Here is a 72089-nt window from a genome sequence, read left to right as displayed (position 1 = left end):
CTTATACTCATTTCGAAGGGTGTACGACGTTGGGAAATGGAGAATACTGACATCATATATCCCTTAAACTATAGTGGTAGTTAAGATCATTTATTAAATTGTTGAGTCCAATTAGCAATATGACGTCGAAAGTCTTTGTCGTTCTGATGTCTACTTGGTCTATGGCAAACTAAAGGTCAGTTGTAAATTCTTACAATTTCGTTTACTCATTTCAAAGGGTATATAACGTCATAATATAGGAATTCTGATGTCATATACCATGTGTAGATGTGGTTTTGTAATCATATTACCTTTTTCTCTATCCAATGATCAAATTGACGTCATTAAAGAAAACTTAGACGTCAATTTTTCCTTAGTGACATCAATTTGCTCTTTAAACAAAGTAAAAGGTAATAAATTCTTACAATTGTCTACATTCTTGCATGGTATATGACATCGAAAATATTCCCTTTCAACGTTAATTTTCTCAATAGACATATCAAAAGTCTTTTCTGATTAGGGTTCATTCCAATATATAATCACTACAAGAAAAAATTAAATTACATACCATCAAAATCCGTATATAAAACCCAAAATCCGTATATAATACTTGACTACATACAGCTTACATACGGACAAAAATCCGTATATAAAACTATCGTAGCTAAATTATATACGGATTTATCCGTATATAATTTATATACGGATAAATCCGTATGTAACTTATATACGGATATATCCGTATGTAACTTATATACGGATATATCCGTATATAATATCCGTATATAATATATCAAAAAAATAATTTTCTTTTACATACGGATAAATCCGTATGTAACATAAAATAGAGAAAAAAAATATTTATAAAAAACAGAAAGCTTTAAAATAAACAAAAAAAACTTACAAATATAATATTATATAAGGTTATTGCTATTAGTTTCAACTTTCAACAAATGTAAAGAATTTATAATATATAATTATGCTTAAAACAAATAATTAAAACATAAAAATTTTATTGAAAGACTTTATAAATAGAGTTCAAAACAAACCGGCCCTTGTACAATATAGAATTGAATATTAACTAAACTATAATTTACACCTAAAACATAATCAAGCTCTACTCAGAAAGAAACTCTGAAACAATTGTTGCTAGCTCTGCAAATGTTGCACAAAATATTATTGGGTGGAAGACCTTCTTCAAGCTTGATGGAATCTGAAAACAAAGGGAGGGGATAAGAAATGACATAACTATAGTAGACTTGCAAGGAAAGCAGAAAGTAGAGACATCTATATAAAAGAGCCATAGACATTTCTGACCTCTTAGATTGAATCCTTTTGGCGGAACATAAACCAACTTGGGAACATATGTCATCAGGTTTCACCTACAGAATAAGATCAAACTCATTTAGGTCCAAAGAGTGAAAATGCAAATCGAAAAAATTTCACAAACCAAAAACCATGTTCAATTGGATACCTACCCCTGATACCAAGAGAATCTCCAGATATATCGAAGCACATATAGTTGGACTAGCACATCTCTAATAATGAAATTAGGAACAGATGAAACAACAAAAGAAATATTGAAACACACCATAATGGAACAACATTGGCAATTGAGATCATCCTACAGTTCACAGTAGTAACATTGGTAAGCATAGCTATCTACAAATATATATTGAGTGGAAACTCACAAAAAAGTACTCACCAGCTGCTTGACAATAGCGTTGCCAACTTTAATTCCCATAAAAATATTAAATTAAATAAATTCCTACAAAAATATCAAATTAAAATATCAAAGTAATAGGAGCGAGAATTTCTGCTGTGAAAGGAAAAAGAAAGTGAAGACATGAGCTGAGATTGAAGGGTAGTAGAAATGGGAGTGAGAGGTCATGATGAATACTGTGAGAAATAAGTTATTAGAGCAATTACAATGGTTGCAAGAACATGGCAATACACCACAAACACCCTTGGGTTCGTTCTTGCTGAGAAAACAAGTATCTGTGAAAGTGGCAACTTTGAATGAAACTTTATTCCAATTGAAAAGTTAACAGCAAGTAGTCTTTAATTAAAAAACAATAATTACAGTCAAACCAATATTGGAAAAAAAGTAATAAAGTCATTTAATTGCAAATGAAATCTATAACTTTTAACATATCAATAACACATTGTTAAAAGAGAAAAGAATTAAAATGTATAATCAAACATTTTATCTAAAAAGAAAGAGAAATGCAACTATTCCATCATGAAATACTTTTATTATTTTTATAAATAATAATACATGATATTTTTCAAATTTTGGCCCAGAATCCTATTAAAGTTGGAATGGAGACGGTGGTACCTTATATTCACTCCCATTATCTTAATTTTCTTTGTCTATTCATTAAAATTTTAGTAGCATTAGCAAAAAGGATGAACAAGGAAAAAATTAATAAAATACAACTTCATTATTTTTATTTTAATATTGTAGGTTTAATTCATTATTTTTCTAGTTCGTAAAATTAGCATAATTTTTCCTCTTTTTTACAATCATCTTTTTATCAACCTCCAAAAGAAACAAAAGAACATGTGTCAAAATAATTGGGCTAACAATGGCCCATAAAGACAGATAAACAACAAAAGAAAAGTTATTCTCATATTCAAATATCATTATTTACATGAGTTATTCATAATTCTTACCATATCAGGTAATTCTCTGATAGATGAGATTTCCATAAGAAAGCCAATTTTGCAATCAAAAGAGCTAGAAGTAATATCCTGGAAGAAAAGTTAACAGTCAGCTTAAAGTTGATAAGCTTTGGTACTTTAATTTTCAACTAGTTCATGAAGATTTGTGTTACAAGTGATCCCTAACCAATACATGCAGATTTGGCCATGGACATGATTTTTCCCAATTCATTGTACCTGCTGGTTAGCAACAAGGCCAGGGCACTTTTAGTTACTTTTATTTGATATTCTCCCTGTATATAGCCTGCAATCATATGTCACATTGAAGAAAATTGAACTTGTTTATGCATATCTAAGCATACCCTGCACCTTGGTCGATTATGAAATCACATAAGCAAACCAATTGTCATGTCCATTAGCAGGAATTAAGATCATCAAATCATTAAAATCTCCAAAATTAGGATTCAAAATCTCATAGATACAAATTAACTCATGAATCACTATGGTAAATTTCTTGTCTTATTAGTAAAATACAGCAGGGTACAAAAAAGAGTATGAATACTAGTAATGAAAGGTTACTTTGCCAAATTAGCTTCTAGGATAAAGTTTTCTTTTGTTTCTTCATTAATTTCTCATTCATGAAAAACACAAATCTCTACTTTCTTTCTCATGGAATGCTAACAACAGGTGGGTTTCACTTCCAAGCATGTTATACTTTTACTTGTAACAACAATGGTCAACTCATTAGGAAATAGTTACCAATATAACAGTAAAAACCTGAAGTGCCAATAAATACCACAAATAAGGCTAGCCACTGAACATGTTAACTCCACATAAAACTCCTTACCTGCATATCGTGTTTGCAAATAAGGATGAATCCATCGACTTGGTCAATTGCACAAAGTTAGGCTCCTGAATGCCCCTAATTAATCCATTAAGACCTAAGAACATGTCCAAACCAGGTCAGAGAGAATGATGAACAAAACAACATAACAAAAACCTCGTGAGAAAACAAATATCACCGAAACATACCTTACTACCACTTCGAATGTTTTCAAAATGCAACACCCTCGCCTCAATCGATATCTGGTAACAATGGAACAACGTCTTCCGAACTACACCACATATCGTTACGTGAAATAGGAAGAAAGAAGAAGCAAATTAGGGTTTTCGAGTTTTGCAATTTTAGGGATTTATGAATCAAAGAAGAAAGGGATTACTTACTAGATGAAGGAACTTTGTTAGCGTGACCGTGAGTGCAAAAAGAACGAAGCGTGATGGTCATAAAAGAGTATTTTCCTCTGGGACAAGTTTTCCATGATCTAAGGCATTTGCTCGTTGGTGATAGAGGTAGGAGCAAGGGTTGAGGTTCTGGCTGAAGAGCATAGCCATGGAAATGTGAGGAACTTCTAGAACCTTCGAGAGCCTCTACGCTAAGAGGTTCCTCCCAGCTCCAGGCTTCCCTATCATCACCCACTACACTCCACGCTTCGGCTTGCAACCCTGTGTGTCAAGCATGCCGTGTGTCGCACACTCCTCTTCTCGTCATTCTTGTAGTAGCACTATGCAACGGCCGTCGATCCAAACCCTCGGTTAGACCGGAGCACGAGGGCCCTCAACGGCACCGAGATCCCATTCCCTTTCTCGAAACCTCATTAACGAAAAACATGTGACGATGGTTTGTGATCGAGAGGGAAAGAGAAGAGAGGGAAAGCTCAGAGCGAAAGAGATGAGAGGGAAAGCTCAGAGCAAAAGAGATGAGAAGGAAAGCTGGGAATGGCGCGAGAACTTTTCAATTAATTCTCAGCCTATTAGGTTTTCACTTAGGGTTAAATTTTTAATTTTTTTATTATTTTTTAACATCCGTACATAATATCCGTATGTAATAGTTTTATTATATACAGATTCAGATCCGTATATAATAATTCGTATGTAAATGACCTTTTTCTTGTAGTGAATATCTTTAAGTGCATAGTCAAACGTCTAATATTCACATACAAATACCACTTTCCATTCCAATGTGTCGCATGTAAAGTTTCCCTCCTGAACATATTAGAATCCATTTTTATGTTTTTTTGAAGATATTTTTACCTTTAGATTTCAGAGCATTTGTGTCCTCTAAACCACATTTTGTTGTCTTGGATTTCAAAGTGCATCTTCATCTTCACAAAACATGTGCATTAATGTAGGTAATAAATAGATTTTGTGGAGATGAAGGTGAGTTTTGAAATTCGGAGATAGAAAAATGCGGTTTAGAGGATAAAAATGCAATGAAATATTATTGTAGGAGACATCTTCAGAAAACTTAAACCATGGATCACAAAATGTTCAATGGGGAAACTTTTAAACACGATGAGATCAGAATTTAGGCTTTACCAACTTCAAAATTGTTTGAGGAGTTAATAGGAATTAAAAGATAAAAAATTAAAAGACAAAACATTTAACGATTTGGAAGATGTGAAAGTTTCAAAAACTCTTTAGGGAAAGGAAAGTTCGGTGAATGGATGTGGGGGTTACAAAAGATCTGAAAACGCTTTAAGAAAGGGAAACTATAGTGAATAAGATGCATTTCGAAGATTTTTATCTTGTTGTGGACATTGAACATTGTCTATATAGACATTATATTTCTACTAGATTCTCAAAAGATTATATCCATGCCATAATATTCTAGTGGGAAAAAACAACGTTAAATGATGTCAAGATTCCCCTTTTCCAACATCAATTAGTATATGATGTCAGAATTTTGTTTTTTCTGACGTCTAAATTATTACATTTATTTACAATAATGTTATCAGTCAATTTTAACATTGACATTTTTTGTTTCTACCCTTAAACACTAGACATTAAAACCCTTTTTGTACTAGTATTATCTCCCTAGATTGCATAACATTTTACTCTATATCATTGTCAAAATGCACTATTGGACACAATTGGACTAGAGTTGAAATATTCATATGTTTAAGTTGGTGGAAAAAACAAATTTTCAATATCTATCGCATGGTAATATTCTTTATGTTTACATTAGCTTAAAATTTATTTACACTTATCATCATCAACACTTATAAGGTGAAATAGAAAAAAAACTATTTGGTGCTTAATCATCTATCAAGGAAGCACTTGCATAGTCATCTCTTTTTATCCAACATTTATCAAACACAACTTCTTCCTATTTTATGCTTTATAAAATGAAACACTTAACCAAAATAATAGGATGGTTGAATTTTACTCTAACAACTTATAAAATTTATATTACATGCACACATTATTAGTTGAAAATAGTCATACATTACCTTTTTTATTTTCTAATGCATCTCTTTGCCGGTCCATACCTTAACAAGCTTTTTTTTTATGACCATACAAGATTCACATATTCAACATCTATAGGCCATTGTGAACAAAGAAAATTTAATGTGACAACATGATGTTCAAATCCTTTTACATCATATGGCACTCTAAACTGGAATATACATGTTCACATTTAGCATTAGGTGTTACGAAAAGCAAATTAATGTGGTTTAGAATACTCCCAGAATACATATTTCACATTGGGAATTAGACATTTCAAAATGCATATCAAATATGCTGAATAAGACAGACTAAGATATATATATATATATATATATATATATATATATATATATATATATATATATATATATATATATATGTTATAGAAAGTTTGATCCAAAAGGTTTTCGGAACAGGTAATCCAAAACACTAATATTAGTATTTCATAATGCTTTATAAGTCAAAATTGTGGATAGTCCAATCCAGAATGATTACCTTTTTTTAATAAATAGCTTCGGATAATTTGCTTTTGAAAGTTCAATTTCATATTAGATGGTCCAAAAACCTGTACAACCATTAAAACAAATAAAAACTCCATTGATATTACCATTCATACTGTGCAACCACCGAAAGCTAAACAACTCTAAATGAATGCTGGTCAATTTCCTTAATTTTATAACAGTAGAATGCAAATTTCCAATGAAGTGAAAAACACACCGCAAGCAACAAAAATGAAAAGAAGAAGAATAAAAGCACAATTATATATATCACAAAAAAAATAAAATAATCATTTTAAAAATTTATAGAAATGCTGGTAATAATTATGTGGTGCATAAAGAGGAAGCCTTACAGAAACAAGAAGAAGCCTTTTGGACCTTTTACCATCTAGTTATGAGTTCTTTTGTCTTGTGCCAACTTTTTTTTTTATTTATTTTATTGTAAGTCACATCACCGACAACTAATGTCAACTCTAACAGTCTACCGACACTTTCTGTAATACGAAATATAATTTCTTATCATCAAAATTTATAAGTTCAAATCTTGCTCAAATTGAAAAATGGGGAAATGAAAAGAGACAACGAGGTTTAGTAAAATTATTTTAATTTGATTTAAAAGTTTAACTATTTAGTTCAATAATATTTATTTGAAATTTGGTAAGAAATTAAAACGAAAAAACGAGGAAGAGCATCCTTTGGAGTAAAATGTGAGTTCAAATTAGTAAAAAAATAATAAAAAAATAATTTTAAAACTTATAATTTTAAGATAAGTTAAATATAGTGGTATTTTATATATATTTTTTAATATTTACTATTATTAAATTTACATGATAAAACCCATTCAGCGATGATGTTCGAACATCTCTTAGGACGTGTTTGTTTCTGCATACGGAAACTTGTGAACGAAACGAAGCGAAGATTTTGCAAATAACGATGCATAAAATCAAGGAAAATGATACAAAATTATGTTTCAAACTTTCTTCGCTGAGATGCCAAAAAAAAAAACGAGAGAAATGTATTGTCATTATTAAAATATTTTTTAATTTATTAAACTAGCAACCCATCACTTATAAATTTTCATTTTTTTTTTAATTTATTCAAATTACACCATTTTTATCTTGATCCAAACAAACTTAACTTCGTTTCCAATCCCGTCAAAATCTTTTGAATCAAAACCTTACAACCAGCAAAAACAAGAAGGTGCACTTTAATGGCTTTAAAATGAAAAGCTGATGTGTCATCGGTTGGTAATACATCATATCCAAATCAAGTCATGGAATTATTTTTAATTAACATTACAATTTACACATGAAATCTTTTATTTGGGCACTATTTTTATTTTTAAATTGTTTATTTCTTATTATGATTACTAATACAGTATTTTTATTTCTCTAAATCGGCTTTTTTTTTTAAATTTTATCCATTTTTACCTCGTTAATTCTTGAAATATACCACTTTCGATGACGTTTTGTTAAAAGAAAAAAAAAAGAATCAGATAACATTTGACGAATTATAAGTAGTATATTTTACTATTAAATGAGCTTAAAATAAAATACTCAATGTAAAAATAAAAACATATTTTACCATCATGAAGTTTATTTTAAATATTTAAAATATCTGCAGAGATTATTTTTTTTGTTTACCTTTATATTTTTGCTTATTCTTTAAAATTATAAATATAAGTTGTTTGAAATCAGATTATTTAATTTTAAAGCAAATCCTAAACCAAAAAAAATGCAATTTAGTATTTATTATAATAAATAGAGATATCGGGATTTAGAAATGAAATGGACCCATTCTAGGAAAATTAAAAAACATGTTAAAATTAGTAATATCCCACATAAAACATTCAATTTGTATAATAACTAAGTGAATCCTGCACTAATATTGGTTCCATCATGTCATGTAATCATTTAGTTGATTCTCTAAATCCAGCTTCAAATTAAAAAGTTGGTAATCCAACTATTAATATCTTTTCTATGTTACTTGGATATATATCCCTGTAAAATTATTTATTATTCGTTCAGATCTTGCAATTATATATCACAGCAATCATTTCATGATAACACGCAAATCTCATAGCCATTTGATGCAATACTTGAATGAATGCATTATGATTATATTTACTTCAGTGGACCACAGCTTGCATAACTGATCACTAAAAATTATTAAAAAACTGACACCTTTGATTTTTACACTAATCAGCATTTTGATTTCATTATGATCTTCTATTTACAAGTTAAATAAGTGTATTATATAAAAAAAATTAAATATTTTTTTGCTGAATAGCTTTATCTTTAAAATAAACAGAAGACAATATTAAAATTTCAAATAATTTTAAAAGTGATAACTAATAGTTTAAAAGTGAGTTCTGTCAAGCAGTGAAAGAACATATTTAAATATCCGTACACTTAATTCATCTCATTTATTTTGGTAATTGTTTGTCTCGTTATCATTAATAATCAATCTTGTCATTTCATATATTTTAATGAAAAATATTGTTTTAAATAATATATTTCAATGTGAAATATTAAGTTTTAATAAATATTCCAATGTAAAATATTAAGTTTTAAATAATATTATAGAAATAATTAATGAACCTAATTTCACAGAAGATAAGTGTGTAAATTTTATTTTAATTTTTATTTTATAGGTTAGTTTTATGAAATTTAATTATTTTTAAATTTTACTTTTTTACAGAATGATATTTAGAGCTATCATTGTGGTTATACAGACCTTTATTTTTTAATGATTTTTTTCAAACCTTTTTATCCATATTCACTCTTTAATGTTTCTTCTCTCCTTAGTTTTTTTTTCTCTTATTTCTACTTTTTTAAAAAGAAATATCATATTTATCATTAACAATATTTGAATTTATCAACTTGTGGCACACAACTCCATTGACAACATTGTTTTGATAGCATACACTGATAATTCATCTACTTGTCTCACTTAACCCCTTCTTTTTATCTCTAAGTTATATACTCTAGTGCAAATAATTACATATATCTAATAATAATTATTTTTCTAAAGTTGTCAATTTGAATTTTATAACTCTTGATAATAACACAACTTTGTGTTTTTGTACTACCTAACTCCTTGTATCACTATTGACTCTCATTTTTATGTTCTCAATTTTTCTTTTAATTTTTTTATGTTTCTCACCATGATATTCTTTCATTCACTAAAATAATGTTATATTGTAGAATTGAATATTAGGTTGGACAATCAACCTCGAATGTGAGTTACATGATTTTTATTATTTTTATTCATCGTAGTCAATATATTCATGAACAATCTTCTATGATTATTCATGAGACATCCATGGTACACAAAATTATATAATATAGTGTTGAGTTTAAAATATTTATTACTTTAAACTGTGAGTTGAGTTAATTAGGAAACTATTAGTCACTATATTTTGTAATCTTAATAAACGAGTTTTGTTTGTTTTTTGTTTACTTTGTTCTAATAAGAACTTCAACCTTTTTGCTTTTTAAATCTTTGCTACATTTATTTAGAATTATGTGAGATGTAGCTGAATTTGCTACATTTTAAATTTTTTTTAATAAAATAAAAAAACACAATGTGATATATCTATACGTATCTTTCATAGTGATAACGCTCATAAATATCTGTTTAACATATTTCAACAATTTATGAAATATAACAGTAGTGTAGAAGTGGAATAATTCAAAGATGGTAACATTTCGAAGAAAACATGTTGTCGATATTCTTGAAGTAATAAAAATGATAAAATGTTATGCTTATTCGATTATGTTTCAAACTTTTACCTAATCAAGGAGTTTCAAAACTATATATGTTTGGTAAATTATTTTTAGTCGTTAATTTTTTAATGTATTTCACTTTTCTTATTTTATTATCATACCGAAATACAAAAAAAAAACAGTTATATAATTTATTTTGGCTTTTAGATGCTATTACCACACGTCATCTTATTAAAAGATGACATCATAATATATTGTTCAAAAAGCGTCAAATCATCAAATTTATATTATCAATAATGTCACTTTATTAATAATAATAACAATAATATTATCCCGTGAATAATAGAATGACATTACCAAAGCTATGTTATCATGGACATAAACAAATATTTATCCTTTAAAGGTAACGAATAAATTTAGTTTAAATTACTATAAAACCAATTTATTAACTAATAAGAAAAATAATTAATAATGAAATGTATCACCTAACTATAGCTTTTGTTACCCAACTACCTTACATAGACTATTTCGAATTCATCACCCATTTCATCAAGTAATGTATGAAAATAAAATTAAAGAGCAATTTTAGCTATTATCCCATAGGGAACCTTTGAAAGAATCTTTAAATGTCTAACGAAAGAAAAAAAAAACTATTTATTATGCTTCAACTAGAAATGAATTAAACCTGACGTTATTCTGATATGACAATATAACTTATTGACAATTTTGTTGATAAAATATTAAAAGATCTGATATTATATATTAATACCATGACATCACCATGATATTATTATTGTGTTATTTTTAATTTAACATGACACATTCATAGCGATGCAATTTTCAATATTTTTGTAGGAAATTATAAGAGCAGGAAAAATAATAATAAAGTTATTGACAACCAATTAAAACTGATAATACATAATTTAGATATACTATTTGTTGCTAAATTAATTTAATCACACATCTTAAATATGTAATATATTAAATATAAATCTGATAAAGGCAAATTTACTAAATTATAAAATAACGGATCTACATGGAAGTAACCAAAGTAATTGATTAAATATTAGTAAGACTATTTCATCCGTCAATTATGCGCTCATTGTCGGTCCACATATGCATACGTGCCGCGTGCTCAAATTTTGATAAATAGTTACACTATTTTCTTTTTATACATAAAAAATTCCTACTTATTAGTGTCAATTTTCTGCATCTTTTGCACCCAAATCTCAGTTACCATATGTCAAAATAAGAACACAATCAAGTTACAATTCAAGGATTAAACCATGTTGATACAGTACCAATGCAAGCAAACTACCCACACAAAAAAATTGGGGATAGAAAATTCAGTGTTTAAACAGTGAAGAAACCAAACAAATTTGTACATTTTTCAAGCTTTAGCTTTCATCTCTCGTTATCCTAACTTCAATTACCACAACAAACATTTAGATTTGTATTATAACGATTTGTACACATAAACAGCCTTTCTTTATTTGCAGGCCAAAGGAAACCTTCCACACCAAACCAAAACTTCTAAGGTTACGACATCACACGAGCAATGTGTGTGAAACCCTTCTCTTCTCTATGCCTTGCTTGATTTCTTCTGCACACCTCAGGGTCCTCTCGATGTGGTACCCTCCTCCAATGCTGACTTCCCTCTCTAAATGGCAGCAATAGCTCTCAAAAACACTCACATTTACATGCAATTTGAAATCCATCAAGAATAGGAATTCCAGTTCCAGCTTGTTCAGCTCGTCAGTTGTTAACCCACCAACTTTTCCAAAGTAGGAATTTCTATAATTCCTGCCAGACAAAAAAAAAAATTAGTAAATCGTTTTTATCAACACATCATGCCCTGAATTTCAATCCAAGCTAATTTGATGGTTTAGAAATTGATGCATTATCAGACACCAGCAACACAGACCAAATCAAAATCTTAAAAAAATTGTCTCTTTCCTCAGTTGTTGGCAACTGATGTCGACGATTAAGATTGACATAAACAAGAAACAGGTGCAAGGCATAAAATGATATGAGATAAACAAAGTATAATTGGTTAATTAATTTGATGCGAGTGAAGAAATGCGAAGAAAACTTACATGTCTTCAACATACTTGGAGGCCAACATGATTGTTGTAATGAGAAGCCTATGAACATTTCTAGGATTGATTCTGAATCCTGGGTTGTTATGGCAAAACCTGTCAATGTAAACATAGGCCACAACATACACCGACGGTATTGCACGAGTGTACCTGAAAATTCTCTCTAGATAGGATTGGATTGTCATGTCTGGGATATCCCTGCAGTAAAAGATGTTTGTACTGATGGCCTTGGATAAAGAACAAGAACCATTCTTCACGATCCTCTCTGTTCTGGCCATGCTCCTCTCAATCAGCGAAGCCAGAACATTTATCACTAATGGGGTGCTAGAATCCTCCTGGTAGGAGTAGGAATACAAATCTGAACGAAGCTTTCTTGGGGAGATAGTCAGATAGGAAGAAGAAGAAGCCATGAGTGAAAGGGAAAGTTGGTTTTGTTTTATTTTTCAATAGTCTAAGGGGCTTTTTGTTGTGTGAAGGTGGGGTTTTGATAGTGTAACTAGGCTTTATATATAAATTGAGAGTAATTGAGTGTAATAGAAAGAGTGAATAAAGAAAGAGTGAATAAAGAAAGAGTGAAATGACACGGATTTTGGTCACTTGGAAGGTTAGTGGAAGCTTGAACTGAAAGATAATAAAATGAAAGGCATAAAGATATTATTAGATGAGTGTTGATGGTCTTTTTAAGGGCAAAGAACAAACAAAACCAGCTAAGCGTTTTGCACTGTAAAACATTTGAGTGTGATTGTGTCCTAGAAATTGAGGTATCAGAACAGTGTTGTGAAGGGAAAAGAATGGGAATCGAGTGGAGAATAGGATAGTAGGTTATTTGGACCCACAAATTTAGGGGGCATTTAAGCATTGACCCTTGCCTTCGAGATTTGTGCAGTTCGAGAGTCCCAACTATGAGTATTATAGTGAGATCTCTAGATACTACCACACATGCATGGGGCTTGACTCATCTTAGATCGTACAATCTTGGTTTTGCAACTTGCACCCGTACCACGTCTACCTTATGCATTCTACTTCCCTGTTGTTTCCTTTATTGCTTCTTTTATATATATATATATATATATATATATATATATATATATATATATATATATATATATATTGTTTATATTCACTCATTAATATGACAACCTACAGGTCACACGCATAGAATATATTAAGAGAAGAAAATAGTTCATTATGTTTGATTTTGTAATATATGAGGTTCATTTTGAATAAAACAAAAAATAATTAGAAAAAAATAGAAATGTTCTTCTAACAAGTCTAATATGTCTCAATTTTTATGAAACCGCGGTATAAAACGAAACGGTGAAAATTTTGTAAATATTGCTAATATATATAGGTTTCAGTTTAGCAAATGAATCAAAGCAATATATACATTTTTGCCTTCAAGCCTAAAGTGACACAAAATATTTCAAAAAATTAGAGAATATAATTCGTGATGATTGCATAGAAGCTTTTGTCAAAACGCATGTGTATGAGACGATGTTCACTGATCGGATACTCTTTTGTATATTGATTCAACTAAGTTTATACGGTTGTCAATGATTTTAAAGCTTATGAATTTGAAGGCAACCAATGAATGAACCGATAAAAATTTTACAGAATTTTTGTCGTTGTTGAATGGAATACTGCTAAATAGAAATACACTATCTACTCATAATTATGATGTGAAGAAAATTATATGTGTGATAGTTATGGACTATAAAAGGATTCATACATGTCTAACAGTTATGGAGTATAAAATGATACATGCATGTCCGAATGATTGCATATAATACAGGAAAGAGTTTGAAGGTTTGAAAAAAATGTCCAAACTGTGGGTTATCATGATACAAGCGAAAAAACAACATTGAAGAAAGTTGTTAGATAGAAAAGAATATTTGAAAGTAATTTTGTATCTTCCAATTGTTGGTATAAGTGCCTAAAATAAAAACCCCCACTTGTTATTTTGTGGTGGGTATAGAAAGCTTGAAGAGAAAATCAGGAGGCAAAAGTAAGAAGGTAGGCCCCCACTTTCGGAGGGTGATAGTCCCAAACCTCCTTCACCACCACTCATTATGAGAAGTGGAAGTTAGCCCATCTACGATCATTGGGCTCCTACACTTCTGAAATTGCATGAGAAATATCAGGAAGAATTATAAGATGTCACATATCTTATAATAATAATATTGTCATATTACACAAATTACAAGTTATTTTAAATAACAATGTTGTTTTGTTATGTTATAGAACTCGTTAGTTGAGCAGAGCTCCCAAGATCAATTCACTTTAGAAAGTTGTCATGATATTCTTGTTACTGCAATTGGACGACTTGAACACCCTGAAGAAGTACGTGTTGTTGGATCTGGGACATAGGCATTAGGCATTATTTTGGGGCTCATCGCTTCACACTTCTTACACAAACAATGTCGAGTATGAAGAAAGGCTAACGCAGAAGATCATTAAGAATATCAGGCGTAAATGTATGATGAAGTTACTTCAGAAGTGACTGAAAGAGTTATGCACCAGTTCAAACAACAATTTGATAGTTATGGCATCCGTCCATAACCATCTTCTCTAAATCAACATGTTGTGCTTCCCATTGGTAAAATTAATAATCATTTTATGCTAATTTATGAATTCGATTATTTTCTTCTATATAAGCTAACATTGGCTCTAACAAGTAGAAGCGATATAGGTAGTTTTTCATCTCCAACTGTCCTAGGGGATGACATAGACGACTCGCCTATGTCAGCTATATGTTTTCGATGGTCTCGAGACGATACTATTAGCTCATGGAACAATGTTTGAGGGCCACTGTTCTTCATGGTATGAAGCTATCAGACGATGAGGTCAAGGTTATAATAGAGGAAGTTGTCATACCAGATGCTTTAATTCCTTTGCTAACAAATGAGATATTTACTGTGGCACGAACATTTCAATCTTTTCTCGTCTAGCCTAGACAATTGGTTGGTTTTATTTTTGTTATTCCGGTATGGACTCCCACTATATACTTTTCAAATTTGAACTTTACATGTTAATGATGTCCAGACTTAAATATTTTTCCATGTAAAAGCAGACGTGTGGAAAGGAAAGTCTTACACCCAAGAAGATTAATTTATCTAAGGATGAATCTCTTGGTGCATTACACCAGCTTTGTGACATCGTTGTAGATGAGTCGATGGCGATTCCATGGAATTCTATTGTATTTGGGAGAGACTTTAACATCCCATTGTACTTGCATAAGCAAGATGCCATGGAGCTTGCGTTAGGGAAAGAAGAGTTGAATATTACCATCATTCAATTATGGATGATGTAAGTCTGTGAACAATTCTTTAAATAAAATTGATTTATCTAGTTACTTATATCAAATAAATTTTGTGTTTCAAGGTATATGTTTGGTGTAAGTAACAATATGGGGTTTAATGATGTCTATGAGTTTATTGACCCTTAACTCAGTCATGAAGGTAATAAATTTGATTACATCCAAACATACGTCACCAGTTGTTTTACAAGGGGGGAGGAAATACATTTTGTCCCTTATATATTTGCGTAAGTGTACTTTGTTAACTTCAGAGTTTCATATGTGATTTTAAGATATAACAATTAAGTTATTATTAATTTCAAGTACCATTGGCAACTACTTGTGGTTTTCCTACTGGACAACATTGTTGTGTGATTTTGCTCATTGCACAAGTCTTTTCCCAAACATCTCAGACAAGTAGTAGATTGGTAAAAACCTCAATGTTTGAACTTTCTTTGTTATATAAGTTCATCTTAAAAAATTTTCTTTTCATAGTTCAATTGCAGCACATATGATGTTGTTTGGAAAATCAACTACTACGACTAAAAAGCTTGGATGGTTAGCCCTTAAGGTTTGATATTTTGATGTATACTTTCTTATAATTGTTTTATTCCAATGGTCTTTTATAATTATTTAGAATTATGATCATATATTGTAGTGTAATAGACAAACTGGATCATATGAGTGCGGTTACTATGCAATGCATTGGATGACGATCATTATTCGTGCTCATATTACAAGTGGTTAAGAAACAGTAATATTTTCATTTAATGAATTTTTTCTCTCTCCATCGTTTGTAATTCATATACACTAATTGAAATAATTGTATGTTGTGTAGAGATTCAAGACTCTTCTTCCAATTCCCGAGAAGTCCATTCATTACATATGAAAAGTCCTTGCAAAATATGTAATACAACTGTACAATAATATGTAATTGTAAGGATCTAGTAGTTTGTACATTAGCATATCATCACTTTGATGTATAGTTATAATAATTTGTACATTGAGTTGATTTATGGTTATAATTCTATTTTGTATTGAAAAATATATTTTGGTCTGTATTTCTATGTTGTGCATATTGGTTGTAATATGCAGGTTTGTTTCTATGATAGAGAACGTTACAAAAATAGAACCATCTTTTAAAAAAATACAGACTTTAGACAACGATTGTGGTAAAAATTAAAGTTGAAAATGGTCTATGGCCTTGATTCAGACTCTAACCGAGGCCAAAGATCCGTAAATTAAATAAATAATTTAATTAAAAATGACCTTTGACAATGGTGGCCATAATAACTAAAACATAAAGTGCTTTTGAAAGCCCGTTACAAAGAGAACTAAGGTCATAGAGTATACCATATTTTAAGTAATTAATTAATTTAAAAGATCCATGGCAGCGGTACCGCTGTCATATATCCTATAAATTAAATAGTTATTTAAAATCTAGGAGGGTTTATGGCAGCAATTTCTTGTAGAACTGGTGCTAAAAACCTTATTTTTTTTCTTCACTTTACTACTTCGAGTTTTTTCAACTGAGACAAAATCATGACCTTTTTTGCTTCTATTAGTAATCGAGGCTAAAACCTCCCTTTTTTTAACCTCGCCTAAATATGTCTCGGTTCTAAAACCGTTGTCAAATTTCGAAAATAACCGCTATCATTTTCCTTTGCTATAGTAGTGAAAAATCAATTTCTTATTAGGTTGAATACAAGGAAATCTAAAGATAATTAGACATTTCATTATGTATAAAGTAACAAAGAAATAATTAAAATGAAAATAGTTAAATTCATATTTTTTTAATCAAGAAATAATATACATAAACACTTTAAGGGATGCTCAATCCTTATACAAAAGATCATAATTTTACTTTGAAGTCCTCCGATAAACCAAATTCATCCTAACATGTGTATATAGTAAAAAGTTTGAAAACAAATAGAAGTCCTTACGTATTCAAAGTGCAAAAAAAAATGAAAATATCATCCTAAGGATTTCTATTTATAGGTACTTGTTCAAATTAGTAATCATTGGCAATTACTAGATTCAATCCCATTAATCTAATGCTATATTCAAATTCATTTATAGGCTATGGTAAGAGTTTCTTGTTTAATAACTAATCATATAACATTTTGCTCCCAAATACTATTACTTAGAACTAAAACAACAAAGATTTGTGCGTAGATTAGAACACTACACCTTAGTGAAGACTTCCCCTATCAAATTATATATATAAAACCAATTAGAGCTTTAGACTGAATAGTCTAACTGGGTTAGAGCACAAGTTTCCTCCTCCTCAAATTTTGGGTTAAGGATTCTACGTTATTGATATAATACACTCAATAGGGTATATGTTCCAATCATTATAAGAGAATTGGACATTTGAGACTTTATATTTCATCCATGCCCAAGAATTTAATTGTGTCAAGTATATATTTCCTCTATATCTACTTTCCCTTGTTTAGATACAATCTTATTCCTATGGTTTCATATGTTCCAAATAATTGATATCCATAAGCCTTTCCATATTTTATTTACTTTGTTATTTAAAGCCAATAAAGAAAATTGTTGGAAATGCATGTTTAGCTAATTATGTTGCAGTAAACTTATACCCACCCATTTATTACAAAACTATGTTTGTAATTTTACACGTTAAGAATAAATGGGTTGTATTTTCCTCCTCCAACCCGCATAAAACACGTGATATTTCTATTATTGTGATCCTCTTCTGCTCAAGTTTTCCATTGTTGCTATTTTCTTTAATATTTCCCTCCATGCAAAATGTTATGGTGATAGAGCTACCTTTATACTCTAAAATATGTTAAACATATCATAATTTTCCTCGACAATATTATTTCTAGTCTAACTATTTAGCAAACTAAGATTTAGGAGTTTGTTTTAAACCACATAAAACATTTTGAAGATACACACTTGATTTGAAATATGAGATCAAAGTTTAGGGGACAACTTGATGTATATCTTTTCTTCATTCCCATAACACTTCGATTGGAGCACTTATTTTAATACACCTAATAGACATTCCTTAAGAGTTTAGGTCAATGACAATTTTAATACATCCTTCAACTCTATGAGACACCTTCTAAAGACAAAACCATGATAAAACTCCAAGTTTCAAAGCGGACAATATCTCATATGTGATTGACCCTAACGATGTTATCTCAATGGACTTGGATCGAAACAATCACCATACGAGAAAGCGTTATGAACATTCATTTAGCAAAGGTCCCAATTTCCCCAATAATAATAAGAAAGGTATGAATAATTACCATTTTAGAAATAAGATCTAAAGTTTCATGGCAATTGAATCCTTCAACATCATAATTTTCTAGTATTACAAATAATGCTTTGTATCTCTCAATGGATCCATCCAAATTATACTAATTCTATAAACCTATTTGCTTTCTATAACTTTCTTACCTGGGAGAAGAGATCCATAGTCCAATTGCCATTATTTTCTAAGGATACTAGTTTTAAGGGCTTGTTTCATGCATCTTTCTTAACTTCAATGGATGTTTGAAGTTTAGTATTGTTAAGAAAGTAGCCAAAAAGATTAGTATGGGTAAGTTAACCCAAAGATTAGTATAGTGTTAAATCTAAAAGCAAGAACTTTTTAGATTAATCATTGCAAATTTAATCAAAATAACTTCTCAATTAACTATTACTATATCTAATCATGTATATTCCTTTACCTGTTTTATCAAGTAAAATGCTAATTATCCAAACTAATTTCTTGTTTAATTATTAAAGTCTTCACCTTTAATCAAAGTAACTTCTTAATTATTGACAAAAACCCATCAAATAAAAGTTTATAACTTTAACCAAAGTGATTTCTCAATTAAAATTAAAAACCTTTTGTACTTATATGATTGTTATATGAAGACTTATTACTATGCTAACTTGTTACAATATAAATATCATTAATTTTACTTGATTACTAGATAAAATACATAGATGTAAAATAATCACAACAAAAAGAAAAAGAGCAAACAAGTTATTCCATCTAACCCCAATTAAGAAATTATAGCAGAATCAACCCTAGAGGCTTAACACTCCATGAAGAATAAAAATGACATAAATATGAAAGAAATTAGAGGGGATGATTTGAGAAAGAGAGAGAGGGGCATAGAGAACGAGGGATACCTGAAATAAGCCCCTAAAAAGGCTTCTGCAAATGTCTTCCCCTAAGTCACTTTATATAAGAGTTGGAATAGGCCATTTTCTATAATTTTTGATATAACTATGTTGAAATAATTAGTAAATCTATGTAATCATTATGCTTAAGGTAGGGTGTTAAGTGTTAGATAACATCTATACCTAATTCTCTTTTTAAGCAGTCTAGGACAATGCTTTTGATGTTTCATCTTTATATTGTACCAACCTTCAAATATATAAATAAAGAACCATGAAAGGGGTTCTTTAAGCCCTCTAGAAATATATTTCTTTGTTTTAATATTAGGTTGGTATTAAAGCATGTTGACCTTGCTTTGGTTTTATCTCATCTTATTCGCCGACACTAGTCATTATTGTCTGCAACTATCCGACGCCATTTGCCACTATCTACGATTGTCCGGTGCCTTTTCGCTATTGTCCACCTCTATCAACCATTATTCTTTGTCGTTTTGTCGTCGTTCGCTGTTGTCCATCGTCATAGTTTCATCCAACGACCACCGGATTTGGATCACTTCTCCACACGACGACCAACCTCGCTAGTGTTAAAGACCAGTTCTCCTCCATACGTTGCCACACACATTATCTTTGTACGGTACAAATAGGCACAAGTTGTCCATGCACATCATCTTAATGCGGTTTTTTGGCCAGGTACATTATGACTACCTTGACCAAGATGGAAGTCATGTGCCTACTAAAAAAGATAAACAGTGAAAACAAGTAAATTTCAAATTGTGTGCCCTGTTCTAGCAATCCTTGTCGCCAAGACTTCTTAAGTCCCTTTAGAGCTTTCAAAAATGTCATTCCTTTTGAAAGAAAGCTCAAAGCATATATTTCAACGATATTTAACGTCTTTATGATACAACAAACAAGCTTTCATCTCTCAAAATGACATACCATGATATGGTATCCTTCATGACTGAAGCCCAATGAGTTGTGGAAGAATTGAGGATGTTCTTGCAAGTCGAATATTTGAAGGAAATTAAGAAGAAACTTGACAAATATTATAGGGTGTGGATCATTTGTGCTTTACATCTAGACTTTAAACATATTATAGATAAACTTCTGACTAATCATGAGGTTCCTTCCACATAGACCTTGACCGCACGCCTTCTTTGTGTCCCAACGCCTCAAACTTAGGAAGGTCATAAACTAGTGAAACCATCTGTCATGGTTGTCACACGAGGAAGAGAAAGACGTGGCATTAGAGCAGAATGACATGGAGGTTATGAGCGTCTTTAATGCATATATTGTAGAAGGATGGGTCACACCCAAGAAAATTTCTACTCCTTGCATGGTTTTCTTTCTAAAATAGCCAATATCAGGTTGAAATTGCTAACTTCAAGTTCACTAAGGCCAAATATCAAGAGTACCTATAGTTAAAGTCTAATAGCTTGACAAAGACATCTCAATCCCCAAATACATCAACAACTTGCATTTCTCAATCCTTGAAAGTTCAAAATTCATGGGAAATTGACTCGGGTGCTTTTTATCACATCTTTGTTAATATCTCTTTGTTCTCAACCATTTCCTTTTAGCAAAAACCTCATTTCCCTTTCAAATGGCAGTAAAACTTTCTTAAAGGGAGTTAGTCAAGTTTCTATATCTCTCTCCCTAAATTTGAAGTTTGTCCTTTTAAACAACGAAAGAATCTCTCTTGAGCCTTACAGACCTATTCCTACTCTATTATTATATATTTGGTCCTTCAATCAATGCCTAAAATGAAGACATAAGGTCTTTATTTATAACTTTCCAGGGCGTGGCTTGAGTAGCAACTTTTGGTGCTTGAGTCGTAAAGGATTTACTCTAGATATTTCGAAACTGCCTTTTTACAACTTTAGCTTCACATTTTTGGGCTCAAGCCTTAAAAGTGATGTTCCAAATCCTTTCAAAGGTGGTTACTTGAGGTTTCCCACGAAGGTGGATATTTTTGTGGATTAAGCCTTGTGTTCTATGTTAGAGCCTCCTAAGATTACTTCTAGGTGAAGAATTTTTCATGGCTTTAGCCTTAGGTCAAGGCTTGAGGAAACCTTCCAAGATAGATTTTCTTCATGCGACTTAAAATACTTCACATTTCTCTATTTTTCTTTTCATTTTTCACTTTGAGTCTCTGTTTAATATTAAGAACTACAAAACAAACTAAATATGAGTGAATTAAGCGTAATCTAAAGAAAATCGAAACAAGATAAGTGCCAAAATTATCATAAAATTCACTTAAATTTGGTTCTTATTACTACATCCCACTTTAGAAATTTGTTTATTCACAAAGTCAGTTTGTACAAAATGATACAAAACAATTTTCACATTGGTTGGCCCAAGAACCCATATGAGATCTCAAGGCTTTTCTCACAGTACTAAATGGTGTCAATTTAAAATATCAAGATACAAATGCAAAATTATTCCATAGTCTTCAATTAATGCATTATATCCCATCAAAATTCTCATTTATGTGCAAGAGATTCTCCTCCTGAACTAAGTGTTTCACTCTATGCAATCTTGCATGCTTCCATTTAGTTTTGTATTTTTGTTTTCAATCAACATGTACACATAATTAACATGTATAACTAAGGTCTTTGAAGGGTTGTAAATGGGTTGGGCTATCAAGAAAATATGGTTTATCAAGATAAATAAAACTCAGAGATAAAGGAATTGCTTGTATGTACATGACATGAGTTTCTTTCTTTCCTTTCCAACCTTGTTTGCCATTTTTCGTTTCTTCATTCTAGGCGTATCAACTTTTTTATTCATCTCTTTGGATTGCATAAATATGTTTTCATTCTTTTTTCTATAATTAGGTGATAATACTTTTACCTTTTCTTCTTCTTTTTTTCATATCATCCTCCCTTTTTCTTTTTTTTTTCTTTTGACAATAAACATATTGTTCTCTCTCCCTTGTTAGTAAGGAATGTAGGATTTTTCACATTTTTAGGCTCTAGATCCATGTATGTAAACTTGAGGTTCAAAACAGAAAATTTCAAATTAATAAGGAAGGTAAGATTTTTACTTTTTCTAAACAAAATCAAAGCAAGATAAGTTCCATAATTATCTTAAAATTCACTTAAAGTAGGCACTTAACACAATACCAATCGAATAAATCTCATGAAAATCCAATTATGCATTCTAAGACAAAACACATAGAAATTCAACACCATTTCATCATGGATTATGTAGCAAAGGGGGACGGTAAAATCTAAGTCCATTTGTAGGTGGCATGGATGACGAAAATGAAGATCCCTTAAATTTAAGGATAAATGCTCTTGAAGAGGAATGGGTTGACGACAAGCCCCTAGCCAAGGGACCAATCACAAGAGATATGACCGAGAGCATTCAAGAGGAATTTAAGTCATTTATGGAAGGTGGGTCGAAGCTTTTATCTTTTTTGACCAAAATAAATTTTAATTAGTAGAGTAGGTTTTTATCTAACCTTGTATAATGGGTCAAGTAGTCTAGAATTTTCATTTGGACCTTGCTTTAGAACTGACATAAAACTCCATATGGAAAGGTAAAGGAAAACATATTGCCTTTACGAAACTTATACACCAAGCATAAAATCATCTTTTTTACCATAGAAAATTTATCACATTAAGTAAGTATATCACATCTTGTTTTCATAAGGGGAGCACAAGTTTAGCTTAACCCACAATCTCAGTGATATCTGAGTTTTTGATGATGACAACACATAATTAATAACACATGTGTATTCTGTGTTACATGTTCTATGATTACATGTTATATCCTTTTCTTTAATGTGTTAAATCTGTTAAATCATATCTGAGAACATGTTTGTGTTGTTCATTGCATATCACTGTGTTAAATATGTGATTTTATATGTGTATGCATGACATATGTTTTTGGAAAAGGAAAATCATAAGCACTATGGTTGAACTTTAAATGTGTGGCAAAACAACAGTTTTGTGTCGATTACATTATGGGGTGAATCGATTACAACTCGTGTGTTTGCACAAACTCTTTTGAAGTGTGCTGTGAGATTTTTCAAAGAGAAAAGTTTTCAAAACTGCGCAAAAAGATTTCACTTAATTGAATGCATGCTCTCCGTATTCGAATAAGTTCGTTGATGTTTTGAAAATCTGTTAAAGGCTTGTAACAACTAACCTAACGATCATATTTTAAATATGTTGACCAAGCATTAAATGATAGTCGATTGCATTAATTGTACATTCAATTTTTTGTTGGACTGCTGCTAAATCTGTTATAACTTATTGTTATATTCGATTATGTTAGTAGCTCAATCGATTAAAATGCGTCTGATATGTGTTATACTATAAATTGACGCATATTTGAATTCTGTAAGAACTTTTGTGATTCTAACAATTTCGTATCCTTTACAGAAAGTCGTGATCTTACAGAAAGAGAGGAAAAGCTCCAAGAAACAAGATTGACTGTGGTGATCAACAATTTATGATTTCTTGAAGAGCAAGATTGTTGGGTTTCATAGACTGATCAATCTGCACATTTGGGTGTTACTGCGTGATCATATTCTACAATCTCTTGAAGATTGGTTTGAGTTCCATGTTGTGACTACAAGAAGAAGAACATGTGTGTTCTTAACTTTGAGGGTGCCTCAAAGGGGTTAGACAGCAGGAGAGAAGATTCTTGCTGCTGGTCTTGTTGTGTATTGCCTATATTTTGATTAGAGGGTTAGAGAGGTGTTTTACATTTTTGACGTGATGTCTTCTGTAGAAACCTTGTTGTAAAAACCTTGATCATTATAGTGCATTTGTTTCCTATGGTTGGAAGGACACTAGATGTAGGCATGTTGGCCGAACCAGTATAAAAACGCAGTGTTTGAATTTTTTGATCCATACTCTCTTTTATTCAATCGATTACGTTATGTACTTGTTCAATTAAGTTTTCGCTGCATTGAAAATCTTTTACCTTGCGATTCAAAAAAAGTATAAAGACATCATCTTTTGTGAAAATATTTGAAGTTTTTGTTTTTACATTTCACCAATTCACCCCTTTTTAGTGTGAGAAATTGAGTCATTCTATTTTAACATTTATAAATTAAGAAAAAATAAAAAACTACTTTTCTATATTGATTATAACTGGAACATGTATAAAAAAAATTTCTACATTATTAAGATGTTATTGTACCTACTTTCTATACCTATCATAAATAGAACACGTATAATTTTTTTTATTTATTACAAAATTCCATTCCATTAGTTTTAACCAATATAAAAAATATCGTATTATTTATAAAATTATCCATCAAATCACTTTTTATATTATTAGTGAATTAGAAGCAATATAATACTTCCATATAAAAAGTATTTTTTCACTGTAGAATTCGAGTACACATAAATGCTTTCCTTTTACCTTTTTATTCAGCGACGTACTTACATAGAATTGATTGTCTCTTCAGTTTTTATTCTTTTGGTGGCAGAGAGGAAAGCTAGTTGAACCTTTTGACTCAAAAAGTTTGAACCGTGAATAAATTTCATTGTACTATACCCGAATCTGACACTTGTATAATTGATGTAAAGGATACTTATAAAACACCACACATTAATGATGAAGATTTCTTTGTCTCCTGCAATATCTATTCGTATAATTAACCACAAACATTGGGAACCGACACCCATAATTTATTCAGGCCATGAATTCAAGAAAAGAATAAATCAGAAGAAATTGGCCATTTTGTATTTTAGTAAGAGTTTATGGCCACAAGATATATAAGTTGACCCATGCCGACATAATCTGGGTCTAACCTTTCAAAACTATAGAATCGGAAGATCTTCTATGGTCAAGGTTGAATTGCATTTACTAATTTCTATTTACATTAGAATATAGGCACCATGCACTGAAAGATATTTTAGAAGAGAGAACTCTTGTGTAATAATATATAAATAATTTATATTCAATTTAAAATAACTTTTTATATGGATTATGCTGGAAAAACATTTATTTATAGTAAGTATTTATAATTACTAATTTAAGTAAAATTATTTTCCGTTTAACACTAAGATTAAATATTTTAACTCAGTTGAAACAATTTTAAAATGATATGAAATATTTTTGACTAATTTAACGCACTAAAAACATTTTATTTTTCTCTATAAACTTCTAACATTTCAAGACCATTTTAGTAAAAATTTTAAATAATATTTTTATTAATAGGTTTGAGTTTAATTACCTGATATCAACTATTGTTAGTTTTCATTAAGCATATTTTTCAAAATTTTGAAAATGCTTACAAAATTATAGCGAGTTTTACTTAATTAATGTTTTCAAATTTGATTTTTACATAATTTCAACATATCAGTTGTACTTTTTTTTGTATCATTTGTTAAAAAAACATCATATTAAGTAAACTACATTAATCTCTCATTTCTTTTTATTCATTTGGTTTAAAATTCCTCCTTTCAATTAAAACATCAAGAAATACTTTAATTGTTTTAATATGATACCCATCTAAATTACAATAACCTCCATAATTGCTAAAATTATTACCATAAATAATCCTTCAAGTGTAGTTGTTATAATAGTAAAAATCATATTCTTTTTGTCAAGAAAAAAGTTTAATACCATAATTTTGTGAAATGCTGAAAATAATAAAGAATAAAACATATCATGTTTTGTCTCCAAAAAACAAGTGTGTATTCAATAATAGATCATTAAAGATGTAATTGCTTTATCTTTTAGATCATGAAACATTATGAAGTCTTCATTTTATGCATGATAAGAATTGTTTTCAAGGGTGCATATTAGAATAAGATTAATTGTTCATAAATGATAGCTATAATTTGTTATTATTGAGCATACGTTTACACATAATATGTTATTTTTAAGATATTGTTTCCTGATAAGTTTCTTGTTTAAAAGTGTACACTTCTTATTCAAAAGCAACTTTTTCATAGTATTAGAGTCAGACGATCCTATGGTCCAACCCTTTCTATTCCTCAAAATCCTAATACTCCTACTTGGAGACTAAGGTAAAATCCTCTAATTTAAAAGCATGACACATGATCACTACTAAGGAGAAATCATCTATATTAGGAGCATGACACATGGTCACTAATAAAGAGAAATTCTCTCCATTAGAAGCATGACACATGACAACTACTAAGGAGAAATCCTCTCCATTAGAAGCATGTCACATGACCACTACTTTCCCAAGTGTTAAAGACCAATAAGCTCTCAACCTTGGAGAGCAAGACACTCCATGCGCATGTTGACTATGAAGTCAACTACAAAATATGCTCCAAGCTAGATCATCTCTAAGCCTAAAAATCTTTCACTACTTTCCCAAATCAAAACCTAGAGTACTTGGCCTATTATACAAGTCTCAAAGGAAAGCCTTATACTACTAGGCCCATAATATAAGGTCTAAAATAAACCTACTTTAGTAAGAACTCATTGATGGTTCATGATGATAAGAGCTTAGACCTACCTTTTACAAATGATTTAAACTCTTCTACAATGTGCTTGGTCATGACTTAAAGGTATGCCATCAATTCATCTAATGTGTACAACTATGGTGTACTACAATAAACAAATTGGTAGCTTTAAGTGTGGATACTACCTCATGCATGACAACCATTGTGGAAGCTAGTTATGACAACGGTTGGGATGAGGCACTATAAATATTTTACCGACAAATTTATTTTTGGCCGTAAATATGAATTACCAACAGATTTTACCGATAGATTTTGAAATTTTAATTACCAACGAATTTTAACGACAAACATTTTCATCATTCAAATTTTCAAAAATACATATTTTATTTACTAACGGAAAAATCGATTGATAAATCCATTGGTAACTCATATTTTTTTTATCAACAGAAAAAATTGTCGATAAATTTTCCAGTAAAGCTATCGCTAAAAAAAGTAAAAATTTTGTCACCTAAATATTGAAGTTGTGTAACCTTTACAATTCTTAGGTTTCTTGAAAGAAGAACGCCAAAAAACAAGCCAAGGAAAATGAAGGAGCAGCCCATGTCTCCATCACAACTCCAACAAAGCAGAACGAAGAAAGATAGATGTGCCAAAAAAAATACGCAACTACCAATGAAAAAGAAGAAGCAATAGTCCTTCACCGTAAAAAATGTAGGTCACCGCTGCTCATCACCACCTTTTTCGTCAAGCATATGAACCACCACATGTGACAGGAAGATTGCCTCTACTACGAAACCTATAAGGAGCTGCTTGGGAATGACGAAGGGAAGCACAAATCCTAGATTTCAACGTTAGGGTTCTTACAAAAATTGAGATTTTCACAATTATTATGCAACTTTTTATCATGGTTGTGGTTTCAAAACTTACAAGAAAGAAGTAAAACCCATGGTTGGAATGCCCTTGACTGGCATGGTTGTGGTGTGGTGTGTTGTTAGGGATGAATAAAGGAAGGTAATTTAGAGAACAGATTGAGGATTTTTCCCACCTCATGGGTTTGTAAAACAATTAGGGTTCTTAGGTTGGGTTTTTCACTTTGGTTTTGAAATGAAGATGTGTTTTGGTTTTGGAACAAAGGAGGACATTAATAAAAAATGAAAAATTAAAAAAGAAGGAGAGAGAGGAGGAAGAAGGTGAACTAGATGACAATATTTAACGACAAAATTTACAAACAGACTTTCCTTCTGTAATTATCGACGAATTTTTATTGTAATTGCCGATGAATTTTTATGTCGATAATTACCGATAGATATAAAATTCAATCAGTAAATTTTACTGACTGCATTATTACTTATGAATTTTGGTCCATGAAAAATCCATAAAGAAAAGTTGATTCCAACAATTTTTTTTATGTTTCTAAAGAATTTTATTAACAAACAACTAATGGATTTAAAAACTCTATTTTATGTTCAGAAAACGTGAGCAAAATATTTTTTTTTCTAGATATAACAATTTAGAAGTTCGATAGTTAGATTTTGTTTAGTATTTTTAAATATTTAAAAACTTTGTTCAAAGATTAAATAGTGATTATACAGTTGACTGCATTTTTTAAACTTTTGATAGATTTTTGTTAAAACAAAATTATAAATAAGTTTTTTGAAAAGAAATACCAACTTCCATTACGGTTAATGTCACAAACAGTTGTGATGTATGTTACTTTCACAATATTTAGAGTACAAACTCTCATGGACTCGTCAAAACCAAAGTTTTTAAATTTAAAATCAAAGTATTGGTTAAAAAGAAAATCATTGAGATAATTTAATTCTACATTTTAATTACTTTTACATAATTTATTTGTATAACTTCGATTATGAAAATGACTACTTTGTTATCATTTTAGTTAAACTTTTCATAACAACGTAATCAACAACAGTGGAAAAATATATAGTAACACTTTTCTAATGACTAGTGCAGCCCTCCTTTAAAATTCTGTCCATAAAAATTCTTTTCCAATGCCACTTTAACGTAGCTGTTTAAAAACTCCTTCAGCTGCCACATTTTAATTCACTTTCTAATGCTAATTATGTGCAAGTTAAAAGAATTCCAGTTCATAACTAAGAAAAGCTTTATCTTCACTTTAATGCACAAAAAAATCCAATCATAACTGAAACTATACAGCTTCCTCCAAATCCAACTTCCCGCATCCATCAATTTCTTTATTTCCACAACCAATCATTAACCCATCATAAATTATTATGATCCTAGCACAATTCCAATTAACCAAACAACATATCCAAATTCATGCACTTAACTCCATGACAACCCAACATTATACGCATCCATCACTTTCTTTGTTTTCTTTTTCATATTTATTTATTTATTATAATTATATTAATGCCTACCACTAGTGCAGAAAAGACTTTAGACGTATGTTATTTTGGGCTTTTTACATCTGATCCCGACCTGACGTCTTTACGGGTGACGTTGATGGGACATCGGTTTGCACTGTCAGACGTCTATATAGACGTTTGATACTACATATCAGACGTCTATATAGACGTTTGACACTACAGATCAGACGTCTAAAGCATCGTCATATTTGATTGGATCTTTCTCCGCTTGAGCCCTCTCGGGTTGCTCCTGGCTCATGGTGATTCGAATTTACAACTTTATATTTTAGTTGAAGAGAATGGATTGTACGTTTTTTTGTATTGGATGATTTTAAAAATGTAGTTGACGGAATTGGAGGAGTGCAAAACGCAAGAAATCGCTGCCCAAGAACGCCGCCTAAGGACACGAGCAAAACTGCACCAAAACCAACGAAAACGCATTTTAATCGGTTCAAATGAAAGATAATTCATCAAAGAGTAATGTAATCGAAGTAAAACTAATTTTAAACGGTGCAAAAGTGAGAAAACAAACCTGAAGAACGTAGCCCGTGGAGAGAAAACGCGAGGAAGATGATGAACATTAAGTGCGCGTAACTGTTGTCTCGCGTTCGCGGTGTTTTAATACAGCCATGTAGAAGTCTGTTCCCCCACATCATACGTCTATATGGCTTTAGAAATCGGATTGGCGGGATCTGACGTCTAAATGGAATCAAAAACTAACTTTTTAGATTTAAAAAATGAGTATATAGAAGTCTATTCCCCCACATCAGACGTCTATATGGCTTTAGAAGTTAGATTGGCGGGATCTGACGTCTAAATGGAGTCAAAAAGTGACTTTTTAGATTTCAAAAATGAGTATATAGAAGTTTGTTCCCTCCACATCAGACGTCTATATGACTTTAGAAGTCGGATTGGCGGGATCTGACGCCTAAATGGAGTTAAAAAGTGACTTTTTAAATTTCAAAAATAAGTATATAGAAGTTTGTTCCCCCACATCAAACGTCTATATGACTTTAGAAGTCGGATTGGCGGGATCTGACGTCTAAATGGAGTTAAAAAGTGATTTTTTAGATTTCAAAAATGAGTATATAGAAGTCTGTTCCCCCCACATCAAACGTCTATATGACTTTAGAAGTCGGATTGGCGGGATCTGACGTCTAAATGGAGTTAAAAAGTGACTTTTTAAATTTAAAAAATGAGTATATTAGAGTCTGTTCTCCCACATCAGACGTTTATATGGTTGTTTTATTTAGGAAAAAATATCACCGATCATTTTTTACGTTGAATATTCGAAAGTCAGACGTCTAAAGGATGACATTAAAGTCGTTCTCTAGTTTACCTAGCATTGTAATTCTCACTGCACCGCGTCACTCCATGTAGAAAAAAACAATGCACTTTAATTCACCCTACATTCCAATTAACAATTCCATTTGAACATTAAAACAATAAATAAATTATTTATAAGTTTTCTAGTTGAGAGTTAAACCCAAATTCTTCCATATTAACAAGTTCTAGTCATATAATTATTTTAATAATATAAATATTACCATAATCCACTCTTAATTTATTTTACCAATTAAAATTATTTTTTCTTGTTCTTACAATCACCTTCCACTGATGATACTTCTATCGAGGCAAGTGTTTGATCCATTTGCAATTTCATGATTAATAGTTGGTTCACAATATCATTGAACCTCAACCGCAGTCATTTATCAAGTGTTTTGAAACTGCTAAATGTTTCTAGGATGATCTCAAGGAATGATTTCTCATTGCCAACATTCTTCATAACTTTATCACATCTTTATCTTAAAGCTTCCCTTGTCACTATGAAGCAACATGGTGAGTCTATTACCTATTATGAGACGAACTTCAGTCTGTTTGTGATGATTGTGCTTTAAGAAATTGGTTCTTGTTGAGGAAGAACATGATTGTGTTTGTCAATTTCTTACGGGCCTGAATAATAATGTTGTCTATGATACTCTTTCATTAATCACAAGGCTCTTGTTCATTCTTTTGAAACTCTTTCATTAATAATGTACTTTACCGTTAGCAAAATTAAGCAAATCTGACAAACCATTGATCCTAACCCTTTTTAATAAAATACCAATAAAGTGATTAATACATTAATCAATCAATCTGCAAATCAATGATATTATCAAAATATAATTTTCAAATTAAATTATAAGACATAATCTACCAATCAATATTATAAAGACATAATCTGTCAACAAAAGATATTATAAAGACACAATTTGCCAACAAGTGATATTACCATATACAATATGCCAAATAACAGTATTATCAATTAATTACCTTAATGGTCTACATCTAACTATAAATATATATATATATATATATATATATATATATATATATATATATATATATATTTTGATAGCATACACCTTATCCATGGTCAGCTCATACAAAAATAGGGGCTCAACTACTGAGTGGGCCAAGTTCTTGTCTTTTGGGTCAACATTGTTGGTAAATAGAAGGTTTCTCCCTACACCACCACGTATGTCTACCTACACCTCCCCAAGTTTTGCTTTTTTCAAAAATACCCTTAGCTTAAAATTTTGTTACTTTTAAATGTAAAACCATAATTTCTTACCCCTTTACTCAACTCCGCAGCACACCTTACCCCACCCCCACAATCTCATTTCATTTCTTTTTCTCATTTTCTATCTTCCCATTCCTCCTCTTTCATCTCTTCCCCTTCCATTTCTGTTTCTTCCATTGCTTCCATTTCCTTGCTTGCTTAGTACATGTTGTGAAGGAGCTTCCAATTCATTGCTTCCATTGAGTTTGGTTTGTGCTGCGGAGGAGTGTGCTTCAATCAGGTTGGTTTTCACTCCTTTTTTTTATTTAAATATTTGTTTGCAAGTTAGTCGTTTGTATGTATGTATATTTAGGTTGTATTAATCTATGTGTACTGGTTTGTATTTGTATCTATAATTTGTACTGTATGCTTAGCTGTGTAAATCAAATAAAAACCATAAAAGGAAAATAGGGACGCGTCAACGAAAATGTGAATTTCGTTGGGTCGAACGGATTTCGATATATAGATCAAATTGATCTATATATTTTTACTTTTAATTTATTAGTTTTCTTCTGTCTTATTTTAGTTAGTAATTTTTTTGAAAATTGTAATCTCTTAATTTGAATATAAAATATGAATTTGTTCATCTTTCAAATTTCAATATATTTATGTCTTTAAATTTAAAAATAAATAAATATAGTCTCTTTTAATTTAATAATATTAAAAAAAGTTATGTTAAACGGTATTTAAGTTAAAATTTGTCGAACTGTATTAACATATTAAAAAAATGTAAGAAAAAAGGTTAGAAAAACTATATTTATTTATTTTTAAAATTTGAAAATTAAATTATATAAAATTTAAATATTTAATTGTGTTTGAAAGTTTAAAAATAAAAAAAAAAATATTTTCTAATTAGATACTGAACACCCAAAAAAATAACATGACAAAGAGAGAGGTTTTCACATTCCTTATTATTATATAGCCCATGAGAAGATAAAATAAGAATATTTCGACCACGCGTCATGTGATAGTATTACCAATTTCCAGTTTTACATAATTGGTATACATGAAGGAATAAGTAATAGCATTAAAGAATGAGTAAGAAAAGATAGAATGAAGGAGCCTCAAAGGGAGGGAATAGAATATGTGAAAAGGAAAAGAAATAAATAAAGATGAATGATATCTTGAATAAGTGAAGAAGCGTCACTACAATTCTTTTTAATATGCTTCAATCATAAAATAAAAACGATCGAAGAAGAATATTTAATCCAAGGCCTTGCACATGTGATGGATTGATAACCCAAGTGTTTATTTCTTCTCCAATCATTTACCCTTTTCTCTCTCATTTTCTGTCATAATGTTTTGCCATTCAAAATCGTATCAATGGAAAACTACAGAGGCTGAATGGTATACAACAGAATTACATGCCAATTCCAATCCAGATTCACATGTCTACATCTGTGCTATTCTTGGTCCAGCTGCAAAAGGTCAACAATTCTAATCAAGTAAAATACTGCGTATTGCATTCATAAATCTCTTTTATAGGTAAAGAATCAATAAAATAAAATAAAGTAAGATTTTATTTCTTATAGCTCTCATTTTATTTTTCTCTATTTCGTAGTTTTTAGGTCAGTGATCTTTTAAGAAGGATTTTTTTTTCTCATACCACGTTAACGATAATGTCGGACAGAAAATTAAGTAATGTTTTAATGACTACAACAAAAATATTTTTGACGTAAATTATTTTTTATATTATTTAAGGTCAGAAAATATTTTAATGTCTTAGTTGGAGCATCAAATTAATGTTGGAATTGAAAAAAGAAGTCAAAGAACGTCGATTATGGAAAAAGTCTGAACGGATTACACAATACATTGACGTCTAATTGGCGTCACTTCTAACAAAAAAAATTGACTGTATTTGACATTTATTAGTGTAATAACAAACATTATTTGCTACATTTTTTAAAATATTTTTTGTTTTAACAATTTTCTAAACTTGAAAAATAGAAAACGTCCAAAACAGTTTTGAATGTTTCAAGTAGAGATTCAAAATCAAAACTATACACTAATCAAAACTAACACTAAAACACTAAAACTAAATATATCAAAACTAAAATTGTTAAAACTAAACTAACCCAAGACTTTAAGTACAATACAATTTCTATTGTGGGTCATAACTCCACTCCTATCATATCTTCTTCATTATGTTATTCATTATAGGTGATGGATTCTTGAAACTTTACAAAAATAACACAACATCATTATGTATACATACTAATTTTTAATGTTTAAGGTAAATATTATTACCTTAGTCCAATGATCTCTAATTTTTGTTTGAATGATAGTTTTGATCCAAAACATAATATAATAGCCACATGCCTATGAATCTGTCTTCTTGTTACATTAAATATGATAAAGAAAATAATCACATATTAAGATCATAAATTAACATACGAAAATTAATAATGCTAAGATTGATGAGTTTCATCCTTTGGATAAAATATTTGATTTTTTTGCTCTGTACTTACTCACAACTCTAACTAAATTTGAAAAACATATTAATATTAATTTAACTAAGTAGATGATATGAAATAAAAATAACACTTACATGAATTTCAAGTCAAGTTTTGATGACAATGATTGTGATGATGCACCTCGATTTGATAAAATAATAAATAAATCAAAATAAATATAAAAAAATTAAAAATAAAATAAATAGATAAAAAAAGTAAAATAACTCTCATACACCTATGATAGAAAAATAAATATAAATAAAAAGTTAAAATGTCAAATTAGTATAAATTAATTTTTAAAAAACTTGTGAATAAAAAAAATGATTACACTATATTACATTATATTTGCTAATACAAGGATATATTTTATATTATAAACTATTTTGATACAAGTACAAATCAAAAGCGACCTGTAGAGTGGCACGGTCAACCAACTACTTTGATATAAAGTTTTGAATCCGAAAACTAGCGATGTTATATTCTATCTTGAACAAGCTCAATTTTTTGAAGTTGGTGAAGGTAGCAGTTACAAAGTCTTATGACATTTTTGCGTCATTTAGTTGTCCCGTGTTTCATGACTCATAAGGTTCAAGCTCATCTTTCCATTTGTGGTGTGGGGCCTGACTCACTGTTAGCTACCGATGGAAGATTCTGACTTCTTGCTGCTGATGAGTTGTCGGAGAAAGTGCTTTAGGGCCTTTTAAAAGCAAAAAGAAAGAATTAGAATACATTGAAAAGGAACACACAGATTTGTCAAACACCTGTTTAAAACTATATCTAAAATTCAATAACCAAACATGTTTTTCCTAACTTGCGATTGCGAAAATTAGCTTCTAAAATTTGTTATGGACACTTAATTATAAAATAAGGTTTAATAAGTTTTTTTCTTAATATTTTTCAAATTCAATACATCCCTCAATTTATGCTTTGTTATTAACGTAGTTTTCATTTTTATTAAAAATATGAATGTAATCTTTTATGTCACAATTATGTTAGTAATAATTTGACAAATTTACATAGATATATAAAAAATAATTTAAAATGATATACTATTTCGATATTCTTTGGACTTATAATCACTTTTATATAACTTCTTGAACATTGTTTGAATTCGTTATCACTTTTAGTTAATATTTTAAATATTTTTTTTCAAGTCATTCCTGGTTCAATTAAGTATTCTTTCTTAAGCCATTTCTTATTCAACATAAATATTTTTTTTACTCTTAGTCACTCCTAATTGATCTCGTTCAAGTATTTTCTTTTTCAACAATTCATTTATGATTTAAGCAAATACTCTCTCATAAGAAACTTCTTGCTTAAGCAAATATTATTTGAACAATATTAATTATTCTTAGCTAATAATTGGATATTCTTTATCAAAACAATCACTCTTATCTAAGATGTAGAGACTGAGTACTTTTGTGGTCAATTATCACACTTTTACTTGCTAAAGAAGATAATCATTTGTCGATATATATATATAACTTTGAAGCCTTCTTCTTTCTAACTTGTTGAGTTTGAACATTAGTAATTCCTTAAGATTTTTTAATTGGCCCAAAAATTTAAGCATGACTTTTTAATTATGTTTATTGTCTCTCCTTACTTTCTTCTTCTTTAATGATTTATATATACTCTTGAAGAAAGTAATCATTCTAATAAAGCTTCGATTTACATTTTTATTTGGGGTCAAAATTTTAAGGGCATATCCGTCGAGTTTAAAGATAAATTTACATTTATCTCAACAGTATGAATGAGACTAATAAATGTGAAATATATATATATATATATATATATATATATATATATATATATATATATATATATATATATATATATATATATATATATATATTGGGTATGGAGTTTGAGATATAATCATATCACTCCATGTTACACTTTTAATTAAAACTATTGATGTCGTCTATTGTCTACTATCTAAGTCATTAGGTTCTCCAAATTCTTATTGTTCCTCCTCCAAGTTGTGTATGAGAGGGGTATTCTGACACTTAAATCAGTTTATAATCATTAACTTAGTATTATAAAGTCTTAAATTCGTAATAAATACAATTATATGTCTCCTTAACTATAACTCATATTTATAGGTTTTGATGTAGGTTTATAATTAACGTAGTTTAATCATAGTCCAATATTCCATAAACATATATTTTAACTATAAACTTAATTATCAATAATGTTTAAGATTTTTTATTATAATTGTTTGATCAACTCCCTGATCAAGCAATTGATTATTCAAGCTTGATAGTGAATCATCCGATGATAACTAATCAAGTGATCATATAATATATATATATATATATATATATATATATAAACGGTGCGTGATTTTATAATTAATTGAAATTCATTTTCATCTACCAATATTATAGTTATGGAATATTACGTAATAATATTAAAAAATAGTTTGTTTTATATTAACATATATATCAGAACTGTTTTTCATTAAAATCCAAGTCGTACTTTGATTGCACAGTACGTAATTATTTGTGAGTTGGAAATGTTAAAATTATGAAAGTGAATTATTGGGATGGGATGGGAACCACCAGTACAAATGTGTGTGGCAAATCTTCGTTCCAAGTATGCACATGAGTGTTCAATCATCTGTATGTTGATCTTTAACCAGACAACGCATGTTAGGTGTCTCTTCAATGCCATACCGTAAGCATAAATGTTATCTGGAAGTTGTCCATAGTTCCACTCTTCACCTTCTTCTTTCTGTTCTCATTTGTAACACACATGATTTTACACGAGCGGTGAACTTAGCTCTTCTTATCCCAAACTACAGCAATTCAACTCCACCACTGTCACACCTTACATGCACCGGATATTGTAACAGTCTCAAATCCCACAACTTTAGGGTGAATCACCGCGTCATATCTATCCTATATCTACAATTTACTCTTTTAAATTTAGTCCCATATATACAAAAAACAAATATTTACTTCTGATAAGAGATAAATTATCACAAACAATGACTAATTAATTATATAGTTAAAATAAGCTTGTATAAATCATTGTTTTAAACGTCATTAAAAGTTTAAACTAACGACGATAGTTGTTAGAGTCATTGTCAAAACTTAAAATAATAATAGTCAAAGAAACCCGTGGTTCAAAACAAGGAAAAAAAATATTACTTAAACAAAAAATAATTACTTAGAATGGATAACGGTTACTCAAAATACAATGAAGGTTGTGTCGTTAACCGTCGTTTAAACGACGATGTTTTTTTTTTTGTAAACAATCATCGTTATAAGTGTGTGTGATTTTTTTAATATTATATTTTCTTTTTTTAAAAATCGTAATTTCTGCTTAAATTTTTACAACCTTTCAAGACAATAGTTCAAAACATATTTTAAACAAAGCTTGATAAGAATAGTTCTAAAGCCTAACATAATAAACTACTTGCCTATTATCTTATCTTAAATTGTTATATAAGTTAACAAAATGCTCACAACAAAATAATTAATATCAACATGTTTAAATCAAGCAAATATTTCAAAATCCTCACAACATAATCTGAATAACTACATGAAATGCATTTTAAAATAAATTGTTATCAAGAGTTTAAAAATAAGAAATTCTAATCAAATTTTTAAAAAAATATATTACAATATCTAATAGAAATGCAGGAATGAGAGAGTAAAGAATTGCATGGAGAAGACCACTGGAAAGGAGAGTGCCACCAGATAAGGGAAACGACAAGGAAGGAGGCACTAAAGAACGAAGAATCATGAACCACTAGAGGAGAAAATCGGAAGTACACGCAATGGACTTGGCAAGCATAGAGGAATGGCCAACGACCAAATCATGAGCGACACGGAGACCTCCAATAGTGGTAACATGAACCCCAACAACTGCACAAACATGAACCCTAATAGCGACACAAATGTCAACCACAAGACAATGGTAACAATGTGGACGCTCAAACAGCGATAGTATGACGATCACCAAGCTTGAAGATGCGATGTGCGATGAGCTTGAAGGGACGACTTACGAAGAGAGAAAATAAAAAAGAAAAAGAGGAATAAGTTACATGAAAAAAGAAAACACAATGCGATTGGAAAAGTGAAAAAAAATAAGTATTTTTGAAAAGGCAAGACTTTTAACTATGGTTGGACACTAAATTTTCATTGTATGTAAGACTTTTAACAACAATTCTCCATAGAATCGTTGTTATTGTATTCCTTGGTAGAACTTTTAATGATTGTTGATTGGAAAACCATGGTTAAAAACTTCACAATAATTACAATATTGTCATCGTGACTTTTTTTTGACAATGATTGTGCTATAAATGTTACTTATTAAAGTCATTACAAAATTATATTAGTAACAAAACCTTATAATGTCAATGTATATGCTAAAGATATGTATTATACACATTATTAAAAAATATTTAAATAAAAAGAGTGATGATTATTTTGATAATGCAGTCAAATTTTATTAATGAGTGTTATTTCTACAATCAAATTAAGTAGAGTAAAGTAGCCACTCTATTTAAAATGAGTTCAAATAAAGTTACCAAACATAAATCATCTTGTAACGAATTCAATAGGAATATCAATAAACCAACACTTATAAGAATTTACATAAGAGTATATATGAAATATCAGGAAAAATGGTTTGCTATAGATGATATAAATAAAACAATTATATAAAGATAAATTCATTATAAAGTTCATTCATAGTTAGATTCTTTATCAATTATCAAACGATTACCATTCATTTAATTCCTAGATAGGTCTGAATTAAGAAAACAAGCGTCAATTAATTCATTAAGATTCTCTTTCGTATATGAGAAAAGTTTTGATTTAAACCTCACATGTTCCAATTATTTACATATAAAGTTTTACCTTACATATTTCAAGCATATACATATAAAGTTCTACCTTTCTACCTCTTGCATTAAACATAGAAAATATTGTTAGAATTAAGCAATTTGGCAAAAATTTAATTAAAAAATATTATTGGATTATCAACTAGTGTTTTAGAACAATCCTAAAAGGAAAAATTCATAATCCAATAAAACTTTATCATGTTGAATAATACTTTAATTACACAAAACCTTATAATCAACTATAAAATCAGAAAAGAATCAAGTCAGAAGGTTTCAGCCTTGGATGTAAAAGACAATGCCAGACATTACAAATAATAAAGTAAAATTGATGTAGTGGTGGGTTGATGTGGGATGAAGGATCATTAATTGGACTTACTAAATTGATCCAAAGTAACCAATATTTAGATACAAGGATTCCGGTCTTGATCTTTATTTATATATTCTTTTGTAGATATTCAATGAGGAAGAGAAATCCAAACAGACTTTGTCACAAGATTTAATGTGTTTAAATGATTCAAAATAGTATATTTTGGTGTATAAAATTCAACATAAAAGATTTCCTAACTATATATTCTATTTGCATAAGGTTTAATACGATAAATGATCTAATGGGCATCCAAAGCATTAGACGATTCTAATGATACACTAATTGGATGACTTCAATAACACTACCTAAAAGAGTTGTCATGTACCAACTTCTTTTTTAATTTTTCAAGAACACTTTATTTCTTCATTAAATTTATAATTTCAACTTCTCTCAGTTATTAGAAAATCTCCAATTCATTTTTTTAGCATCATTTATAGGTTCATTAGATAGTCTCTCACTTCATAATCTATAGGCTATTTATGAGCTTGATAAAGCGCTTAGTGAACATCTATGTAGTTTATCATATGATCAAAACTCAGCAATTTGATGGTTTATTAAGTCATCAAATGAACTTCAACAAACTAGACTCTATACTTTAGACTCGTCTAATTACAACGTCTAGTGCAAGTTGTCTACCTAGAATGTTTATTGCCTATCATGGATTAAAAACCTGATTTAATGAATGCTTTTATTTAATTCTTAATGAATCCTATTTAGACTAATCTCAATTAAAATATTAGATTTAAGCTTGATTATTTTTAAGAAAGATAATATTAGGTGTTTTATATGTGATAAGAATAATACTCATCATTCACAATAAAAGTTTCTCAAAAATCATTATACAAAAAGACTATGGTTGTTTAAGCGTTCTGATTTATTTCTTTTGTTGTTTTCTAATGACTTAGTCTTAGGGGGAGATTAAGACGATATAACTAGGAGTGATCAATGTACTCGTATGATCAAAATCTGTTTATATACTCTAATAACCAAGAGTATTTTTGTAGACTTATGTAATTATTCATTTGAGTGGTGGAGCCTCTTACGTAATTTCTTTACATGAGAACTAAACATAACCATCAAGTTTGGCTGAAGCAGTATAAATCTTATGTTGTTTTTGGTTGTTTGTTTGTTAGCTGGTCTAGTCTAATTTTTAGCAAGAAAAGTCTAAGAGCTCTATTTTGTTTTTGGTTAATTCAAACATGTTTATTTGTTTGCGTAATTTAAAAGGTAAACTATTAGAATAAGAATTCATATGTACATGATGGAACTTGTGAAGTCTAAATAGAATTTCACTCGTAGATGTTGCAACAAATGGGAGACTTAACAAATAATCAATGCTTCATTGATTAATTTAAGATTTGTTTAGAAATTAAATTAATAATAATAGTACGATAACCAATGAAGAACTTAACCATGAAAGAGTTGGAGAATCAACATATCTACATATATATTTTTTTCTTTATTTTGTCTATACCTGCCTTTACTGATATTTTAACACTTTTGCAGATTTTGATAAGTGTTGATATAAGTAAAATTCTTATTGAATTCATTAAGAGACATGGGTTGGCTAACCCTTCTATCTTGAACAGAGTATAAGCTCTACTCTACTTTATTTTATCATACAAATAACAATGATGAGTGTGTAAGCTTACTTATTCTTCAACTACACAATACATGTTAGAATGTTTAAATTAGCATGTATGCATTTAAACATATAAGACACTTATCATCAAAGCTTATAGCATATAAATGGTTTGTCAAACTATCTCGCGAAGGTCAACCAATTAGACCATCTATAGTGTTATCAAACTATCTAGAATCTATTAGATTGTGTAGCGGGTCTAAAAATTGATTTTAATTAATAATTTTAATTAAGCAAATTACAATTAAAAATGGTGGATTTAGTCTTAATTATAATTTAATTAAAGTAAGATTAAATGTTTTAAATGTAAATGCAATGATAGACAAAATACATTTTAAAATTTTTATAAAGATATAGGCCATAAAAAATTAATTATTTGTAAACACACATATTTCTTAATAAGAAATTGCCTAGTAATTCTACCGTTGCCCTTTCAGACGTAACAAACTAAAATTAACTTACATTCAACTTAAAACTAATAATAAAGATAAGTTACTTGAAAATGTTTTTACAAATTACCTTATAGATAAACTAATTTTGACTTACCGAAATACTTTGTTTTTCATATTATTTCTAAAAGAAATGATTAAAATTCTCATTAGAATACATCTTTTTTCAATTTGTTGACAAAAACAAAAAGATAATTTAGTACTTAGTGTTAGAGACCATATTAATTTGAAAATTTACGATGGTCTAGAACCAAATTAACAATGCTTAGTCAATTTTAAAAACTAAATAAAATGGTTCGAGGTATTAGGTATCTGAATTGTTGATATATATACATAGGCAAATTGATTGGTATAATGTCAATTGAAGTTACTATTATATATGGTGTGAATCAGACCAAAGCCGTTATTCAATAAAATAGCAAAAGACGTTATACAAGTTGCAATGGTATGAACATACATATGATGGTAAAATAACCAAGAAAGCCACCTAATCTTAACAACTTCCTAACCCCAAATAAGAAAAGAGTGTGTATATCTATAGTGCTATTCGCTTGCTTTGGAGCTAATATACACATTTAAAATTCTCACAAAGAATAAGTATGGACATTCTTGTTTGTAGCTCAACACTATCACACCAGAAGAATACTACCCAGAAGCTAGCTCAGTTCTTGGAACCAGAAACTGGAGGCTGGTGCAGCTGCTGATACATCGCAGCAAGTCTACTGTAGGCATCCATGTTCATCGGCTGCAAATAATTATTCGATTTTATTAATTATATCTATATTTTAGACAGATTTAACAAAAACAATCATTGTTTTATCAAATAACTAAACACATTTAAAAGCATCTTGAACCAAATAATTTATACATTTCCAAATGCCAAATGGAGGTATATTCTAACTTAGCGTCTACTCTTCAATTGGCACAATGAATAATCAAAAGGGTGATTTCCATTGTAAGATTGCGATCTAGGAGATTGATTGATGAGGTCAAAGCGCTAATTAACATACCAGTGCCCAATATTAATGATGCAATCAATTCGATTTGACTGATTTCTACAACCCTTATCATTCGTGCCTCACAAATTGAGTACCCACCCAAATCAGCAAAAAAAACCAGGTTGCCATCAATCATTGTTAGAAATTTGAACTATTACCTTATCCGCAATAAATACGACCAATACAAAAATACACAGGATTAAACTTCATCACCAAATACAAAATCAAAGTAGAATATTATTCAAATAATAGGAAAAAAAGCCAAATAAACTAAATGGGCACATCGATCTCTAGGATCAACAGTAGGTTTGGATAATTTTAGGTTCATAACATTAGAGTGATGTCATTCCGTATCAAACAATGAACATTAAAAAGAGTAGTTAAAGAGAAGAAAGTTTATAAAATATATATTTTTTATTTATTGCTTCGTTTGAGAATTCGTAGAAATATCTGTTACCTGTGATTGGCATCCAAAAAGTGTGGACAGAGGGTCAGGCATCACGGTGGCCGGATTCCCTTGAAATCGGTCACCACCTCCAGCGACAGCGGCATCCCACGACGCCGCCATCGGCATGAAGGCAGAAGGGTGAAGGACTGGAGGGATGGCAGGGATGTTAGCACGATTCATGGAGTTCATTTCCATCCCCATTCCCATCCCCATCCCCATTCCCATCCCTAATCCCATGCCCATCGGAGACATCATAGACATTTGAAGCTGTTGTTGCATGGTCAATGGCAGCATCATCGATGACATGTTGATTCTATTCATCATTTGCACCTGTGCTTGCAACTGCTTCAAATACTCTATCACCTCATCCAACATTGAAGCTTTATCAGTCTGCATCAGTTAAAGAAAATTCTTGTCTATATATGTATATGTAAAATAATACATAATTAGTGTTCAACACATACGAAATTCCATATAGCAAGCGACGCAAAACTAGTTAACTATATAATCAATCTATTACTCAACTAATTGTTAATTAAATTCATAAATAAGCTATAGTCAACATTGCATGTTTCTTTCTTTTCCCTTGTCTCTATATATGATATAGTTAAGTGTGGGTTCTTTTTCTTTGTCTTTTCTCCCTCATGTTTGCCTTTGATTTGTATGTTTTTGGTGGAAAATGTTTGTTGTTTTAGTGTTTATTGTATAATTGACATGAGGGCCTACCACTGGAAAGGGTTTCCTGTGGGAGCAGTTGGGTGCCTCTTCACCAAACAGCCTCCTGTCAGAGCATGAAAACAAGTAATTGGACTTCTTGTGGACTCTATAACTGCACATACCACCCTAAAATTCCCACTCTCAGCCATATATGATTGAAAAAACTTCAAGAGCACAGTGGTCACTTTTTCTTTCATAGATTTTTATCAAAGAGAATACCGATCACGTAATATTTTTTAGTGTATCAGGTGTAGCTATATAAGTGTAAAACTAACTAAATTGATGACATAACATATGTTAAGACATTTTTAGTAGTTATTAGTTTTTGGTATTTTACCAGTAATGGCTGGACCATTTGTAAAGGGACAATAATGGTAGTAGAATATTATGTAAAGAATTTGAACATTTAAACTTTACTTGAAGTGTATGATAAATGCCGTGAAAGTAGATACCTTATCTACAAGGACAGTACCATAAATAAGAAAAGTCAAGAATAAAAACAAACAAAAAACATATCATATATATTAAAATCAAAGTACGTGCATCGAGGTCAAAAAAAATAGATCTATGAGCTGAAAATCAGGTTAAAATAATAAATATTAATATTAATATAGCAACAGTAATTAATTGTATTATGTATATAGGTACTGACTTTTAGAAAAGAGAAAAAAATCTTGAGAGGTAGGGCAATGTAAACTCCCTCTGTGTCCAGGACTGCCTATCATTTAGGTTTGGATAGAAATAAAAAGTAGTTAAAATTAAAATTAAAATGTATAGTTTACGTGAAATTGATAAAATTAATTTATTTTGTAACTGGGAAGAATCATGGAAAGCAAAAACACGAGAGATCCAGTGTGAAATGGTATTTATAGTGGCTATCGAATCCTCACGGGACCGCTACTTGAACCCTACGAAAGTGAAAATGGCAAAGAAATATGTTATGTCAGTATATAGCATCTGTTTCTCTCACAGATTTGGGACCAGTAGATACTAAATAATTGGCTCAGATACCACATACGCAATATCACGATTTCGATGACAATATACTTAAAAGAAAAAAAGTTAAAACAAACAATATCATGATTAGCTCAGCAAAACCCCACCCCACTAGTTGCAACTATGCTATATACCTTGCTGGAATTTGGGACCAACTTTTGCAATGTCTTCATTCTTTGGTTAATCTTATCCCTCCTTTTCTGAAAAGCCAATGCAAAAATCAACCAATGAACAACAAATTCTTGATTTTGTTCTCATAATATCATTATAGCAACTTGCAAACGTTATTCAACGTTTACCCTTTCAGATTGGTTGTGTATAGCCGCTGCTCTGCTCCTTTTAGTAGACACCGACGATTTTCCATTTCCTCTCTTTTTCTTCTCGTCCTCCCCGTTTTCACCCTTTACAAATTCACCATAAAACTAATGTAAAATAGAATTAAATCCTCATGTATAACGCTTAAAATTAATTATATGTCTACCATATTGCTCTTTTAAAATTTTAATCATTAAATAAATATTCCCAAACCTAAAATATCACTATTTTTATTTTCTAAAAAATTCATTAAATTAGTCTCTTCAAAAATTTAAATTTTATCGTATTTATTTCCACAAGGAACTAATAATTTTTTATTTTTTTAGTGCTTAAAATTATAATCATTCTTTTACGCACTTTTTCTTATACTTAAGAGAGGTTAGTAATACATAACTTGGTAAAAATAAATGAATAAAATACTATAGTTTTACAATAAGTCTGAAATTATCGAAATTTCGAGCGTAGTATTTCTACAAAAGGGACTAAAATTTAAAATATTATCAGAGAGAATTTTTCCGGTAAAAATAAATTCAAAGAAAAATTATGTTTTATATTTCTTTTAGGAACGAAAGAAAAATACTGTTAAAGAAAAGGAAATTTTAAAATAAAATAAAGGTATACGATTGTCATGAAATACAAATAGATAAAAAAAAAGTAATGCATGAACAAACGTATGTTAGTAGATACCATACATACGTGTAGAGAAAAAAAATACAAGTGTGGCATACGCAATATATAGATATAAAAGATAAATAGACAAAGATAAATGCGCATGAGTTACAAAAATTAGAAATTAGAGTTTGTAAAATTCTTAGAAAAATCATTAGAAATTGACTAAGGTGGATTTTATTTTCGGTTGATAGGATTGTTGAAAGAAAATAATAATAAAGAAATATCAGATAAGAAAATAAAATAGAAATAAGATGAAGAAATGGGAGAGAGAGTCGTTGGTTACCACTGGTTTACTGTGGGAAACAGAATCGTGGTCGTCGACGGTGGTGGTCTTGGTGCAGTGCTTAGCGGAGCTGGTGTTATCGAGAGAGTTGATAGAGGTGGAAGTGAAAGCCACACCAAGTTCTCTGTCGCACGTGTCAAGGGTCACGTGCTTGCTATCCCTCCCGAACGTGGCACTGCCACTCACGCTCTGATCCCTCCCACTCATCTCCTGTCCCTTCGCACCGTGGTTGCCGCAGCACGACCCCACACGTGTGGAGCACCCCACCATGCACGTGCTGGGGACGGACTCCATGCCCTGCTTGCTCTGCTCCCGCTTCGAGCACGGCACCAATGCGTCCATCGTCACCGTGTTCGCCGTCGCGGCGTGAGGGTCTAACCACGGCACCAGGAAGTTCCCGTACACGCCGCCGTCGCCGTTCAGCGTTGGCTTTCCACGGTGCGGTAAGCTCGTGGCTTGGTTCACTATGGACTCCAAGGTGCCACCGGCACGAGGCTTCTCCCATGTGTACTTATTGGCGGCGATTGTTGGAAGCTTCACCGGCACACGCGGTAGCCCTAAGCCATGCATAGAAAGTTGCCCATTTTCCCAAGTCAGCTCCGCAACCTCGTAGTCTAACCTGAACTCATCAAATCAAGCAAACAACAATCATTAGCACCTCCGAACTAGCATAAAGAAAAAAGGTTTTCACAGCCAATCTCTTCTATTTAGTTATTTTAATTAATAAATGTTTCTATAAGGAGTATAGTATGTTGGACACAGTTATGTTGACTCCTTTGGCGCCTCTGTGAGTGCTTATAAAAAAGGCTTACTCCTAAAAGAAGTTATCCTTTTCTGGGTTCATCGGAAAATGTTCCGTTGAAGATTAAGGAAAAGAAGAGTGTCTTGAATGATAGATGATTGAGTGAAAGCGTTTGTTTGAGAGAGATAAAGAAAAGAAGAGAACTAACATGGGGACATCAGGGGCAGTGGAACTGGAGTTGGAGCGAAGGGAGAGTCTTGGGGGTGGTGGGTTGTCGTCGACGTCCCAGCTGGGAACGCACTGGCTCATGGCGGAAGTGTGTTCTTGGTGGTGCGTTGTTTATTCACATGGGAAGAAAAGATTGATTGTTGTGTTTATGAGAGGAGTTGATCCGGTTTTGGTGTGTGAGGGTGGGTCTAATATGAGAGGAGTGATGAAAAGGAGCTTGTGGATTTGGTTTCACTACGGGAAAAGAGAGAATCTAGTCCATATGTATTGGAGTGAGAAAGGTGGTAAGTTTTGTGCGGAGTAGTCAGTTCTGCTTTGTCCTTTCAACGATTCGATTTTGCCAATTTGGTCTTCTCTATCATACTCTTCAATTATAAATACCGTCTTCTCTCTGACGATTTATCATAAGCAAAAACCCGTACACCCTCTTTTCCATGCTTAACATCACCGTATACGCTCCTTTCTACATACCATCTCATTAAATATTATTTCTGTTTTTAATAAATTTAAAATTATCAATCCTGAAAAAATTATATACATTCTGATCACATGATAATCTTCAAATATTTCCTATAACTTTTCTTTTATTTCATCTCTAATCCATTTTTCAATTTTCTCTTTATTCTATTTAATAACTTCTGTACGAAATATTCCAAAAATTGTTTATAAAATAAACTTTTAGGAATTTGATCAACATAACATAAAGAAGTAAATTGATTCTATTTAATAAATAAATAAAAATATAAGGATTAAAGTGGATTATAGACCTAAATATACATAACAAATTACTAATTAACTCTTCTAATGTATTTATTAAATTTTGTTATATTTATAAAATATTTTGATATAATATATCATGATATAATAATTGATTAAATAATATTTTCACTATATACTACTTTAATTTCAAGATTAACATTATACTAGAAAAAAAATTTATATCAATTGAAAAAGACATTTTATACTAATTTTTGAACTGATATAGAAACAAAGAGTATAGAAAGTATTCAACTTTTTATACTAATTCTATAACTAGTAAGAAAATTCACTTTTTATATTGATTATGAAATCAGTATAGAAAGTTTCCTAAGAGAGAGATAAATCTCTATATGATCCAAACATTTTATACAGGTTGGGGCTCTAACCAATATAAAAAATGTGACATTTTATACTGGTTATGACTTTAATTGCTATAAAAAAACGTAAACTTTTATACTAGTTAGTGTTGTAACCGGTATAAAAAGTCACTTTCTATATCAGTTCTAACATTAACTGGTATAAAAAAGTGACATTTTCTTTTCAATACCAAATCTGTATGTGTTATCATCCATATACAAACCTACATAAAATTCAATCCCAGAATACAGTTTATATATATATACAAGGAACAAAATAATCAATATAATTCCTACTATTTACACATAAATAATAATCCCTAACCTCAATGTATAATGAACATATCTAATATTTATTTAACATCATCTATAAACACCTAAAAGAAATGCAGTTCATTGCTCCTAAACATCCTTTAAGACCTCTTACTCCATTAGAGATGTGTTACCTAATACTACACAATGAACAATTTGAGTCAAGTTATAATAATAATGGCTTAAGATATTAGTTATAAAATGTTCACGTTACCAAATTCCATGAGTCAATGACATTTGTGGATATGATTTTCTCCATGTGTCTCATGACATAATATCCACATTCAAAGCTCCTTGGTTGATGCAGACACTACAAGTTAAATTCATAAATATATATAATTGTATTTCAATAATCTGAAAGATTAACTACTTACAATTGTTACAAGGAACTGTAACTTCTTTCTAGAAGCGATATGTGTTCCTTACAACCTCAAATAAGCCACAAGCACTATGTAAAGTTAAACGCACATCTGAATGATGTGCAACTACCATAACTCTTTTTATTTCTGTATCTTTGATTATGCATAATGATGAACAAAATTTATGCAAGGTTGATATATAGCAACCTCCTCAAGCTAGGTTAGACTGAAGCTAAAAGAGATGCAATGGTGATTATATGGTGCGAAAGCAAGGTGAATAATGGGGTGGTGTTTTGATGGTTTTTTAATGATGATGGGGTGGTGTTTTGATGGTGTTCTTAAAGAGGTTAGGCTAACTTTGGAGGAAGGTGGCTAGAGGACACCACATGGGATGTTCTAGCATTGACTTTAGAGACTAAGAGAATGACTCAATATTTTGGCAGCATTTCATTACTAATAGCAAAGTGGGTTTACAAAGGGGGAGACATCTCTATTTATAGATGAAAGTGTCTCCAAAGTAGACAAAAACCCTAAAATACTATCTTTCACCAAACCTTAAAAATCTCATCTTGGTGAAGGAGAGCTTGATATACAACACTCAACTTTTAGAAAAACTCTCCACTCCTAGAGTGTCATCCGGAAAGCCACTTTAACAAAAGTTCTCCACTAGGAAAATGACACATGAGCACCACCTTTGTAAGAAAAATCTCTGTTAAGAGCTTGTCATATGGAAAGCCACTTTATCAAAAGTTCTTCACTAGGAAAATGACATATGACCACTACCTTTGTTAGAAAACTCTCCACTAAGAGCTTTCCATGTAGAAAGCCACTTTAGCAAAAGTTTCCCACTAAGAAAATGACACATGACCACTACCTTTGTAAGAAAACTCTTTACTAAGAGCTTTCCATGTGACCATTATATCTCATGTGGGACACCCTCCACCTAGCTAGGATTACAAAACTAATAATCTAAGATTACCTTAAGTTACGTGCAAATATTGTCCTACAACTTAAGCAAGATTGTTAAAATACCCTACACTCTACTTGACCCTTAATACAAGTTCTAAATACTCCTAATCTATTAAAGGTGCTCTATGATGACCTAAGAGAAAGAGTTTCTCTTTACTTTGCATAGATGACTCTTAGTCTTTTTTAAAGTGTTTGATCATATGGCTAGGAGGTGTCCCATCAAAGGTTCTTTAATGCACATTAAGATATATGTATTAAATCACATAATGGACTGACAGCATATGAGTTAAGTGAGAAAATGTTAGAATTAATTGACAAATTAATTATATTAAATAACTTATTTGAAATGTTATAACAAATCTTAATGTGATTTAATAAAATATAAGGACCTATCGGTTATTATGAAAAATTATAATAAAAAAACTAACTTGGTAGATGTTGGTTTATAAAACTCTCGCTATAAACTTTTTCCACAATAAATGATGAAGAAAGTTGAGAAAAAAGAAAAGAAAAACAAAGAGATAAATTAGAAAAAAGAGAGTTAAAAAAGAATATTGAAGAATGCATTTTCATTGTATTTATCATAAATTAAGGTTAGTATCTGTCATAAATCAATATTAGTACCTTGTCTTGATTCATGTATATGAATGTAGGAGAATCATAAATTTTAAGATTTTAAAATAATTTCTTCAGTAACATAAGAAAATTACAAATTAATTTAAAGGAGCCCTTGAAACGAAGGCTTTTTACCATGTTGAACTTCACTTTTGTTATTTCCGTTCACATGAGCATATTTTGATACTGTGTTCTAGTTAGTAATGACCATTCATTTAGTATCTTTCCAAATGTATGGATGAGATTGAACGACTTCAGGTTGTAAAGGTTCTTTGAAAACTAACTTTTAGTCTCAACAAGCATGTTCGTGCTTGCAGAAAGGAAATCGTATAAATTTATTTGAAAAACAAGGACTCAATTGCTATAACAAGAAAACTGAAATAAAAAGAAAGAAAATAGAAGCCATACAAATCAGAAACGTGAGCTTCGCAAGGGTAAAATTTTTGAAAGATATGAGAGAACGATGGAATATTATTTATGTTTACATCTATTTAGAAAAAATATTCTTGCCTGGGCCAATATATTGAGGCTAAAAATTATAATTATGTCAACTCATTAAATTAAATATAGGTGTTTCTCAAAACTAGCTTATGGTTGATAGCCAATAAATTTCAAATTAATAACTTTTGAAATTGAAAAGGTAGAAGTGTTATATAAAACTAATTTGATAAGGTAATGTAAAAATGATATAAAGGATAATAATTAGTTGATAAATTTAAAATGATATAAAGAAAAGGTTATATAAATAAAATTTGTTTTTTTAAAAAGTATTATTGTATAATTATAATTTTATATTTTTAAAACTATAATTATTTTTTTAACATTTTAGTATTTTCATTTACTTTTAAATTTTTTATGCCTTTTCTATGTGAATAAGTAATTTTATTTAAATTATTTCACTTTATAAGTATTAATTAAATTTAATATTTGAAGTTGAATATTCTAGTTTTCAGTTTAAACTACTGTTATATCAAGATTATTTTTTTATATATAATTTTCATACTATATCATATATGGAGTATTAATTGCTTTAATTTGTAATATATAAAATTTATTTTAAGTTAAGATGCATGAAAATTGTAAAAATAACTCACTCAATACAAAGACTGGTATATTAATTAATTATTTTTGTAAAACAAAAAATAAATAATAATGGATAATAATTTTTTTTTAATTTATATTACAATATAAAGTATAATAATGAAAAAAAAAATTTAAATAAGCTTCAAGATGAAAGTTAATTGAAATAACTTTTAACTTTTAGTTATTTTTTTAAGTAATATACTTTACGATAAGAATCTCTATATATAAAGAAATACTTTAATTCTACGTACACGTTAAAAGTATCTTAAAGTAAATACTTCTACTAATTGAAATGGTTGCTATAAGTTCTTCAATTCTCCTAAAAGAAATGTTGCTTGATGTCAAAATATATAAACCATAATTTCTCAGGGTTATAATATAACTAACATCAAGTATATTTAATATAACCAGATCAAGAATGTAGCAATATTACGAGGTTCAGCAATCCTGAATGCAACATGTACTATGGTCTTCATCTACGACACAATATATATATATATATATATATATATATATATATATATATATATATATATATATATATATATATATATATATATATATATATATATATACTTGCACCACCTATTTTCTACCCGCACCTCCCTGTGAAAAGATCAAATTGTCGTTATAGTTTTTTTTTCCTTTTTTCTAACTTAGATATACTTTTGGGCTCTTTCTTCCTGTATCTACCTTTTTTTTCCTTCCACCTCCATAAAACTTGATATCTCCATTTTACACTTTATTTTTAATTATAATAAAAACTCTAAATTAATCTTCCAGTAACTCCTTTCTTTTTTTTTCCATGTGCGCCACAAAGTACCTCCATCTTTATCTTCAAGTTGCTTCATGGAGTGCATCACACCTCCCTGCATCTCCATCCCCAAACTTCTCCAAGCTTTAGCTCACATAATGATGCTCGAACCTCTCCCTCCCTCTCTCTCACAAACCAACCACAACAACCGCAAACCATCTGCATCATCATAATCACCTTCATCCTTGAGGAAACAACAACATGCAAAACGTAAAAGGAAGGAGGGTGTTGGCATAAGAGTGGACATGGCCAAGGCAAATCCAACTAGGAAATTTAGTGTGGGTCTGTGGTGGTTGATGAAGGCGAATCCACGTGAATAGTTAAATAACATGTCATTCACTAATTGCACAGTTGGACATTTGACCGTTAACGATTTAAAGGCATTTGCAAAAATAACTAAATTGAACATAAATTACGATGTTTAGAACTACATTGAACATTTTAAAAAAATTAGGACCATTTCGAACAAGGCTGACAAAAATTGGGACCAATAATAATATTAAGCCAACGTAATATGCAAAACATAAGAATACACTCTTAGTTTAAAGGACGACAATTCACTCTTGAGAAGAATACAAAAAAAGTCACACAACTAATCCATACTGCATGAAGTAAGAAAGGTTATTAAGGGAAAGAAAGATCGTTTAGTGACTTCACACTTATTGAGGATTAACGAACAAACTTTGAACAAAAAGATGCTTGACAAAGTATTATCCTCCTTGAGTTGACCTCACCTCTCTTGGAGCCATCACAAACCACCTCACCATCACCATACACACCAAAAATCGTGAGCTTCTACCCCCTTCACCACCATAGCTCGTCAATCTTGGACCTTTCCCCACCATTTTTGCACCATAACTCCAAAGAAACACCCTTCATGCACATCTCCTAGTTTTGGCCTAACTTAGCTAAGGAGGCTGCTATCATGTGGTATCAAGAGCCTTGGTTCTTCAAGAGCTAAGTTTCCTTGGTTTCCTTATCTTTATTTTTTGGGTTAAATATGTTTTTAGTCCCTCAACTATCATGTGATTTTAGATTTAGTCCCTATTTCAAACTTTAGTACACTTTGATCCTTGTCCTTAAAGAAACTGTAATTTTCCGTCCTCCAAAATCAACACCGTTAAAATTAGGCTGAGGTGGCTAACGGTGTGTCACGTTGTAAACTTAGAAACTCTCCCTCTCTCCACAACCACCACCACCTCTGTTTCTTTTTATCCTCTGACAACAACGATGCCAGGAAGATCAGTTCTTTTCTCACACCCTCCGCCACCAAACCTCCTTTTTCCTCCTCCCACCGAAAAAAGTGTCGCTACGTTGGCGTCTCATAAAAAATAGAGTCCCTAATCCACAGACCCGCGGACCCTCGAACTCAAGGTTCTGCAATTGTCGCAACTCGTTCTTCCTCATTCTCCTTCTTCCTTGCAAACTCTTGGCTCTGCCATCTCTTCCCCTTCCTCCAAGCCCCAAACCCTAGTTTGCAGCTTCGTGCACCGCTTCAACCTCTTCCCTTCATCCACATACAATTACTATACCCATAACTTGCTTTTGAAATACCTTTCCCCCTGCTTCATGAACGCATATAATGCCAGCTACATGATCCTAGGCCTACACAAGTCCATAAAAAAATGTATCACTGAATAAATTATCCGACTAGCTATAAACCTAAAAATTTATAGAATACCATATTAACGGGCTTATGTTTTGCTCGAAGAATGAAAATAGATGCTTTGCCAGAGGCCACCATCAAATACTTGCATAAACTGCATTGGTCCACAAGAAATCAAGAAATGGGCAATTGAAACAAAGAAAGGGTGAAAAATCAATAAATCTAACAAATATTGCCAATTTAACTCCATCAGATGATACTATCAACAAATTACAATATAGTAATCATACTTAAATGAATTAGTAATTATTAATTATAGCAACAACTTCTTTGTTCCGCCCTAGATATAATATATTATAACGAAGACTTCCTTTCAAAAGCACATTGCAAAAATTTAACTTAAAAAAACCTCAAGAAATTTAAGCAATAAAATAGAATAAGAAATAACACAAACTAACAATTGCTTTAGATTTTACGAACTACTACATAGAAACATCAAAGTTAAAGAAGTTTTGATTGCATGTAATCAAGTAAAAAGTATATGGATAATATTGCTGAGACCTTCCACAACATGTCCGCAAAAGATGGATTTGGTTGCTTCCTACATTATTAGCATAGCTTGATGCCTTAAATAAAGGACACAATGTCAGTGCATCCCATTTTTCACTATCTGAAATACAAAAATATGCTTTATGTATTACGTCAAACCTATCAACACACATCTGGTCCATAAAAATTCCTTATATAAAGATATACACATGCAACTTATCTATACCACTTACCTGAAAAGTAAATATATAAAAATTCCAATATCAACCTGTAAATAGATAAGGTCCCAATGACCAACAAAAGTCAACTAGTAAAAGTATGTAATTTTCATAAAACAAAAAAAAATAATTACCACCATTTTGTGTTATTCAGGAATGCAATCTGAACAAATTTGTCATACAACAACATAAACAATGAAGCCATGTATCAAATTTTTAGGAAGATTATTATATCACTTCACACCATTTAATATAATTGCTTAGATATGCCCACCCAATAGTGGCGGGCTTTGGTCCAAATACAAAATCATCTTGTGTCAATGATTTATAGGTGGAGCTATTTTTAGCAGTTATTGCATCAAACACGGTACCTGTTAAATTTCTTGATCGCAAGAAAGCAGAGTCCTCCTCAGCCACCAAAGGTATAGTAATTGTGCGTTGATGAAGGGAAGAGGTTGAAGCGGTGCACGAAGCTGCAAACTAGGATTCGGGACTTGGAGGAAGGGGAAGAGATGGCAAAGCCAAGAGTTTGCGAGGAAGAAAGAGAATGAGGAAGAACGGGTTGCGAAAATTGCATAACCTTGAGTTCGCGGGTCCGCATGTCTATGGGTTAGGGACTCTGTTTTTTATGAGACATTGGCGTAGCGACAGTTTTTCCGGTGGGAGGAGGAGAGAGGATGTTTGGTGGCGGAGGGAGGGAGAAAAGAACTGATATTCTTAGCGTCGTTGCTGACGGAGGATAAAAAGAAGTTGAGCTGGTGGTGGTTATGGAGAGAGGGAGAGTTTCTAAGTTTACCGCGTGACACACCGTTAGCCACCTCAATCTAATTTTAACGGCGTTGGTTTTGGAGGACGAGAAATTATAATTTCCTTAAGGACAAGGATCAAAGTGTACCAAAGTTTGAAAGAGGGACTAAATCTAAAATCGCATGATAGTTGAGGGACTAAAAACATATTCAACCCATATTTTTTTATGTGTTTATGTGTTGTTTTTACTTGTCATGATCTTGTTACCACTTTTGTTGTTTTTGTGGTTCTAGTTTGCTCTAATCTCGGAACCATTCATCTTTTCCACTAGGTTTTTCATGTGTTTTTGTTGTTTGATGTGCCTTTTCGGTTTTTGAGTCATTCTCCACTGTTTTATTCATTTATATATGTGTGTTTGGTGTCATTTTATTTTTTGAATTCATCCATGTTGTCTACAGTCATGTTTAGCCATTTACATGTCTTTATTTCCAAGTGTAACCTTGAAAAAATCTCCAAAAATACATGTTTAAGTCTTTTTTTGAAACCGCACCTTTTGAGAACCTTTGAGTTCTTTTTCTTTGAATATTTGAGTTCTTATTTGTTGTTAGTTCATCAAAAAATTCCTAGAGTTAGGTTTCATACATGTCATTTTTTAGTTTCTTGCCAATATTTTTGATTCTAGTAGGATTTCTTTACCATTTGTGTGTGTGACCTTATACACCTTTAAAGGCATCTTTAAAATTAGATTTGGGGTGTTTGTTTATGTGCTTTATGTTCTGGAAAGTTACAAGAAAAACAAGAGACAAAATAGCAAAAAGAAAACATAACAAAAGAGGTACAAAAAAAAGCACAAGTAAAAAGCAAAAGCAAGGTACTTTTCACACTAACACCACAATATTAGTAATATAACATACAAATAACAACATAAATCAAATAGGAATACAAGAGTGGGAGACACGTCTATTTATAGGCTAAGAGTGTCTCCAAATTGTAGAAGCTACACCTAAATATCCTACCTTGGCTAACTTAGAGAGCAAGAAGAAAATTCTTTCCAATAGGAGGTTGACATGTGGACAAAATCCTCTCCATTAGGAAGAGGACATGTGGCCACTAATAATGGAGAATCCTAAAGTGACATGTTGACACTAACTATGAGGAAAACTCTCCAATGAGAAGAGGACACATGGCTTGGATGTCTCATACCTCCTTGTCCACTAAGCTAGCTTTAAAACTTTGACCCCTTAGTCAAACTAGGTCCTTGGACGTCCCATTTGGGTCAATATTGGGCCTTGACCCTTTATTGACTTAAGTGGTCAAAACCTTATTCTACTTGACCCAAAATACAAAGGTCCAAAATAAAACCTACACTATTAGGCCCATAATACAAAGCCCAAAATAAATCGTAGAGTGCTTGGCCTAAAATACAAGGCCTAAAATTATTTCTACTCTAAAAGCTTCATGACGGACCAGGATGGCCCAAGAGATAGAGTCTAGGCTCATCTTCCACATATGACTTCAATTCTTCTTGAAAGTGTTTGGTCATGGGTAGGGGGTATACCATCAATTGAACTTTATGGTCGTGGTAATACCAAATCATCTTTGTAACTTGTCAGAGCGGTGCAGCGGAATGGTTAGCGTGAACAACAAACCAAGAGGGGGTGAATTGCTTTCTTATTGCAAATTGTGCCTTTAATAATTTTTTATTGTAATTTAATTTCCTCAACAATAAATTAAAACAATTATAAAGAATGTAAGGAAGAAAGAAAATTACATAGAGAATTTTATATTGGTTCAGATCACAAGGATCCTACGTTCAGTTGTTAATCCAAAAGAAGATTAATGTTCCACTATTACAAAACCAACAAACTATTACAATCACAAAGAAAACAACAAGTTTAAGGTTTAGAACACCTCTCTTGTTACCACAAGCGATGAAACTCACTTCCCCTGAAAGCCACAAGGGAGGAACACCTCCTTCGAATGCTTAGCAAAGGATGACCACCTCTCCTTTAAATCTTCACAAAGGATGAACACCTCATTTGAATCTTCACAAAGGATGAACACCTCCTTTGAATATTCACAAAGGATGACAGACTTCACTTAGAAACAACAACAACGCTCAATCACAACCCTAGTGAAAGTTCTCGCTCTATGTCAATGCCAAGTTCTTAAAGCCACAACACATTGGTTACACAAACCTTAGAACACACTTATCATAACAAACAAGCAATCAGATAAGAATTTTGTATTTCTGTATGTCAGAATGAGAGTCTTAAATCAATTATATAAAGATCTCACTTAAGGATACCTCCAAAAATTTGTTGTAAGCTATTTAACGCATGATAATCGATTATCCATTTATGGTAATCGATTATGCGTTTAATAAATGCACAATGGCAAAAAACATGCCTAAAAACTCAAACAGCTAGTCGCGATAATCGATTATGGTAAGTCATAATCGATTATGGATAATCGATTATCATTAGTTGGTAATTGATTATTCTAGAGACAAAATGAGTTTTTTGCTACTTTCAAAATCTCTATGTGATAATCGATTATCTTAAGTGCTAATCGATTATTGCAGAGATTTTTTGACTCCAAAACGAATTTTATAGCATACAATACATGGAATCAAGGGTACTCTGAAAAGCTTCTCCTGAGACATCTACCCCTTTATATTCCCAAATGTGAACTAGAATGCATACAAGTCATAAAGTATGAGATAACAATCGATTATGGATGCAAAATAGATGCAAAATAGGGTCGCTTATGACTGTTACAATGACTATATTTTGAAGAGCTTCCTTTACGTTCTTAGATTCTAACTGTGAAACTAAAGCCACAGTCGTACAATAATTTGCTAAGTTTCTTCGAGTACTTACCCCTTTTGTGACATTTCCAATAACATTATCTAATGATAATCCTCGGGGTTGTTGCCATGTCTTGAAGGTGCGGGGAAACACTAGAAGGGGGGTTAAATAATGTTTCTGTAGCTTTTTTGCAGCTTGCCTTCTGATCTTGATGTACGTGATACTTATTAGTTGGTAAACTTGGTTAGTAAATGTTGACCTAATGAGATTGTTTACTTGGCCAATACAACGTATCCAAGTTTGAACGTAGGTAGTAGTCTTAAGTAGCACAAACCATAATATCAGAGAGAATAAGGAGAAGTTAATAGACTACATCGTTTATCAACATATTAAAACATACACAATGTTTTATACTGGTTCACCTATTAAGGCTACGTCCAATTCTCTTCTAAGTTAACTTAGAAGGTTTCATTAGATATTCAACGAAGTACAATTGAGATTTTGTGACTCACTTATAACGGTCATCTTTGGTTGTCAAGTCTTGTCCAACAATTTAAGAATTTTTATATTTAATTCATCAATATCGAAAGACTTACCTAATCCAATGAGATGATTCATAATGTGAGTGAAGTGTTTCTGAACATCTATTATTGTTTCCCCTTGCTTCATGCAGAACATCTCGTACTCTTGGATTAGATTATTCCTTATAACTCTTATAACATCATCAATACCTTCGTGAGTGTCCTTAAAACCTCCCACATTTCTTGAGCAGTCTTACACATTGAGATTCTGTAAAACTCATCAACAGTTAAAGCATATGATATTATATTGCGAGCCCTTACATTTTGTTGGGATATTCTCTTATCGTTTGCGTTCCATTGATCACGAGGTTTAGGTTCCTAGAAATTGTTAATAAAAATAGTAGGAACAAAAGGACCATTTGTGACAATTTCTCAAATCTCAAATCTCACTTGTTACCACAACAAGTTTAAGGTTTAAAACACCTCTCTTGTTACCACAGGAGATGAAATTCACTTCCTCTAAGAGCCACAAGGGATGAAAACCTCCTCGGAATGCTTCACGAAGGATGACCACCTCCTTTGAATCTTCACAAAGGATGAACACCTCCTTTAAATCTTCACAAAGGATGAACACCTTTTTTGAATTTTCACAAAGGATGATAGACTTCACTTAGCAACAACAACACTCAATCACAACCATAATGAAAGTTCTCGCTTTATGCCAACACCAAGTTCTCAAAGCCACAACACAAGGGTTACACAAACCCTAGAACATACTTATCATAACACACAATCAATTAGATAAGAATTTCCTATTTTTGTATGTTAGTATAAGAATCTTAAATCAATATATAAATATCTTACTCAAGGATACCTCTAAAAATCCGTCGAAAGTTATTTAACGCGTGATAATCAATCATCCACTTATGGTAATTGATTATATATTTAATGAATGCATGACAGCAAAAGACATGCCTAAAAACTCCAACGGCTAGTTGTGATAATCGATTATGGTAAGTTATAATCGATTATGGATAATCGATTATCATTAGTTGGTAATTGATTATTCTAGAGACAACAACGTTTTAGCTACTTTCAAAACCTCTTTGTGATAATCAATTATCTTAAGTGTTAATCGATTATTGTAGACTTTTTCTAACTTCAAAATGAATTTTAAAGCATACAATACATGAAATCAAGGATACCAAGAACCTTGCCCATATGTGGCTAGTAGGGCCACACATGTTGTCTCGAATCCACCTTGGGTGTGACAGGTGTAATGTTTCTAAGACATGCTCGACTCAATTCACTATCACTTTTAAAAATATATTCATGATATATGCATTTAAACATAGTAATATGTTTATAGTGATAAATGGTAACTAGCTGGTGAAACGAACATGAGAAATGTTAATGAGTTGTTATGTTCTATTTTATATTAACCCTTTTGTTTGTATATATGGCTTTGACTGATTTTGTGTTACACAAAAACAAAGAATAATGTAGAGGTTGGTGCAGAAGTGGAAGATGAGTCGAAGGCTTGAAGTGGAACCTAGAGATCTTTTATTTCCTTTCATGTTTAAGTTTTGAGATCTTTTGATGTAAACTTAAGAAACCCCCAACTTCTAAATTTTTAATATATAGATGTAATGTATGGATGTTAAGTAACCTTTTGATATATTCAAGTTCGATGGTATTAGATGTTTCGTCAATTACTTTCCCTTACTAAGTCATGATTGATTTGAAGAATCAATCCCCTTCCACGTTAGACAATGTGTTTAATCAATTGCTAGAAATGTCTAAGTTAGCCCATATAATTAGAAAATTATCATATTTAAAATATGCCCAAATTCCCTCCCTCGAAACATTGTTACATCCAACTAGGTGTGTTCCAAAGACGGAGAAGTATAAGTTATTATTATTGCTAATTACCGTAAACGTAAGTGCTTCTCCATGTTTGTTTCATTATTTTCATTAAAACGATATAATTTAAAAATGTAAAAAATGAATATGTTTATAAAAATACATAAAATTGAATGGTTATTTTTAATTAAAAAATATGTTCTTATTGTTACCTACTGTACTATATGAAATATACCGATCGGAGTTAATGGTCATTCATGGGCAATTATCAGGTATTAATAAGTCAGATTACCTTACACTCTACAAATATACGGTATTAATTATTGATTATTGGGTTTGATTCCCTAAAATTATAATGCACTGCCACAAATTCTATAAATAATACAACTCTTGTCAGCCACAAGGATGTTCTTCTATCCTAATAAAATATAGACCTCTTTATGAAATATATCTGACTTGCGTCGAAACATTTTGGTGCCCACCATGGGGCCAAGCAGCATCCCCATGAAGCCACAAAGAACCAAACACGCTCTCGGTCTCGACATCGCTATTCGGATCAACACCAGGTTTTGCAACAAGAGTAAAAAATTCCGTAATAATTCCTGAAGGCATGACTTTTGTTTTGAGAACTTTCACGAACGTTGAGTCGTACATCCAACCTTGACACATTCCAGTTTTCATTATAATTTAAAAATTATAAAATATTTATTTAACTCATATTTTTGTGAGTAAAAATATCCTCCACAGAAAAGTACAGACGTGCGTTCAACCTTGTCAGGTTCTACCAACTCTTGAATTATAAAATATTATGTAACTGGTTCAGAGTTGCGTTCAACCTTGTGAGGTTCTACCAACTCTTAATTTTAAATTAAAAAATATCCTGCATAGGTACAGAGCTGCAATCAACCTTGTCAGGTTCTACCAACTCTTAAATTATAAAATATTATGCACAAGATGGTTCAAAGCTGCGTTCAACCTTGCCAATTTCTACCAAATCTTAATTTTAAATTATAAAATATTATGCATAGGATGGTTCAGAGTTGCATTCAACCTTGTCACGTTCTACCAACTCTTAATTTTAAATTATAAAATATTATGCATAGCATGGTTCAGAGTTGCATTCAACCTTGTGAGGTTCTACCAACTCTTAAACTATAAAATATTATGCACACGATGGTTCAGAGCTGCGTTCAACCTTGTCCGGTTCTACCAACTCTTAGTTTTAAATTATAAAATATCCTGCACAGGAAGGTACAGAGCTGCGTTCAACCTTGTAAGGTTCTACCAACTCTTAAATTATAAAATATTATCCACAGTATGCTTCAGAGCTGCGTTCAACCTTGTCAGCTTCTACCAACTCTTAAATTATAAAATATTATGCACAGGATGGTTCAGAGCTGCGTTCAACTTTGTGAGGTTCTACCAACTCCTAATTTTAAATTATAAAACATCCTGCAGAGGTACAAAGCTGCGTTCAACCTTGTCAGGTTCTACCAACTCTTAAATTATCAAATATTATGCAAAAAATGGTTCAGAGCTGTGTTCAACCTTGTCAGGTTCTACCAACTCTTAATTTTAAATTATAAAATATCCTGCACAGGTACAAAGCTGCGTTCAACCTTGTCAGGTTCTACCAACTCTTAAATTATAAAATATTATGCACATGATTGTTTAGAGTTACGTTCAACCTTGTCAGGTTCTACCAAATTTTAATTTTAAATTATAAAATATCCTGCAAAGGAAGGTACAGAGCTGCGTTCAACATTGTCAAGTACTACCAACTCTTAATTTATAAAATATTATGCACAGGACGGTTTAGAGCTGCGTTCAACCTTGTCAGGTTCTACCAACTCTTAATTTTAAATTATAAAATATCTTGCACAGGTACAGAGCTGCGTTCAACCTTGCCAAATTCTACCAACTCTTAAATTATAAAATATTATGCACAAGATGGTTCAAAGCTGCATTCAACCTTGTCAGGTTCTACCAACTCTTAATTTTAAATTATAAAATATCCTGCACAGGAAGGTACAGAGTTGCGTTCAACCTTGTCCGGTTCTACCAACTCTTAAATTATAAAATATTATGCACATGATGGTTCACAGCTGCGTTCAACCTTTTCAGGTTCTACAACTCTTAATTTTAAATTATAAAATATCCAGCACTGTTACAAAGCTGCGTTTAACCTTTTCAGGTTCTACCAACTTTTAAATTATAAAATATTATGCACAAGATTGTTCAGAGTTGCATTCAACCTTGTCAGGTTCTACCAACTCTTAATTTTAACTTATAAAATATCCTGCACAGGAAGGTACAGAGCTGCCTTCATCTTTGTCAAGTTCTACCAACTCTTAAATTATAAAATATTATGCACATGATGGTTCAGAGCTGCGTTAGGCCTTGTAAGGTTCTACCAACTCTTGAATTATAAAATATTATGTACAGGATGATTGAGAGCTGCGTTCAACCTTGTGAGGTTCTACCAACTCTTAATTTTAAATTATAAAATATCCTGCACAGGAAGGTACAGAGCTGCGTTCAACCTTGTCAGGTTCTACCAACTCCTAAATTATTAAATATTATGCACACGATTGTTCAAAGCTGCGTTCAACCTTGCCAAGTTCTACCAAATCTTAATTTTAAATTATAAAATATTATGCACAGATGGTTCAGAGTTGCATTCAACCTTGTCACGTTCTATCAACTCTTAATTTTAATTTATAAAATATTATGCACATGATGCTTCAGAGCTGCATTCAACCTTCTCACGTTCTACCAACTCTTAAATTATAAAATATTATGCACATGATGGTTCAGAGTTGCGTTCAACCTCGTCAGGTTCTACGAACTCTTAGTTTTAAATTATAAAATATCCTGCAGAGGAAGGTACAAAGCTGTGTTCAACCTTGTCAGGTTCTACCAACTCTTAAATTATAAAATATTATGTACAGGATTATTCAGAGATTCGTTCAACCTTGTGAGGTTCTACCAACCCTAAATTTTAACTTATAATATATCCTCCATAGGAAGGTATAGATCTGCGTTCAACCTTGTCAGGTTCTACCAACACTTAAATTATAAAATATTATGTATAGGATGGTTCAGAGTTGCCTTCAACCTTGTGAGGTTTTACCAACTCTTAATTTTAAATTATAAAATATCCTGCATAGGTACAGAGTGGCGTTCAACCTTGTCAGGTTCTACTAACTCTTTAATTATAAAATATTATGCACAGGATGGTTCAGAAATCCCCTCTCAAAGCAAGAAGTCAGAAAAATGACTCCTACCTAAGAACTGCTCGGGGGGAAGTCAGAAAAATGGCTTCAGAAATTCCCGCTCAACGTAGGAAGTCGGAAAAATTACTCCTGCCTCAGGACCGCTCGGAGGGAAGTCAAAAAATGGCTTTAGAAATTCGCTCAACGTAGGAAGTCAGAAAAATGACTCCTGCCTTAAGACCGCTCGGGGGGAAGTCAGAGAAATGGCTTCAGAAATCCCCGCTCATCGCAAGAAGTCAGAAAAATGACTCCTGCCTCAAGACCGCTCGGGGGGAAATCAGAGAAATGGCTTCAGAAATCCCCGCTCAACACAAGAAATCAGAAAAATGAGTCATTCCTCTGGACCGCTCAGGGGGAAGTCAGAAAAATGACTTCAGAAATCCCCGCACAACGCCGGAAGTCAGACAAATGACTCGTGCCTCAGGACCAATCGGGGAGAAGTCAGAAAAATAACTTCAGAAATCCCCACTCAACGCAAGAAGTCAGAAAAATGACTCCTACCTCAGGACTCCTCGGGGGGAAGTTAGAAAAATGGCTTCAGAAATCCCCGCTCAACGTAGGAAGTCAGAAAAATGACTCCTGCCTTAGGATCGCTCGGGGGAAAGTCAAAAAATGGCTTCAGAAATCCGCTCAACGTAAGAAGTCAAAAAAATGACTCCTGCCTCAAGACCGCTCGGGGAAGTCAGAAAAATGGCTTCAGAAATCCCCACTCGAAGCAAGAAGTCAGAAGAATGACTCTCGCCTCAGGACCGCTCGGGGGGTAGTTAGAAAAATGGCTTCAGAAATCCGCTCAACGTAGGAAGTCAGAAAAATGACTCCTGCCTCAAGACCGCTCGGGGGGAAGTCAGAAAAATGGCTTCAGAAATCCCCGCTCAACGCAGGAAGTCAGAAAAATGACTCCTGCCTCAAGACCGCTCGGGGGGGGGGGGGGGGGGGGGGGGGGGGGGGGGGGGAATAAGAGAAATGGCTTCCGAAATCCCCGCTCAACGCAGGAAGTCAGAAAAATGACTCCTACCTCGGGACCGCTCGGGGGGAAGTCAGAAAAATGGCTTCAGAAATCCCCGCTCAACGTAGGAAGTCAGAAAAATGACTCCTGCCTCAGGACCGCTCGGGGGGAAGTTAAAAAATGGCTTCAGAAATCTGCTCAACGCAGGAAGTCAGAAAAATGACTCCAGCCTCGGGATCGCTTGGGGGGAAGTCAGAAAAATGACTTCAGAAATCCCCGCTCATCGCAGGAAGTTAGAAAAATGACTCCTGGCTCAGGACCGCTTGTGGGGAAGTCAGTAAAATGACTTCAGAAATCCCCGCTCAATGCAAGAAGTCAGAAAAATGACTCCTACCTCAAGACTGCTCGGGGGAAGTCAAAAAAATGGCTTCAGAAATTCCCGCTCAACGCAGGAAGTCAGAAAAATGACTCATCCCTCCGCTAGGGGGAAAGTCAGAAAAATGACTTCAAAAATCTCCGCTCAACGCAGGAAGTGAGAAAAATGACTCATGCCTCAAGCCGCTCGGGGGAAAGTTAGAAAAATGGCTTGAGAAATCCCCGCTCAACGTAGGAAGTTCGAAAAAGAACTCTTATTAGTCAACTACTCAACAGGTTCAGCTTTGTCAAGTTCCAATGCCTTTTCGTTATAAAAATAAATATTGAAGCGTTTACTTTATTTAAAAGCATATTTATTGGAGTTAAAATCTCTTGGAGAGGAAAAAGTTTCAAAGAGAACTCTTAGCATTTTCTGTTCAGTCTCAGGATCCAAAGAGAACCCTAAAGTTCGCCGCTCGGTACATAGAGCAATGAAGACTTAAAACATCGAAGATAGACTCCCTAAATACAACGTGAGCGACCTCTTTTAAAGCTCATAATAATCCCTACGCACCTCTTTTAATAAAGAGCTTGCTCGGACTTGGGGGGCTTATGTACTATATGAAATATACCGATCGGAGTTAATGGTCATTCATGGGCAATTATCAGGTATTAATAGGTCAGATTACCTTACGCTCTACAAATATACGGTATTAATTATTGATTATTGGGTTTGATTCCCTAAAATTATACTACAGTGATAACTAATCAATGGACTTGACTGCCACAAACTCTATAAATAATACAACTCATGTGAGCCACAAGGATCTTCTTCTATCCTAATAAAATATAGACTCTTTATGAAACATATCTGACTTGAGCGTCGGAGTGTCTTCTGCAGGTCAACCACCAATCGGGAAGGATTACTTGAAGAGTTGGCCGATCGAAGCATAGCAAGGAAGGACAATCGACCCTCGGACAAATGTTACCGAAACACCTACTATTATATATATATATATATATATATATATATATATATATATATATATATATATATATATATATATATGGGTTTGCTAATACGCGTACGCCTGTTTTTTAGTTGGTACATTTTAGCAATGTGTACCGGGTTTTAGTAGACAAAAATACCCTTATATATCATGGATTCTAAGTTTTAAGGTTAAGGGTATTTTAATAATTTTCATTCTCAAAACTAAAAAAAAAAGAAACCCCCCAAACCCTTACTCACCTCTCTCATTCCTCTCAACCCTCTCTCTTTCATCTTTCTCATTTCAACCTTTTCTCTGTCATCTCTACTATAGCCCCAATTGAAAAAATTAGAAACAATTGCCGTTAAACAATTTGTCTTTGTAAAGAGTTGAGTCATTGACATATTCACTTTCAGTCAAAGGTTCATTCAATATCTCTTCAATTTCACCATATTCAGTAACCTCTCTAATTTCATCATTTGCATATGTTGAATCATCATCTCTAAAAAATCCATTAGATAAAATTATATACGATAAAAATTATAAAATGAAAACTCATTATAAAATCATTTTTTGTAAGAAATTGTTTAATAACGAGTATTTCTGATTTTTTCCAGGTCAATTACCAATTCCTTATGCTTGTGAAAATTGGATAAAATACAAAAATTATAAAATGAAAACTCATTATAAAATCATTTTTTGTAAGATTGTTTAACGATAAGTGTTTTTGATTTTTTCAATTGGGACTACACTAGTATGACCGAGAAAAGGTTGAAGGTAAGAGATGAAAGAGAAAGGATTGAGAGGAATGAGAGAGGTGAGTAAGAGTTTAGAGGATTTTTTTTTTTTTTTAAGTTTTGAGAATGAAAATTATTAAAATACCCTTAACCTTAAAACTTAGAATCATAATATATAAAAGTATTTTTGTCTATAAAACTCGGTAGACATTACTAAAATGTACCAACTGAAAAATATACGTACGTGGTTAACAAACCCATATATATATATATATATATATATATATATATATATATAAATATATATATAAAATATAGTGACGGGTGCTTCTTGAAGTTACTAATAAATAGTGGAGGAATATCCCAACCTGTCCCACCACCAGTTAAAGAACTGTGAAAAAGAGACGACGGATTGTTCTGCCGTGTTACTGCCCTTTCACACTGTTGATACTTTGCTCGGCGAAGATGACGTCGTCGCTTACGGAGCTTGACGATGATTTGGTTCGCTGCATGTCCATAGGAGCCGTCTTCTCCGAATTCGTAACTCTTCTATTCCCTTTCAATTTCATTCTTTTCACTTCATTTTAGTGCCCTCAGTCACATTTAGGCGTTTCTCGTTGCAAGGAAAAACATTTCTGTTAGGGTTCATTAATCTATTACGGAACCTTCTGTTCATATATCCAGCCTTACGCTTTTATCTGAACTTATTGCCGTTGTTCTCTTGGATCAAATTACTGAGATTATTGAGCTTTTCCTTTTTAAACTAATATTTTATATTATTTTTATTTGATTTAAAGTGTGAGTAATTTGGAATATTAACGAGTCAAATCCTTGGGTTCTTTCAATTAGTTTCTATCTTATATTCTTGTTGTTTTTGGTGTGGAAATGGTGGCTTCATCGTAACTGTGCCTTTTCTGCAATGCTTAACTATCTTTGTATTTCCAGGGTGGGAAGATACATTCCATTGATTTCCATCGAAAGGATGATTTACTTGTCACGGCAAGTGAGGATGACTCAGTTCGACTTTATGACATCGCTAATGCCAAGTGAGTTAACTTTTATGAGAAACAAGCAAATCTTACCCTTAATAATTCAAAGAACTTGTTAAGTTCTATGGATATTAACCTCACCAAAAAATATTATGAGCCTTGTAATATAAAGATAAGTTGATTTTTTATTTCGTTTTACCTTTGTATGACAGTATTATCTAGAAAGTGTTTAGCCAATAAATGGTGTTGGTTCACTCTTTCTACTTTTGTTCAAGTTTCATCAAGAGGTGTCCAATATGTGTTTGATCCTAATCAATTTTTCTTAATTGCGACAAGTTTGAGGGGTATTGGACATGTGTGGAAGGTGTGTTTGACAAGTGTTCTGTTTGAAAAGTGTCTAACATATTGACATGCTATGAGGTGTCACTGCTTCCTAGTTGTTTTCTTTTACTTAATGGTGGGTGATTTTAATTGTTGTTGAGAATATATTCTTAACTGAGCAAATGGCTGACTGGTTGCAACTGTGTGCACTAGAAAGGACCCAATGGTTATTGTAAACAATTGCTTTTGTGTTTGGTTACTATTTGATAATTGGTGTATCTTTCTTGTCATTCTTATTAACATTTGTGTTTTTTCAACAAGTCTTAGTATCTTGACCGTTATGATTCTATTAGCTGAAAACTGGTCGCCTGACTAACGATCTCATCTATACTATTATGTAAAGTGGATACACATTTTGTAATTATTTTTGATGTCGTTTTTAATTTAGACCATTTTATTTTTAACAAATAAAAATAATTTTCTAATTTAATAAAATATGTAATTGCTCGGCTTAACCTTTCTACTTAAATGTAACTACACGACCTTCCGCCCAAAAATAACTACCACATACATTTTCCTAGAACATTCTTACAATGTTATATATTTTCTCGAAATTGTATTACAATGATAAGTCCTTCGAGATTAAGAAAAGAGAAAGATAGAATCAAATACCAAGCAGCATTTTAGTTCTAATTTTGTTTCGTTTTGTCCAGAAAAGACATTTGCTTTATTGCATAAGCTTAATTTGTTAATACAGTAAACTTTTGCCCACAGTTAATTATACCGATTAAGTTTTCCTTTTTTCCCCTGTGAAATGGTTTGCTTAATAAATGATCCAGTTTATATGATTTACTTACTCTGCTTCATACATGAATAGTTTTTTTCTATGCATCCTACCGTGAATTCCAGGTTGCTGAAGACTACTTCTCATAAGAAACATGGTACAGATAGGATATGCTTTACTCATCATCCAAGCTCTGTTATATGCTCTTCAAAATACAATTTGGAGTCTACTGGAGGTGGGCTTCTCTATAAAACCATTTTAATTGACAAGTTGCAACTCGTCTGCAACTACAAGTTATGATTGCAGTTATTGACTTATTCTATTTTTTCCAGAATCATTGCGATACTTATCAATGTATGATAACCGATGCATAAGATACTTCAAAGGGCACACACAGAGGTTAGGTTTGAATGTAGATAAATGTTCTTCTTTTACCTTGCAGAAGGAAAACTAGCTGCTTTTTTTTTTTTTTTAATTGCTACACTTTAGGCAGAAATCAATTCTTATTTCTTATTGTTCTATCATTTTCTTTTTGTTTTGGGACATATTTGGCCTCTGGTAGTTGGGACTAAGGTTACTGTTTATAATTATTTGTATAAGCAGATGCTTGGAATTATATATGGCCACCAAGATTATGATTTCTTATATCATACATACAAATGAAATATAAATAGTTTTCAGTTTTTGGCGGATGGTTATATTATTTTATTTTTAAATTTTTTAAACGTTTTTTAATGTTTATATTGTGCTACTGATACATCTAAAGTAAGTTTTCTTTTGCCTCTCCCTTTTTTTGAACTCAATAGGAGCATAGATAAATTATTTTCATGTGCAATCAGAACAATAATTTGTCTATGATTCTGATTATGTTAATACCTTTGTTATACTTTCTTTAGGGTTGTTTCTCTTTGCATGTCTCCAATCAATGATAGCTTCATGTCTGGTTCTCTAGACCACAGTGTCAGGATATGGGATCTTCGAGTAAATGCTTGCCAGGTTGGTAGTTTTCTTTTTTGGGGGAGGGAGAGATTTAAAGTATTGATTTGAGTGTTGAATGACAATTAAAATATTGTCTAGATTCTTAGTTATATTGGTGAATATCCTATATAAGACAAAATTACTAGGTAAAATATTTAGAAAACAGGCCACTTTTTTGACTTATTCTTCTTTCAGTACTTAACATCTTGGTTGTGGCAACCACTACAATTGCATTGACTCAGTTGACATGCTGCAACCATAATGCAACCATGAGTGCACATGTGATTTAAACCCATGTTTGAGCTTCAAAATGTTAATAATTTCACAGTGCACCGTGCAAAAATTGTAAGAGATAATTATGATTTATGCTCACTTTTATAGTTTTCAGGGCATCTTACGTCTACGTGGTAGACCTGCTGTGGCATATGACCAACAAGGCCTTGTCTTTGCTGTAGCAATGGAAGGGGGGGCTATTAAATTATTCGATTCTCGTTCTTATGACAAGGTTTTGTATTTGTGGTCTTTATCTAAATTTTTCCATGATTTTCTTAACTTCCACAACTTTGACATTGCCCCCATATTGGTGTAGGGTCCATTTGACACCTTTCTAGTTGGTGGTGACACAGCTGAAGTTTGTGATATCAAATTCAGTAATGATGGCAAATCAATGCTTTTAACTACTACTAATAACAATATTTATATTCTTGATGCATATGGAGGAGAAAAGGTTAACTTCTTTGATCATTGAATCTTTTGCATTACATTTTCCTTATTCAATAGTGTGTTTGTTAAAATATGTGGAAGTTGATAGTTTTCTAACTTGTGCAGCGTTGTGGGTTTAGTTTGGAAGCATCTCCTGGTACTCCTATAGAGGCTACTTTTACCCCAGATGGGAAATACATGGTGGCAGGTATTAACATTTCATCTATTCACAATTTAGCTTTTTAAAACTTTTCTTTTTCTCTGCATCTCATTTCCTGGTTTGTATTTACCAGTTGCTATCGGGCTGTTATCGGATCACCCATTAATGTCTAGTCTCACGCTCGAGATGTATATACCTCGTCGTGAGGGGTGTGTGTTGGAATCCTACATTGACTAGAGATAAGGTGAATATATAATATATAAGTGGGTATAAACCTCATCTTAAAAGTCAGTTTTGTGGGGTTGAGTTAAGCTTAAAGTCCATTTCTTAACCGGCACCAAGAATTCACAATCTTCAAAGGTTGAGACAAATTCATAAATAGGCTTCACAACAAGAAATTTAAAAAAAAAAACACTCATGAGGAACACCTAGGGTTGTGCTTTCACTAACTCAATGCCTCTAAATTGACTTTGGTTTGATTCCATCTCATTACCTTACTGGAAGTACATAAAGTAATATTCCATCACTTTTGGTCATGGACAAAAGATCTTTTTGTAAAATTATTCTTAGTTGGTCATATAAGAATAAAATTCTAAAAAGGCTTAATAACATGAAAAAAAGGGAATTAGGAGTTAGATCACCGTGTTGCAATTCTCAACCCCAACTGGCCAATGAAAGAGTTTTATCATACAACACTAATTGACTAAAGTCATTTTTGCCTCCATTTATATAAGATGATGTAGGATTTCCACATTGAAGACTGAACATCTTGAGTGTTGATGTAGAGATCTATGGGTAGTGTCACAGTGCCTTGAAAGCGGGGTGGTATGATAGGCTCGAAAAACCTCACTAGGATATACTTTAATATCATATTAAAAAGTAAGTTTAAGCCTAACTCATCTTGTTAAAACTAGTTTGTAAGAAGAGGTTTGCATCTTACTTATATATTATGATTTTGGCATATCACTTGTCGATTTAGATCTCCAACAAACCCCCTCACCCCAAGAAAGGAACATTTCAAGTGTGAGATTA

General features: G+C 31.6%; 2 protein-coding genes, 1 long non-coding RNA gene and 1 pseudogene across 9 annotated transcripts in view; 1 reads left to right on the top strand and 3 right to left on the bottom strand.

Moving 5' to 3' along the window:
• Positions 1-972: 972 nt before the first annotated feature.
• Positions 973-4182, bottom strand: LOC128195562 (uncharacterized). 3 transcript variants are annotated; one of them, XR_008247214.1, is made up of 10 exons: positions 3868-4182; positions 3676-3758; positions 3491-3584; positions 2881-2947; positions 2656-2733; positions 1909-1961; positions 1685-1747; positions 1458-1603; positions 1297-1361; positions 973-1192 (listed from the first exon to the last, which is right to left on the bottom strand). It is a non-coding gene; the product is annotated as an uncharacterized LOC128195562 (long non-coding RNA). The 3 variants fall into 3 exon arrangements; XR_008247213.1 differs by having other exon boundaries at positions 1685-1961; XR_008247215.1 differs by lacking the exon at positions 1909-1961.
• Positions 4183-11399: 7217 nt separating this feature from the next.
• Positions 11400-12954, bottom strand: LOC108328460 (cyclin-U2-2-like; annotated as a pseudogene).
• Positions 12955-42222: 29268 nt separating this feature from the next.
• On the bottom strand, positions 42223-47576 carry LOC108327040 (transcription factor UNE10). Its single transcript, XM_017560714.2, has 6 exons — positions 47222-47576; positions 46272-46890; positions 45301-45402; positions 45136-45201; positions 43298-43678; positions 42223-42587 (listed from the first exon to the last, which is right to left on the bottom strand). The coding sequence occupies exons 1-6, from the start codon at positions 47320-47322 to the stop codon at positions 42504-42506; spliced, it is 1353 nt and encodes a 450-aa protein (XP_017416203.1). The 5' UTR covers positions 47323-47576; the 3' UTR covers positions 42223-42503.
• Positions 47577-67467: 19891 nt separating this feature from the next.
• LOC108329346 (protein ANTHESIS POMOTING FACTOR 1) overlaps positions 67468-72089 on the top strand; it is an 18332-nt gene continuing 13710 nt past the window's right edge. For 4 of the 5 annotated variants that reach the window (XR_008247211.1, XR_008247212.1, XM_052873543.1 and 1 more), the window contains exons 1-8: positions 67472-67663; positions 68069-68169; positions 69343-69452; positions 69550-69616; positions 70114-70213; positions 70584-70700; positions 70785-70922; positions 71024-71105. Coding sequence is in view for 3 of the 5 variants with exons in the window: in XM_052873543.1 (XP_052729503.1) it covers positions 67589-67663; positions 68069-68169; positions 69343-69452; positions 69550-69616; positions 70114-70213; positions 70584-70700; positions 70785-70922; positions 71024-71105 (790 nt within the window). In the remaining 2 variants the exon portion in view is untranslated. Of the gene's footprint in view, positions 67664-68068; positions 68170-69342; positions 69453-69549; positions 69617-70113; positions 70214-70583; positions 70701-70784; positions 70923-71023; positions 71106-72089 lie in introns of all 5 variants that reach the window. The other variant, XM_017563516.2, reaches the window with a different exon arrangement.

Source organism: Vigna angularis, chromosome 2 (genome assembly GCF_016808095.1).
Source record: "Vigna angularis cultivar LongXiaoDou No.4 chromosome 2, ASM1680809v1, whole genome shotgun sequence".
Lineage (NCBI taxonomy): Eukaryota > Viridiplantae > Streptophyta > Magnoliopsida > Fabales > Fabaceae > Vigna > Vigna angularis.
Note: the sequence above shows the minus strand (reverse complement) of the source record. Positions and strands in the feature narration are given on the sequence as shown.

Coding starts and splice junctions, on each gene's coding strand:
- LOC108327040 (XM_017560714.2), bottom strand. CDS start 47,322: ATGAGCCAGTGCGTTCCCAGCTGGGACGTCGACGACAACCCACCACCC. Junction 45,403..46,271: donor TTTCCCACAGTAAACCAGTG/GTAACCAACGAC, acceptor GAATTTGTAAAG/GGTGAAAACGGGGAGGACGA. Junction 45,202..45,300: donor TACACAACCAATCTGAAAGG/GTAAACGTTGAA, acceptor TTGGCTTTTCAG/AAAAGGAGGGATAAGATTAA.